We start from the raw sequence: 72089 nt of genomic DNA on the forward strand, positions 1-72089 counted from the left end.
GTTGGGGACCCGAGAGACTGAACCAGGTCAAGGGGTCGCCCATGTAACACCTGGCTGTGGCAGATAGATGGTCATTTCCGTAGGGTGAGACTGGACCTCATGTCTGCCTGGGTTATTGCCAACCAGGATCCTGAGCTGTTTCGTCGTGTGGTGGGTGTGGCAATGTGCTGTATCAGTGCATGCTCCCCAACTTGACTTGACTTGATTGTGTGATAGCCAGCACACTGAACATGGCATGGTCACTTTATGAGAATTCTTAATCATGAAATATATACATATTTTATCTGTGGGGACTGGCCATTGCACCTGTGGCAACAAAGGCATTAGATTAACAAATTTAGGTTGTTTGCATGGTAACAAAATCAATAATAATTTTACACCCATGAGTAACTTTATATACATGATGACAGGAGGGAGAACTCCATACATTTGGTGACATAGTACCTGAAAAGGGCTATTATCTGAATAAATCATGCCCAGGCTTTTTATTAATTGTTTTTAACCTTAATAGCCTAGTTTTTTTTCATTAATGCATTTTAATTCACATATTATTAAGTATTAAGCATTGATTGATTAAATGATTGAATAATTAATCAGACATGTGCACTTCAAATTTAGCTTGATTCCTGGTTGGAGTGTCCACTATGGATTTTACATGTTTTCCCTGTGCTCCCATGGATTTCTTTCAAATACATGCAGAACATTACACAATCTTGATGGGAATATGTAAGACTGAGGCTTTTTTGTGTGCTATGTAATAAACTGACATCTAAGGGTTGGTTTCTGCATTTCACTTATTGCTACTAAGACAGGCCATAGCTCTAGCCGTGTTTAGAAAATTGGTGTCTGGATGAAATTCTTCATCATGATCATCATGTTGCCTTGTTCCACCTCTGCAGCAATTAACAGTGTGAGTAGGGGCGACCAAACATTGATGTCCTAAGCAAAGGTCAACTGAGAGACATAAATCCCTGCATTTCCTAGGTTTACACCTCACAAGCTGTGCCTGGCACACCTTCTTTGGCCCAAAGGATATCTTCATTAGATGCCTAAAACACCTCAACTATCTCCATTGAGCTGGAGAAGGTAGCATCTTCATTCTGAGAACAAGCTGGTCTGTTAACCTCTTCATGCAAGTCAAATGGTGGGAATCAGATATAATGTCTCTCAGCACTGATGAAAGTAACTAACTAATTATAGCTGTTTTATTCTACATTTAAAAACATTGTTCATTTGATTTATTTCTAAAAAATGCATCCATTAGCAATCATTTTTCTAATGACGGAAATAAGGAAACCTTGGGTCTCCACATTACATAGTCATTGAAAACTTCTGTTTGGTTTAAAACATTATTTTTTTAATATTATGATTAGTTTAATGATTTTAAGGTCATTATTAAAATGAATAAGCTATACAGAAGATCACTAACACATACAATGCTACATTTTATTCAGATCACATCAGATTCTCCCCACCTCTGTCTTTTTAATTTTTTCATTCTGTTTCTTGAACACATAAATGATGGCATTTTGGACACCAAAACAAAATCAAATTAAGGCTGGAAATAACACAAAACACAAGGGCCAAAATGGAGCCTTTTTAATGTGGCGAAAGTTTAGTGGAAATAAACTGAAAAGGACATTACAAGTGTGCATAATGAAATGAGCAATGGTCATACAAAGAGACCCAGGCAGGTAATTTGACTGGGAAAGTCTTTTGCAGAGGGCATTTATTTCATCCTGAAAGAAACCCATAATGCCAAACCAGTTTAGAAAGGAGAATGAATTGCAAGCATTGTTTCCTGGCATGACATATCTGTCAGTTTGTGTCAGATATGTAATTTGAGAAGACATCTACCCAGGCTAAAGTTCCATTTAGTGGTCTATTGCATTCAGACTCAGGCTTTTTTTTGTAAAATATGACACTTCACATTTTCTAATTGTATGAGCCTGGGTGCTATGATATAAGGCCCTGTTCTAAGGTTTACGTTTACATCTATTGCTATGCATGTAATATGGTCCAATAGGCAGATGAAGAGGTATGAGTATGATAATACAAACTCTTGCAGTCTCTTTCCCTTTAAAAAATTTGCATGCACTACTGTGTGCTACACCAGCACATTTCATGGACTGAGAGAGAAAATGCCGATTCATCTCTCTTGCACATGCAGTACATTTTTCTGTCTTGAAATAAGGTTGGCACATTAAGAGCTTTGGGATAGTGCTTGCTATGAAAAGCAATATATAACAATGATTAACAGATGGGCACCAATAAGAGAGACTCTAAAACTGCAGACTGTGGTTGCCTGAGATATTTTACATACTAATTGTCTAAATTAATTGGTATCCATCACAATGGAACAAGTAGTCTAGCCTAGATCCAGAGACACACAATTGACAATGATTCTCGAAGAGGCCATAAGAAGCACAGCAGAAAAGTACAATAAAATAGTTCAGAAATCTGAAAGAAATCCCTATCCTACTATAGACATTAGCTAGTAATCAAACATCAAGTCATTAGCATTGAAATATTAACTTTTTAAATTCATTCAAATATTGAATCAAAGAACTGCAGAAACTGAAGGAGCTAATCAGGTCAGGTATAAATTCTAGAGGTACAATGCCCAGGCAGAATGTGACCCCGCTCAAAAACATGTTGCTGATTTTATCCCTCTTATTTTAGCTAAGATATATGTGTTTGCCTTGCAGGAAAGGGAGGAAGGAGGTGCAGGGGTCATTGTGTGTTTGGCAGTTGTACTGATATGTTTCCTAGCCTGGAAATACAAAATTTAATAGTCAGTTTTTCAAAACCTAAGATCAAACATATTGATAGACACATATGAATAATGAATGTCCATGTATTGCATTATATAAATAAATAAACAAAAGCCATGCCGACTGTTTACAGAATCTTACACAGCAGCTGCTTGCAGGAATCTTTGGATGAAACATGAGCCTTGGTGGCAGTGCTATTTCATAGAGAGGTCCTCTCCAGGAATCCAGTTGGCTGGGTCAGGGCCAACCTAGAGATACCTCTGTCTCTCCAATTAAGGCTGAGGCATGCAGTCTCTCACGCAGCCCATAACTCCTTGCAAAGGGTCTACTGTATTTCAGTGAGTGTTTGTCAGGTAGTGTCCTCTATACTGAAAGAGTGCTGACATCAGGTTATGGACATACTGTCAGTTTCCTGGAATGGGAAACTGGTTTGATAAAACCCAACTCTAAATTCATGTGCAAGAAATTAAACAAGATGCTCAAGCCACAGTACATTGGGTGTAATACTAACACTAAAGCTCATTTTCAATGAAGTGATAACTATACATTGATATATCATACAAGGCTTAACACAAAATTTGACCAACAATATGATCAGCTTTTCTTGTTTATCAGACAAGTATAATGGCACTCTTAAGGTTATTTTAATACTTAGTATACTTAAGTACTAACTTTCCAAAGCACAGGTGGGATTTACAAACAATAAATTTATTTTGTAGTGCCAAAATCAGTTAGGAGTACATTTATTTTCACCTGACTCTCTTCTGTTCAAAAGCTTAGAGCTCTAAGAGCAGTGTACACATTTAAATTAGTATCCATCCATCAATCCATCCATTATCCAACCCGCTATATCCTAACACAGGGTCACAGGGGTCTACTGGAGCCAATCCCAGCCAACACAGGGCGCAAGGTAGGAACAAACCACAGGCAGGGCGCCAGCCCACCGCAATAAATTAGTATCAATTTCAAAATAATATTTTACAAAACAAAAAGTGCCGCCCTATTAAACATCATGCAATGAATATATATGATTACAATTATATATCCAGCTCTCAGACTATTTCCTGACTCCTTTATTTCAATACTGGGTCACTCATGGGCAGTAATGTGTGCTAGTTAGGAATCAGTGCTAAATGGGACAGCAGTTTATCATACTCATTTATTGAAAAGATTCACTTGCCTGAGCCTAAAATGATTTCACTGATTTGTTCTTAGTGTTTTTACCAAACAGTGTCCTGATATTAAGTGATAATAAGAATAAGGCTATTGGACTGTCATACATTCAAAGTGGATATAAAAGTAACAACGAACAGACAACATCCTCTTATCTTTGATGCATTTCTGTTCTTTATGTAGATTTTACTGGCATATTTGCCTTGCCAATGAGACTTCTTGTTCTGTTTTGCTACTCATAAGTGGCCTTATTTGAGACCATTCTAGGTTGGATATTAGACATAGCCTCTACGAACGTCTTCCACAGTAACATCAGTGCAATGATGCCTGTTAACAACCATCAGCATAATACTAACAAAGTTAGTTCTGCAAATGTCAGCACAACTCAGCAAATCTTAACTTCTCACTGAATCTAAGATCCTGCAAAACTAGTCTATCATGCCTTGTGCACGAGCTATGCACACTCCTAGCATGTCCTAAATGTAGTTAAATGTCTGTTCATCAATTAAGAAGTAATGCCACTCCTATCGATCCTTCTTTGATGCAAACTACCCTAATATCCATTTTATGGGTTTCTTATAATTTCATATAGTTTGTTGAAATGAACTGATAAAAATCAACAGCAATAGATAGATAGATAGATAGATAGATAGACAGACAGACAGACAGACAGACAGACAGACAGACAGACAGACAGACAGACAGACAGACAGATAGATAGATAGATAGATAGATAGATAGATAGATAGATAGATAGATAGATAGATAGATAGATAGATAGATAGATAGATAATGTCAGCATGAGCCACATGTAGTTTTTGAAAGTGTTTTCTGACCAAGTGCCTTGAATTATTTAGAACAAAGGTAAGCAAGTATTTCCAATGAACTTCAATCATCACCTGGCTTCAAGGACATTTGAAAACTTGGAATGAGGCTTGGGTTACAGTAAACATATGAATGACCGTCTGGTAATGATTTGTGCAGGGCTGATATGCAAAGTTAATCTCTGTTTCAACTAGCACGTATGGCACCTACAGGACACATTTAACACCTTAACCAACCAAGTTTCTTTCTTGTCTTGTGTTCAAAGACATATTGTAGGAATGGTGTCTTTAATTGCCCTACTGAGAGTATGTGTGTGTTTATATGTATCTTATCTATGATAAATTGGCATTTCAGCCATTTAGGTTCATGTATTCATTTCTTTCAGCTGCGATTCCAGGGTGACCCTGAACAGAACAGCTAGGGCATAAATATGAATAGTTTCTTAACTCATTTACCCCAAGGAGAAGCAAAGGTGTGCACACCTGATGAGCTCCAATTAGGGCAAAACACGTGTCGTGTACTGTTTGTATTATTTGACAGGTACAATATAGATAGATAGATAGATAGATAGATAGATAGATAGATAGATAGATAGATAGATAGATAGATAGATAGATAGATAGATAGATAGATAGATAGATAGATAGATGAAAATAAGTAAATGTCCTCTAAGAATATAACTATAGACCCTGCATGAAGAGTGTTAGTATTCATTTTAATGTACTTAAATTAGGCATCATTCTTTAGGCAAATACATATATTTTTGCTAAAAAAGGTAAAAAAAAAAAACTGTTCTGATAGCTTTTTTTAGACTATTACTTAAAAATGAAAAAAGTGAAACAACAGTTACCCACATGAGAGGTGATATCATATGGGCCTTTTTGTTTGTTTTTTGCTTACAGCATGCATTTGTCTGTCATGCACTATGAAATAAGATGCTCTGTTTGCTGATTGGTTGCTGAGCCTAATCATCCAGTTTTTGATTGGAAGAGATCTCTGTTCACGAGCTAAGCCACTTACTGCCTGCATGTGCTGCATTGTGGTTTGGCAATACATGAACATGTTCCCTTTTAAGCGTCTGTCTGTGTATTAGTGTGTGTACGGAAAGGACATCTAAGTTTGTTCCTTAATGAAACGTGTGGGAGTAATGCTTCTGAGTCACATTCATGACTGGGAGTGATGCAAGTGAAAAGTCACCTGGAATTCCATGGCCTTAGGCAAAGTAACTGCTGTATAGTATTGTATTTAAGAACAACTTTAAAATATTAGTCTAAAGTCAAAATATTGTATACTTTAACCTTGGAATAAAACAGAAAAACACACAACCTACATTTTATGCTGTACTTTTCACAGTTAACATTATTATAAAGTGTTTCACAGCACAATTCATATACTAAAGTTATGTAACTGGTGGGCTGGCACAGTGCCTTACCTGGGCAGTTCATTGCTTGACAAATAACAATTTCATTCTGGGAAGAGTTCTTTGCATGTGAAGTTATTTCTTTGTGCTTTGAAAACTTTCTAATATGTAGAAACAAACTAACATTGTAATGTATTGTACGGTACCTATCAGGATATTAACAGATTAAGAAAACCTGGACTTGGCTTGTGTTATTATATGCAGTGAGAGTTCTTTAAAAATCACGAGACATTGTTATTTCACAAATCTGTTATCACCTATTCATGATTTATGAAGCCTCTTATGAATCTAAATGAAGGTTCTTCCTGGTACCTTCATGTGGATGGGTGTTTTGGGATAAAAAGATGGTTGTCCTATGGCATCACTCTGAAGCAACACTCCAGCTCCTTTATTTTTAAGAGTGTAGACAGTTGTGACACTGGTTTACATACAGTCACTGATCAAACTATTGCCAGCAATTCTTTCAGAAAACTGATGAAATTAAAAATGCTTTGGTATTCATACAGGCATTTTTTTTGCTTATTGTGGAAGAACACAAAAAAGGCACAGAAAAATCATACCTTATTCCACTCATAAATCACAAAGAGGACTAGACAAAATTATTAGCACCTTTGAAAAGTTGTAAGAAATATATTGTCTTCAAGCAAGGTGATAGAACTTTAATTTGTATTTAAACTCTCCTTTAATGAGTCGCATAAGAAGAACACATTCAACCAGTCTGAATCGAGAAAAGATGTTTCTCATTTGGCTGTATAGTGTTTGTGTGCACCACACTGAACACAGAGAAAAGAAAGAAAAACCAAGGATTATAACAAAGTATGGGCAGCCTCAAGGATGCAAGTTCATCTCCAGGGACCTTAATGTTCCTGTGTCTATCTTACACAATGTTATCAAGAAGTTTAAGGCCTACTGCAGTGTAGACAGTCCCCCTGAACGTGGACGCAAAAGAAACATTGACCAAAAATTGCAGAGAAGGATTGTTCAGATTGTGGTAAAAGAACCTGAAACAACTGCCAGGTAGTTTTAGACTGACCTTCTGACACAAGGTACTACAGTTTCAAAATGCACTATCTGTTGTCAGCTTAGTGTAAGTAAGCTCTATGGCAGGAGACCATTCCTGACAGAAAAACGTAACAAAGCCTGACTGGAGTTTGCCACAACACACCTGAACAAGCTAAAATCCAACAGGGAGAATGTCCTGTTCACAGAAAAGACCAAATTAAAGTTTTGTGGTAAAGTACATGTTTGTTTAAAGAAAACAAAATACAGCATTCAAAGAAAAGAACACCATCTCTATAGTTAAGTATGAAGGAGGTTTGCAAATGTTTTGTGTTTGCTGAAACTGGATGCCTTGAGTCTATGCATGGCACCATGAAATCAGGAGACTACCAAGACATTCTGAAGTGCTAGGTTGAACAGAGTGTCAGAAAACTGTGTCTCCCATGAAGACCATGGGTCTTCCAGCAGGACAATGACCAGAAACGCACTTTTAAAAGCACCCAGTAATGGCTAAAGGCAAAAAGCTGAACTGCTCTAAAGTGGCTGGCAATGAGTCCAGATGGAAATTCCATTGAAAACTTGTTCAGAGATCTGAAAACTGCAGTTGAGAGAAGGCATCCTTCATATCTGGGAGAACAACAGAATTTTGTAAAACTAATTACAGTTATACTTTACAGATGGTGTGCTGCCAAATATTAAGTCCACATTGCCAATACTTTTGTCAATGCCATTTTTACTGATCAAAACTTCTTTTAAGTTCTGAATGGAGCAACAAAGTTCAGTAATATTAATAGTGGACTAAGCAACTGTAGAAACTTCAAGCTTACTTTGCAGTAGATCAACTTATTTTATAGTAATTTGTGAGGTTTTTGAGAGAAGCTCAAAGATATCAAAACTTTTGGCCACCACTGTAAATAAAACAGTAACAGAAAATAACAAACCCATAAAATTTCTACTTTAATAAATACACAGATCTTTTTAAATGTACAGTAACAATGTAATGAACAAGTCAAAGTCCTTGCACATTGTCTCTACTGTTGTCAATGGAATTGTATAGACATACAGTACATACTGAATATGAGGTAGCAATAAAGTACTTCCATCAGAAACACATTTTAAAGGGCAGGGGACAACAGGTACAACCAGGGTATCTTGATATAGTACATACCCCTGGGAACCACCAGAAGGAACTTTGGGACAGTATAAAGGGGGCATCCTTGGCCCTGGAAGGAATTTTGTGATTTGCCCCAGAAGCAAACTCAAGGTAGAGTTTACATTTCTGCTTCCTTCCAGAGGCTCATTGGACTTGTAATGTGTATTAGGACAAAGGCTTCAACCAGCAAGCAGGTAGGCAGTGTAGTCAGATGGGCGTTAAGTGGAGTGGAGAGGCAGAAATTTTGAGAGGTTGGTTGTGGCACTGTAGTTTGAACTGTCGACAAATTGGCAAACCAGGGCTATCTGGCCAGGCCTCTAGAGACAGACCGAGTCACTTTCTGCTTATGTCTGTGTTACTTTACCTCTGCTCATTCGTCTCTTTGTACTTTTGATTAAACAACCCACTATTGTTGTTACATAGTAGAAAAAAAAGAGAATTCAGCTTTCTTTCATTTCCTCATAACCTACTCCTGAGCAATGTGGACTCATTGAATGATGGCACTTTGATTTGTCATTTCAATCAAATAGGACTACATGCTTTTAATGTGACTGACAAATTATTATTTACTTATTTGGCTGATGTCTTGATCCAAGGTGACTTACAACATTTGATGTACAATTGGTTATATATTTTTCCCTGTTGGTGCACAGGCAGGTGAACTAACTTGCTCAAAGCCACAGAGCATCAGTAAAAGGATTCGAACCAGCAACCTGAAGTTTTAACATCCAGAGCCTTAAGCAGTATGACACACTGCCTCAAATGACTTGCTCTTTCAAGTAATGAGTATTTGAAATATAAATGACAAAGATAAATATCAGAATACCTAGTCATACTGCGTAAAATCCAAAGGTTGGAAATGTAGATGTAATTCAGGATTCAATTCCATGACTCACACATTTTAATTAGCTCTGACATATTCACTCACAATAACGTTTATTATCATTTTAAGTGTTACTAAAACACACTATCATCATCCAAAATAGTCGTTATACTTTTTTTTCACCTTCTCGGAAGGTCTGTGCCTCCAGCAGTGGGTACAGGGCTGCCTCTCAGTAATCAGGGGTTTTCAAATTCGGGCCTGGGGACCCACTGTGGCTGTAGGTTTTTCTTCCAACACAGATTCATAATCAGTGACAACACCTGGTAACACTGATCTCATTTAATTAGCTGGTATTTTTTTCTCTTATTCTACATTCAGAAAAACACAGCAACATGATTTTTACATTTATAAGACATTTAGAAATATTTCTGCTTTTGCTATACATTTAAATGCTTAACTCTGTTTTGTTGATTTCATTATATTTTGCTTTTTCTCTGTGCAGTGTTCCCCTTCGTTGTATCCTATTAATGACAATTAAAAACGAACTGAGCAGACACCCAGGCAAACAACACTAAATAATCAAAGGTTGAAACTACTTTAGTGTCAGACCCACTAAATAGTAAATAATGGATTAATTAAACAATTAGAACACCTGGAAAATCAACATGAAAATATTGTTAAAAAGAAAAAAATACATTATTCCCATATAACTGCTTGGTGCATTTCAATATATATATTTACCAAACTTAGTTTTCTAATTTCTATATTGTTCTCAAAACACAGAACTTTGGAAATAACAGTTCACTTAATTAGCCCCGCAGTCCAATTAAAAACAGAAGCTGGTTGGAACAAAAACCCACAGCCAGTGTGCCAGCAGGACCGAGGTTGGCAAACACTATTGTGTTTTATAAATGAGATTGCAAGTCACACATTACCACAGAGATTATTATGATACTGGCATAAAATAATTAATATATGGCACTCTTATTATGATTACAAAATGTTTTACCAAATTTCGCACCCAAAATACTCAAATGGAATAAGAAATGCCTAATTATGAACCTGTAAATGTCAATAGCAAGTTGACGAATGTCTGGGTGATGTGACTGATAAAATAATTATACTTAATTGATGTTCAATATTCCACATCTTCTTGTTTTACTAAAGGAATAATCACCAGCCTATTACAATAACAATGCATTGTTTGGTAAAATCTCAGTGTCCCGAAAAGCCTGCATTATTCAAAACGACACGAATACTGCCAGCCTTAAAATACAAGCCTCCAGTGTAAAAAGTAGGACACGGTGACTCGCAGGGCTGGGCTTCCTCTGAAGACTGACATAAGAAACGGTATTGTTTACAGAGTTGAGAAGTGAGCTTCCTTTTTTGCCTGTAATCTCTTCCACGGAAATCTTTTCTGAGAGCCAAATAATTGAGAGCACGGGCTGGCCGCGTGAACAAAAGGTTCCTCCAATCACAGAGTGCGTGTTCAAAAGCCCCAGCCAATCAGCGTATGTAGTACTTGCTGTTCATTCAAGTCTCATTGCCTAATCGAAACCTGCCAGAAACGAAGGAGTCACTTCATCTTTAAGGAAGGGATGCGAAACGAATTATCTTTGGGAGGTTATCGTTCTTCTTTTTAACGTTGAAACTGAAGTGTGTCCGACTGTTCTCGTATGATGACGTTTAATGCTGCGCCACCATGTTACTTATGCTAAAAGGTGAACGTAATGTGCTCTAGCCTAAAACACAATACATTATGTCATTCACAGTTTTTAATTACACCAAAGCTATTTCGCCAGTGTGTCCTCCGTCTTTAACCGGAAGCAGTAAACATAGTTTCTTTAATGTTTTTTTGTTGTGATGACTGTAAACAGTAAGTCAAGCTTATATTAAAGTCGAGTTGTTCCAGGCCTGTTAAGTATGATACGTTGTTGTTTTAATTTTTAGGGGTTTCAAATGTAATAGTAATAATTTATTTTATTTATATATCTCACCTTTCATGGTCTGAACTAATTAATGTCTAGTGCTGATTGGACATGGGGAAATGCAGGATATGAACCTACCAAGAAAAGTGACTCTAGATGCTCTGTGCCAGTGCCTTGTCTCTCACATCTCCCAAAATAATGAGTTTAAATACACACCTATCCATATTGGGCAATGAATTGTACTTGTTTAGGTCAAGATGTGACATTAGAACAAATAGAGAATCAGAAAGTCGAACAAGTAGATAATCACTTTGAAAATTAATGAAAACAAACTAGTTGACTCACAAAAAAAGTGGGAATGGGCTTAGTATACTATCATAATGGAAGACAATTTGTCCATCTCCTCTTGTTACTTTTCTCTGCCCCACAACCTGCATGTAATTGGGCAAGGCCAGTGTTTCTTAAATAATTTCATAGGGAAACACCATGGCTGCTAATTTTAGATCAGAGTGTGAGGTGTCATTTCCTTCCCCCAGTGAAGATCATTGCTTAAGTAAACCTGGCATTTTTTGTCATTAAAATTGAATGTTTCAATTAAATGTGTATATTCCCAAGTACAAACTTGTGGATTTTACTTTTCTGGTAAATTCTGATGGAGCAATTAATACCATTATTACTTCACAACGTTTAAATTACAGCATGCCTGGGTGTAGCGTGTGCATATTTTCCCAGTGCTAATGGGTTTTACGTTCACAATCCATGAACCTTTACTGATTAACAAATGAATATTGGTTAGGAAAATGTTGGTGTGCATCAGTGCATCTCGAGATAGAATGATGGCCAGTCCAGCTTTAGTCCCTGCCTTTTGTCTGTTGCTACAAGAATAGGCTCCAATTTTGCCTGAACCTGTAATAGAGAAAGATGGTTTAGAAGAAGGCTAGATGAATGTTGCATTGGCATCATGGCTTATCTGCTACTAAAGTTTACTTTTCTGCTTCCTTTAACAAATACTATTTTCATCCTTTAAATTGTTTCAAATTAGTTACTTTGGTTGCAAATTAACTCAGATCTGATGGGAACAAATAATGAATGCGTTCACTTTCAGTGTATTTGCTCTATCTGTACTCATCATCAAGTAGCTATTTTAAAACATATTAGAAAAAAGCTTCACTATCCCAAAAAACACATCTTTGCCAAGTTTCTTAAAGTAAAAACATGCTATTAGCCATTGATGAACTGTAAGAAATGGGAAAACATGATTTATTAAATAAGAATTTTTAAAGGCAATAGTTGGATCCAAATTAAAAACTTGTTTAAACTAAGAGATAGCAGCCATAATATACATTCAGAATCAGGTATGCTTATCACTGCTAGTGTAGAAGAATATCATCATTGCTTCATCCTTTTAGGAGCCGACTCGGACACAAATCATAATCACAAGTTATATAAATGTTTCAAATGTTGTAAACCCTTTCTTTTCTTATCATACCACCATTAGTTTTAGTTTCATTCTTCACTTGCTAATTGCTTCTCTGAAATTACTTCTGTTTCTTCCAAGAAATAATCATGTGCCTTTTAAACTACAGTATCTTGGACATTCCCACAGCAGGTTTAGGTACTGGAAGATGTTTTAAGGTAGGATTGTTTAATTTTTTTAAAATCCTATATACTAACCTAAATATAGTTCTGCAGTTCAGCTCAATGCCTTGTCATACCCATCAGCTATACTGGCCTAATTCCAGATATGCTGCTAATCCTATTGAAATAGTGTAAAAGAATGCTTAGTCACATCCACAAAGATCAGTAAACAGTCTGTGTTTATAAATGTTTTAAAACATTTTCCTTTTTGACATGTGAATAATACACCACCATCACTTACAGTCATTTTTACATTCCTAATTGATTCTCTGTGGAAGTGGCTTCCATTCTGTGCTGCTTTTCAAAGTATCTTTGAATTCCCCTTGACAGGCACTGAAAATGACATGACGCGAGGCTGCTTAATTTCATTGCTTTTTATTACTAAAAAGAGAATGCAGTGGTGTACCAAAATACCTTGACAAACCCCTACAGCAATTTTAGCACCCCAACGTATTATGTCTCTACTGCTGTTTTAAAACTAATATGCATTGTGATGGTTCTCATGGAATACTTCACCTGGTTACTGATGATTTCCTTACGTAGCTTTATTAAATCTTTGCAGAGTATCTTAAAGATTTACATTAAAATTGAGATCAGCCAGTTGATGGCCAAGTCTATGATAACATAACATTCTCAAACCTATTCAATCTAATTCAGCGCTGTGGGGGACTGTAGCCTATAGTAGGCAGTACAGATCTCAAGGCAGAAGGCAGTTCAAGTTCCCAGTCCATTGCAATACCTATTTACATAATACAGAATCACCCCTTAATCTAACTGCATGTGTTTGAGGATGTGGGAGGGGAGCACACAAAGCCATAGAGAAAACATGCAAACTCCACAGACAATGATCAGGCACAGAATATGAACTCTGGACTTTGGATCTTGGAGGCAAAAGCTGTAGCCACTTATGCATCGAGTGTCCTGCTAGTAGAATACAGCCATATTTCAAGGTTGTTTGTGTCTGTTGCAGTCAATCAGATCAGTCAATCAAAAGCAATACAGTAATCCCTCCTCCATTGCAGGGGTTGCGTTCCAGAGCCACCCGCGAAATAAGAAAATCCGCGAAGTAGAAACCATATGTTTATATGGTTATTTTTATATTGTCATGCTTGGGTCACAGATTTGCGCAGAAACACAGGAGGTTGTAGAGAGACAGGAACGTTATTCAAACACTGCAAACAAACATTTGTCTCTTTTTCAAAAGTTTAAACTGTGCTCCATGACAAGACAGAGATGACAGTTCAGTCTCACAATTAAAAGAATGCAAACATATCTTCCTCTTCAAAGGAGCAAACAAATCAATAGGTCTGTTTGGCTTTTAAGTATGCGAAGCACCGCGGCACAAAGCTGTTGAAGGCGGCAGCTCACACCCCCTCCATCAGGAGTAGAGAGAGAGAGAGAGACAGATAAAAAAAACAATATGTGCCCTTCGTACTTTTAAGTATGCGAAGCACCGTTCAGCATGTCGTTTCAGGAAGCAGCTGCACAAAAGATAGCAACGTGAAGATAATCTTTCAGCATTTTTAGACGAGCGTCCGTATCGTCTAGGTGTGCGAACAGCCCCCCTGCTCAATCCCCCTACGTCAGGATCAGAGAAAGTCAGCGCAAGAGACAGAGAAAAGTAAGCTGGGTAGCTTCTCAGCCATCTGCCAATAGCGTCCCTTGTATGAAATCAACTGGGCAAACCAACTGAGGAAGCATGTGCCAGAAATTAAAAGACCCATTGTCCTCAGAAACCCGCGAAGCAGCGAAAAATCCGCGATATATATTTAAATATGCTTACATATAAAATCCACGATGGAGTGAAGCCACGAAAGGCGAAGCACGATATAGCGAGGGATTACTGTAATGGTATTTTTACATACCCAAGGGAGTCTTCTTTTGAATAAATCATAAATTTTCATGTGGTCTGCTGTCTTTCATTATTAAAATATGTGATTTATACACATATACCCCAAGATGAGCCGCATTTCATCAAAGATCTCGCCAACTTCAAGCCACATGCATTCATTACCATTGGATAGCTGAGTTTCAGACTACAGTGATCCCTCGCTATATCGCGCTTCGCCTTTCGCGGCTTCACTCCATCGCGGATTTTATATGTAAGCATATTTAAATATATATCGCGGATTTTTCGCTGCTTCGCGGGTTTCTGCGGACAATGGGTCTTTTAATTTCTGGCACATGCTTCCTCAGTTGGTTTGCCCAGTTGATTTCATACAAGGGACGCTATTGGCAGATGGCTGAGAAGCTACCCAACTTACTTTCTCTCTCTTTCTCTCTCTCTTGCGCTGACGTAGGGGGGTGTGAGCAGGGGGGCTGTGTGCAGCTGCTTCCTGAAGGACATGCTGCACAGTGCTTCGCATACTTAAAAGCTCAAAGGGCACGTATTGATTTTTGACTTTGTTTTTCTGTGGCTCTCTCTCTGTCTCTTCCTGCTCCTGACAGAGGGGGTGTGAGCTGCCACCTTCAACAGCTTTGTACCGGCGGTGCTTCGCATACTTAAAAGCCCTATTGATTTTTTTTTTTGACTGCTTGCTTTGCACTCCTTTGAAAAGGAAGATATGTTTGCATTCTTTTAATTGTGAGACAGAACTGTCATCTCTGTCTTGTCATGGAGCACAGTTTAAACTTTTGAAAAAGAGACAAATGTTTGTTTGCAGTGTTTGAATAACGTTCCTGTCTCTCTACAACCTCCTGTGTTTCTGCGCAAATCTGTGACCCAAGCATGACATTCTAAAAATAACCATATAAACATATGGTTTCTACTTCGCGGATTTTCCTATTTCGCGGGTGGCTCTGGAACGCAACCCCCGCGATGGAGGAGGGATTACTGTATTCTAATGACGTATAACTGTCTATGATTGGTCATTTATATTGTGTATCACAGCTGTGCGTAATGACAGGAAATAAATTACTTCTACAACAGATCATCTTTGTGCATTGTTACGCCATTTATTTTTGGGCGAGTAATTTGGGTGCAATAATGACAAAAACCTCTTAGTGAATAGGGGGTTAACCCACTGCACTACCTTGCCACTCATTATATCTAGTAATTAATTTTTTGGAGATTCTTGTTCTCCAATCAATCAACTCCTTTCTTTAAGCCAATAGGTAAAGGGAAAATAAATAAAGCTTTGCCTCTTTTTTTGGAGTGGTAATGAACAGTATCTACAGGGGATTCTGAAAGCATTCAAACACCATCACTTTCCACATACTTTATTGTATTGTATATTTAAGTTTAAATGGATAAAGGTGCAATTTTTGCCCATCTGACTTGATTGAATAAACCATAACGACAAACTAAAAAAATGTTTTCTTTAAGCCAATAGGTAAAGGGAAAGTAAAGAAAGCTTTGCCTCTTTTTTTGGAGTGGTAATGAACAGTATCTACAGGGGATTCTGAAAGCATTCAAACACCATCACTTTCCACATACTTTATTGTATTGTATATTTAAGTTTAAATGGATAAAGGTGCAATTTTTGCCCATCTGACTTGATTGAATAAACCATAACGACAAACTAAAAAAATGTTTTCTTTAAGCCAATAGGTAAAGGGAAAGTAAAGAAAGCTTTGCCTCTTTTTTTGGAGTGGTAATGAACAGTATCTACAGGGGATTCTGAAAGCATTCAAACACCATCACTTTCCACATACTTTATTGTATTGTATATTTAAGTTTAAATGGATAAAGGTGCAATTTTTGCCCATCTGACTTGATTGAATAAACCATAACGACAAACTAAAAAAATGTTTTCACAAAGGTTTGAAAATAATTAAAAATCAAAAACTGAAATCTGTCAGTCAAATATGTATTCTGACCCTTAATTCAGAACTTTGCTGAAGTTCTTCGGCTTCTTTGTCTTCAGGTTACCTTATTCTTCCTGGCTATTTTCAGGTCTCTCAACATATTAGGGCTATCAGATTGAATGTCACTATTTGAATATAATTCATATTTATTTAAGAAATGTCAACTATCATTTGTTTTACCTGCACTAATTTTGGTATCATATTACTCTAGACGTGTTATGAGAAGTTGAAGATTTTACTGATCTGTTTTTTGCTCTTCACTTCCACCTTTTCGTAATTTTGAATGATTAATTTGTTATCTTCACTAGTAAAATTTACAGCCAGATCCCTTCTCAACATGTGCTTTTTCTTCTATCCCATTAATCTGCACTCAGAGCATTTCTAAATGCTTCTACAGTGCCCTAAAAGTATCAACTTGCCAATTTGCTCTTAAATCTTTATTAAAACGTAGCAGCATCTATAAAGGAGAAAAAAAGTAGACAGATTTTTTGGATCCTGACTTGATACCATGATGATTGCGTTTTTCTGGGTGAGTCCACAGGTGCCTACTGGCTTTTTATTCTAAATACCTCAATATAAATGGTACCATGCCACTGTCTGTTGGACACCTCCAAAATAATAAAACAAGTCTGCCTTCGACCTTCCTGCCCTTTTGCATCACTCTTATTAACTGACCCGTATTCGTCTTGATCTTAAATCGCTGTGCCTGTGCCTGTTTGAGAGAAAGACACATCATAATTTGTTTGTTGCAACAGTGTCATAAGAACTTCAGGGTTTGTAGAAGCACAAGTAAAAAAAAAAAAAAAGTACAAAATAATAATACAGCGAAGCGTGGTGCCAGCGTGTGTGGCTCATATTGATTTCAGATCCTTTTTGTGGCTGTATTTATGGCTTGCTGTCCTGAGAGCTACATTTGTACCCAGCTGTCAGTACTAGACTGAAAAATAGATGGCAGTGCAGATGCTTGGGGTTTTAATGGCTCTTGTATTTAAATAACAGTTGCCTGAATGCCACTAAGATTGTTTTTTCTTTTTTTGTTGTTATTGTTTGTGTTTGTTGTTTCTGTAGCCACCAGTGCAGCTGTTACAATAATAATTAAGTATATAAAAAGGCGTGTATAAATGTAAATAATGTCCAGAATCGTTACACTAAGTTCAAATATATTTGAATGTTTATTTATTTTTAATTTGAATATTCAAACCTTATATTTTGGCTAATTGGACAGCCCAAACACAGATGTCTATGCTTTGGCTCTGGTGCAGTTAGAGATTTGTCCCCAAGCCACTCCAGTGTTGTCTTGGCTGTATGCCATAAATATGACGAAAGAAGTAAGAGTGTGAACAAAGCTAACTAAACTAAATTCCTTTTCAATGTTACCCCTGCAAAATATATATGGATTAATACAATACACAAAAAGTAGAGAGTTTTCATGCTTCACGAAGATAAGGACCCAATAAAATGAAGAAATTACCTAATGATTAATGAATTGACTTGAATGAAAGTCATAAGCCACATCTATTTTCCCTTGTAAAGAAAGGAGGAAGAGGAGTTGTTAATGGGACAGTAGTATATGGTAGCTCAGGAGCTAAGTCTCTCCTACAGCTACAGCTTTAGCAGGTGTAGTTTTTGTGTAGTATTTTAGAAATGGATTGTCAAGCTCTGCTCTAGGAGAGTTCTTTGCAGTAACCAATGGTTTTCATTTCTTTTGGGGTGTGATGCTAACAAACTCCTTCTTTCTTTTTGTCTAACTCTGATGTCTTCATGTATTCCTTTACTGGCATGTTTCATTGTGCTGAATATAGGGGAGATACCCCCTAAATTAAAATTGATTACTCAGTCTGCTGTAAAACGGCCAGCAAACAAAATCAACATGTGTGTGCATTCACCAAGACATCTGAATATCCAAAAACTGATGTGGTGTCTTGTGCAGCTGTTTCTTCTCTTTAGGGGTTGGCCACCCTTCTAGGTCTATTTCAAGAGAATTACGGCAGCCACTTGTAATCAGCTAGCAACAATGACCAAATGCAGCATTGCACACAGCAGGACAAGTTTATACTACATTCCATTGAAAATGATAACTGATGAGCATTTAAAATCATGTGAATTTAGAGGAGAAATTTGAAATAGAGAAATCTAATTAAGCTAGAAATCAAACTAAAGGCAACAACATTCCATTGTAAGTGTGTCAGGAATAAAAACTTAAAGGTACTGAGTTGAATACCCATCAGTCTTTGTTGTAGAGTTCCTGCTGGTAACAAGTTAAAGAAAGCAGCCCATGTTTCTCTGTCCCAAGAAACAGCCTACATCCACCCCCACCCCCACCCCCACCAGGGTATTTCCAGAGAGTTCCAGCCTACCAAGGTTATACAATCAATTACCTCAGAATATCCTAGGTTTTTCTTGGACTCGCTCAACATGTCCAGTGAAGACACACAAATTCCATCCTCTCCTCTGACTCCAGAGGCACCTAGGAGGTTGGAGATAGTGTTCAGTCATGAGTATACATTATATGGTGGCCAGGACAGCTGCATGCTCCAGCCAGACAGCAAGCTGGCTTACCTTTCTTAAAGCACAGAGTGAACATTGTGTGTGAATAATGAAGATTTGGGAATGACCTAGATGTAACTCCTTTAAAAACTATATTGTTTAAATGTAATGCTTATGGCATCATTTCCTATATGAAATACTGCTATAAAAGCTGAGTAATGATTACTTTTTTATTCTCAAATTTGTTAAGTCGGTGCTTATGTTATACAATGGTTTTCTGAGTCAACGCTATTTCAATTTTATTTTTAGTACACACATGATCAATCCACCCATATTTTAACGTGGTCATGGTGTGTTGGTTCAGGTATTGGCACCATTAGTTACAAGGAAGGTACCTATCACAGAGCAGACACTCATTAATACCAGACCAGTTTACAGCTTCCAGTTATCTTAGCTTATATACCTTTGGAATGTAGTAAAAAACGGGAGTACCTAGAGAATAACAAAATGAGTCCACAGGGAGAACGTTCATGCTCCATAAGCTGTGTCCAGGTCTAGGATTCAAACCTAGGACTCTGGAAATGTGACAGATCAGTGGAACCACTGTGACATGTAATGCAACCAAGAGTACAGTAACACAAATCCCAAGAAAGTGTAGTACATGGATTTCATTTTTAATTTATTTTGAATGGATAACTTTTAATAAAAGATAAAATCAGTTGGCAAAGTCAAACACCAGCTTCCTCTAATTCACTGCTACTGAATGGTGGAGTGCAAACACTACTCCATTCTTTTGTCCTTTTAAATGACCAAATAAGGACTTTGGTAGTCCACCGCAATATTTCCTATGTGTCCGTAAAAAGGGCCTGCTTTCCATCTGGCAGGCTAGAGAGTTTCGTTGGCATTTAGAGGAAAAGTTCTTACAGTTCCCAGGATTCTGGCCAGGTATCTTTAACATGCCACCCGAAATATATTTTTTATACTAGCGGTCACAAATAATTTATCTTTGTTACCAAAGACAGATAAGGTTCCGTGAGTGACCGAAATTCAGAGTAAGAGTTTTATAGTGAGTGGCTGCTTTTGAATGAGTTGCTTTAACTTGAAGGATCTGATATAAATTGCTAGTTTAATTTTAAATCAGTACTTTTATTTAAAAAAGACTGGTTTTCATCTCTTGAAATTAATTACCATCCATTCAGTTTCTGAACCCACTACAGTATTACTGTTATATTTTTAGGAAAATAGATCATATTACAGCTGAAACAGGTACAAAATAGGAAGCAACCCTGGATGTGACACCAGTCTTCATAACACAGATTCATACAGGGCCTGTTTTAGAGTCCGCAATCAGCCTAACACAGACATCTTTAACAGGAAACAAAAAAATTCCTATAAAAACTCCAAGCAGACATGTGTAGGATTTCATACAGACTGTGACAGGATGTGAACCCAGGTCCCTCGAGCATCAGTGTCGTACCCTCATACGACTTGCTATTTTTTCCAAATCAGTATGTCACTAACTTGGCATAAAGGAATCTTTACCTCCTGTCTTACCAATCATTCTCTCCATCATGATTGATTACTAAAACCATCAGAAGCGAATTACTTAACTTTTCATCAATCTATCCATTTTCTAATCTTTAATCCAGTTTTGTGATGTACCAGCTTGGTTGGAACCTCATCCAACAACATTGGGTGCATGTTGGGACAGTGCTGGAGGGGTCTGTAGTCCATCTAATGAACACTTACAAACCAACTCATGCTGAGTCAATTTGTAGTCACAAACTAATCTAACATACATGTCTTTCTCATGTTGGAAGACCAGAGTATATAACCCATACAAATATAGCATAGGAAAAACACAGAAACTCAACAGACAGTGTGCAGGCTAGAATTAGAATCTTGAAGTTTGCAGCTGTTAGGCAGCAGTGTTAACTGCCAAGCTGCCCATCTAGCAATGACTCATTATCAAAATGAAGATTCTTTAGTACTTAATTAAATAAACTATTTATATCCACAGCAAAGAAAAAGTAAAATACCATGTGGGCATCTTCAATAAGAAAATATTGTTGCAACAGGGAAGCACATTTGTACACAGATCAGGTTCTTAAAGCAGTCAAAAGACAGAGATTAGTAAAACTAAATTCTAATCCTATGAATCCTCAGAAAAACCATCATTCAGCCCAATTACATTAAGGATACTCAAAATGCGTCATGGCTCGAGAAAGTGTTGATGATTCAATAAATATAATCATGATCCTAAGTCATGCATTCCAAAATGTACGTAAAACGCAAAAAAATAATAGACTTTCAGAGTAGGAAAATGGTCCTAACTGGCTCAAACATCTAAGAGTGCTGCAAATTTCATCCTACTCTTAGGAGTAGGAATAATAGCATTTTGTTAATTTTTTTAAATTTAGGAAACTAAACTTAACTTCACTAAGATTTAGGAAAACTTGTGATTTGTCATAACTCGCTAGGAGTTGCAAAAGCACGGCATTCAGACGGAAAGGACAAATCGGGAAATTCTGAATTATATCATTTATATCATTCAATATCATTTGCACCTGTGTCTCCACTGCTCATCACTAAGTGTCAGTATCTGGATACAATTAAGAGGCCAAATGCCACAAAAAACGTGAATGAAAAAAAATGGTAAAAGAAAGTTAAGCATTTAAAGCTACTGTCAAAAAACATATTTTATAAATATCCTTTAAATGTAAATATGATATCAGGGCATTTCTCACAATGCATAATAAAAAGGCAGCAAATTATACAATTAGTATAATCAGAACTTAGACTGCCTTGTTAATTTTTGAAACTGGTTGGAATAAAAGCCTGTTTCAACAGTGGGTACAGCAGGACTGAACTTGAAAAATATTCCTCCATGCTATGTGTGGAGAAAGTACAGGTGGTTCTGATGAATGTCCTGCGGTGGGTTGGCACCCTGCCCAGGATTGGTTCCTGCCTTGTGCCCTGTGTTGGCTGGGATTGGCTCCAGCAGACCCCCGTGACCCTGTGTTCGGATTCAGCGGGTTGGACAATGGATGGATGGATGGTTCTGATGAACTATCATTCGATTATAGCTAAAAAACTTTTTGACAATGAAGCCCTGCATTTTAGCTGTATCATGGCTATCAGGCAAAAAAAAACTCTTACCTTCAGACTACATTATGTGTAATTACATCTATCGAGGAAGCTTTGTTAGTTAATAATTTAAATTAATAATGATTCCCATTAGAAATTCTAGAAGGAAAATATTAATAATTAGTAAACATATATGTAAACCCCCCTTTTTTAAGAATAAACAGGTTTAGAAAAAAAAATACATCCTCCATTTTCAAACCTGCTTTTCCAGTCCAGGGCCATGAGGAGCCAGACAATAACCTTTGAAGGGGTGTCCATTTGTCACAGGGCATACTCACATGTACATTCATGTACTGGGCCAAATTAAAGTTCAGAACTTAGCCTGGAGAAAAAAAATGACATATGTTGGTTTTGTGTTTTTACTGCTAACCATTCCTAATTTCTAAGAATCTACATGTTGTTCAGTTTTGAGCAGGATGACAATGTAATATATCCAGAGAGCTAAATATTTGTAGCAGACCAAGAGACAAGAGGATGCTTGTGTGGGTGATATTCCTCAAAAACTTTTTGCATCTGGAGTAGGTACAATAAGAATCTTGCTTTGCTTCTGTAGGCATGCTGTAATGTGATTCTGGGAAGTACACAGTATAAAATTCTTGTGAGAAACAGAAGTACTGCTCTGCACTAAAAGAGCAGAGGAAACTTGGGTGTGCTCCATTTGTAAAGGTTACAGACTTTGCTTATTGATTCACTGTCAAAAAGTACAGGAAGAGAATTTTGTGAATTATTTTTTATACTTGTCATCAATCTTTCTTAGCACTGTATCCTTCCTGCTGCAAAGTAATTCATAGTGCAGAGGTTTAGGAGGCTATTGATACACTTTTGATTCTGGTAGAGTTGATCTTTACAGATTAATTCATGGGAAATAGGCAAACAAAGTTTGATGCAAAAATAACTACAGTAGAGGCTAACATAAAAACCGATATACCAGAGCACCCCACGTGGTGGCAGTATTGATGATAATACTGATAAATGAGTACATAGAGGTAAGAAGGCCAACATAAGCATTTATGTTTTTCCCAATTAAACCAAAAGGAAATGTCAACAAACATGAATAGAGTGAAGGTGAGTTGTACAGACAATAATGTAACAGCGATGAGCAGGTTAGATTTAGAAAGCCCGCTTGTTGGCAATAGGAACTTTGTGAAAGTGGCATCAAGACATGATGAGCATAGCAATCAAAACGGTGACACAGCCTAACTGTGTAATTTGAGAGACTTTAGCACTCAAGTGGGGAATGGTGAAGGTGTATAAAAGTACATGATGGGCAGAAATGGCCTGGTTGATCTAAATAAGCGAATAGTAATTACATTTCTGTACTGTTTCTGGATTAAGCATAACAAATAATGCATTTGAACATAAGGTTGCAGACAAGTCAGCCTGGTACCATGGTGCTTTGTGCCTAAAGTCAAACACTTTGACAAATATTTGGTGCAGTCATGATTGCATGTTCTGGACATTCAGTAGGGAGTTGTTCTTGGAGGAGCGCTACCTGAGGTGATGAGAGTGCAAGGTGATCACCGTCTGGATTGAGGTGTCAGCTGGATGAACCTAAGAGACCCACGCTGGTAGTGATTGCTAAGTAGATCTTATAGTTTGGTATTAGTGTAACTTCCTACACATTCTGTGGATGTCAGTTATTTGGAGTCTGGATGAGTTCTGTTCAAATCTCAAGTGTAGAAGCAGCTTCAAAGAGGTTTGGCTGGAGAGTGGTTGGTGCTTTTAATAGCTGCATCCCTTGAATACATTGCTGAACACCATCTGTAAGGGAGCCCATTAAATACTAGATGCAGTGTAAGCAGAAGCCTCTCTACATATAAGGAAAAGGTGACTACAGATTAAAAAGGCAGCAGCTGCCCAGAGGTCATAACAAAAGATCCAACAATAGTTTGGATGAATTTAGGGCTACATGAAAAAGCGTACCTTTCACATTAAAGGTGAGGAAACCTTTATCTTTGTTGTGGTTATTATTTGAAAATGGAAGGAACACTTTGAAGATCTCCTAAACCAACTGGACAAAACATTCTTGAAGGAGATGATGTCTTAAGCATCTGTTTGGGATAGGGCAATTTATTTAGCTGAAATTAATGTAGTGAGTGAGAAACTGTGTAGTGGTAAGGCAGGTATAATGGGTGAGATCTGGCCACAAATGCTTGAGGGTGTCCTGTATAACATTCCTTTTCAAAATTGGCTAAAAGATGGGGACAGTATTTCTGTATTGGCAGATGTAAGTTGTTGTTCCATTTTTAAATAAGAGAACCAAAAATCTGCACTACTGACTGTGTTTCTGCAGTCCATAGGATTCTTGGAAATACTTGAACTGGTTCGGTGGTATGGAGACTCCAAAGAACAGTTGAACCTCATGTTCAGGACTGTGGGACAGTGAGCAAACTCTTTGATTGTGTACATATTTTGAAGGGTTGTGGGATTTTGGCAGTCTTCATTGCATGTGTTCTAGTTTCTGTAGAGAGGGCTTATAACCCGTTTTATCCCCCACAGTCACTACTACTTGCTGTTTGGTCCTTTTATTTCCAAAGTGAGATCAGTATCTGAATTTTTCTAGTTAGGAATATTAATTGTTTTCATAGGGATTCATTAAAATGTGTCTTTTTGCCCCTCCCGTCTATAATTTTAGTGGACAGTATAACAAAGTGCATCCATTTTTGGAACACAAGTGTTGTATCTCTGCTGTTAGCAGATTATATACAGTGATCCCTCGCTATATCGCGCTTCGCCTTTCGCAGCTTCACTCTATCGCGGATTTTATATGTAAGCATATTTAAATATATATCGCAGATTTTTTGCTGGTTCGCGGATTTCTGAGGACAATGGGTCTTTTAATTTCTGGTACATGCTTCCTCAGTTGGTTTGCCCAGTTGATTTCATACAAGGGACGCTATTGGCAGATGGCTGAGAAGCTACCCAACGTACTTTTCTGTCTCTCTTGCGCTGACTTTCTCTGATCCTGACGTAGGGGGTGTGAGCAGGGGGGCTGTTTGCACACCTAGACGATACGGACGCTCATCTAAAAATGCTGAAAGATTATCTTCACGTTGCTATCTTCTGTGCAGCTGCTTCCTGAAGCAACATGCTGCACGGTGCTTCGCATACTTAAAAGCTCGAAGGGCACGTATTGATTTTTGACTGTTTGTTTTTCTCTGTCTCTCTCTCTCTCCCTCTCCCCCTGCTCCTGACGGAGGGGGTGTGAGCTGCCTCCTTCAACAGCTTTGTACCGGCGGTGCTTCGCATACTTAAAAGCCAAACAGCCCTATTGATTTGTTTGCTTTCCTCTGTCTTTCTGACAGACTCTGCTCCTGACGCGCACTCCTTTGAAGAGGAAGATATGTTTGCATTCTTTTAATTGTGAGACAGAACTGTCATCTCTGTCTTGTAATGGAGCACAGTTTAAACTTTTGAAAAAGAGACAAATGTTTGTTTGCAGTGTTTGAATAACGTTCCTGTCTCTCTACAACCTCCTGTGTTTCTGCGCAAATCTGTGACCCAAGCATGACAATATAAAAATAACCATATAAACATATGGTTTCTACTTCGCGGATTTTCTTATTTCGCGGGTGGCTCTGTAACGCAACCCCCGCGATGGAGGAGGGATTACTGTACTGCTCAAAAAAATTAAAGGAATACTTTTTAATCAGAGTGAAGCATCAAGTCAATAAACCTTCTGGGATATTGATCTGGTCATTTACAGTTAGGTCCATAAATATTTGGACAGAAACAACTTTTTTCTAATTTTGGTTCTGTACATTACCACAATGAATTTTAAATGAAACAACTCAGATGCAGTTGAAGTGCAGACTTTCAGCTTTAATTCAGTGGGGTGAACAAAACGATTGCATAAAAATGTGAGGCAACTAAAGCATTTTTTAACACAATCCCTTCATTTCAAGGGCTCAAAAGTAATTGGACAAATTAAATAACTGGAAATAAAATGTTCATTTCTAATACTTGGTTGAAAACCCTTTGCTGGCAATGACAGCCTGAAGTCTTGCACTCATGGACATCATCAGATGCTGGGTTTCCTCCTTTTTAATGCTCTGCCAGGCCTTTACTGCAGTGGTTTTCAGTTGCTGTTTGTTTGTGGGCCTTTCTGTCCAAAGTTTAGTCTTGAACAAGTGAAATGCATGCTCAATTGGGTTAAGATCAAGTGACTGACTTGGCCATTCAATAATTTTCCACTTCTTTGCTTTAATAAACTCCTGGGTTGCTTTGGCTGTATGTTTTGGGTCATTGTCCATCTGTATCGTGAAGCACCGCCCAATCAATTTGACTGCATTTAGCTGAGTTTGAGCAGACAGTATGTCTCTGAACACCTCAGAATTCATTCGGCTGCTTCTGTCCTGTGTCACATCATCAATAAACACTAGTGTCCCAATGCCACTGGCAGCCATACACGCCCAAGCCATCACACTGCCTCCACCATGTTTTACAGCTGATGTGGTATGCTTTGGATAATGAGCTGTTCCACGCCTTCTCCATACTTTTTTCTTGCCATCATTCTGGTAGAGGTTGATCTTGGTTTCATCTGTCCAAAGAATATTTTTCCAGAACTGTGCTGGCTTTTTTAGATGTTCTTTAGCAAAGTCCAATCTAGCCTTTCTATTCTTGAGGTTTATGAGTGGCTTGCACCTTGCAGTGCACCCTCTGTATTTACTTTCATGCAGTCTTCTCTTTATGGTAGACTTGGATATTGATACACCTACCCCGTGGAGAGTGTTGTTCACTTGGTTGGCTGTTGTGAAGGGGTTTCTCTTCACCATGGAAATGATTCTGCGATCATCCACCACTGTTGTCTTCCGTGGATGTCCAGGTCTTTTTGCGTTGCTGAGTTCACCAGTGCTTGCTTTTTTTCTTAGGATGTACCAAACTGTACATTTTGCCACTCGTAATATTGTAGCAATTTCTCGGATGGGTTTTTTCTGTTTTCGCAGCTTAAGGATGACTTCTTTCACTTGCATGGAGAGCTCCTTTGACCGCATGTTGTCTGTTCACAGCAAAATCTTCCACATGCAAGCACCACACCTCAAACCAACTCCAGGCCTTTTATCTGCTTAATTGATAATGACATAACGACGGACTTGCCTACACCTGCCCATGAAATAGCCTTTGAGTCAATTGTCCAATTACTTTTGAGCCCCTGAAATGAAGGGATTGTGTTAAAAAAAATGCTTTAGTTGCCTCACATTTTTATACAATCGTTTTGTTCACCCCACTGAATTAAAGCTAAAAGTCTGCACTTCAACTGCATCTGAGTTGTTTCATTTAAAATTCATTGTGGTGATGTACAGAACCAAAATTAGAAAAAAGTTGTCTCTGTCCAAATATTTATGGACCTAACTGTAAGTAGCAGAGGGTTTGGTATTAGTTTCAGCTGCTTTGATGTTAATGAAATTAACAAACAGGTGCACTAGGGGACAACAATGAGATGACCCCAAAACAGACATTTTTCTCTCCTCATCTTTTCTGACTGTTATTTTACTAGTTTTGCATTTGGCTACGGTCAGTGTCACTACTGGTAGCATGAAGCGATACCTGGACCATACAGAGGTTGCACAGGTAGTCCACCTTCTCTAGGATGGCACATCAATACGTGCCATTGCCAGAAGGTTTGCTGTTTCTCCCAGCACAGTCTCAAGGGCATGGAGGAGATTCCAGGAGACAGGCAGTTACTCTAGGAGAGCTGGACAGGGCCGTAGAAGGTCCTTAACCCATCAACCGGTATCTGCTCCTTTGAACAAGGAGGAACAGGATGAGTACTGCCAGAGCCCTACAAAATGACCTCCAGCAGGCCACTGGTGTGAATGACTCTGACCAAACAATCACAAACAGACTTCATGAGTGTGGCCTGAGGGCCCGACGTCCTCTAGTGGGCCCTGTGCTCACTGCCCAGCCGGCACCGTGGAGCTCGATTGGCATTTGCCATAGAATACCAGAATTGGTATGTCCACCACTGGTGCCCTGTGCTTTTCACAGTTGAAAGCAGTTTCACCCTGAGCACATGTGACAGATGTGAAAGGGTCTGGAGAAGCTGTGGAGAATGTTTTGCTGCCTGTAACATCGTTCAGCATGACCGGTTTGGTGGTGGGTCAGTGATGGTCTAGGGAGGCATAACCATGGAGGGACGCACAGACCTCTACAGGCTAGACAATGGCACTTTGACTCCCATTAGGTATCGTGATGAAGTCCTTGGACCCATTGACAGTCCCTTTGCTGGTGCTGGTCCTGGGTTCCTGTGGCGAGAGTATGTAGGCAGTTCCTGGAGGATGAAAGAATTGATACCATTGACTGGCCCCCATACTCACCTGACCTAAATCCAATAGAACACCTCTGGGACATTATGTTTCAGTCCATCCGACGCGGCCAGGTTGTACCTCAGACTGTCCAGGAGTTCAGTGATGCCCTGGTCCAAATTTGGGAGGAGATCCCCTAGGACACCATCTGTAGTCTCATTAGGAGCATGCCCCACTGTTATCAGGCATGCATACAAGCACGTGGGGGCCATACAAACTACTGAGAATGATTTTGAGTTGCTGGAATGAAATTTCGGCAAAATGGACTAGCCTGCAGCATCATTTATTCACTTTGATTTATCGGGTGTCTTTGAATTCAGCCCTCTGTAAGTTGATAATTTTCATTTACATAAATTGATGTGGCATCCTTTCATTCCTAACACATTACCCAGTCCATATCAGTATAGATATCCAGCATGATTTTTTTTCCAATTGAGATTTGTTTTCAAAGTGTTCCTTTAATTTTTTTGAACAGTTTATTTTCCTCTTAGTTTCATTTGACTGTGATCTCTAACACAAATGAGAACAGCTGACGGCTGAACATTTCATGGTCAAAGTAAGAGTCAGTACCTCTAAATCACAGTCTGCTTAGTGAAGAGTGACTTGCTTTGTGCAGTTAGGATGAAATTTAACTATATTGGGATTTCCTCACAGCTGGTGTGAGAGGAAACGGGGTTATCAATTTATGGGGTAGTACCGTAACTGTTGTGCTGAATGTTGTTCATGAAGCAGAAACTAAGCAATTGGTGAGCCTCTCAATTTACTGGCATGTGTTCTTCTAGCTCTTACTGGTGGGCGCAAGCTTTTGGTAGTGAGCGAAAGGATGAGTTCTGGAATAAAAATACATAGCTAAAAGGAGGTTCAGCTATAGTGTTGCCTAGCTTTCCATCATTGTAGTACAGCTGCTGTTTTGTGCTGGCTTTTTCTCACATGTTGTGTTTCAGGTACAACCCCCTAGATGATATATATTGTCAGACCAAAGCTTATTTGGTGTACACTCCTCAGCTTGTTAAAACCATCACCAAAGTAAAGTAATACAGGTGATAAGAATTGTCATCTGTCTGCAAATGTGTTTTGAAAGCCTATAAATGTTGTGAAAACCTAGAACTGGTTTTGAATAGGTTTATTACTTTGAGAGTTATTTGGGTAACACCAGAGACCAGCCCCAGTCAGTACCTAGTCAGTATGTTTTAGAGTTTGAACTTTTTAGGAGTGGTGCTACACTACAAATAGGGAGTGTGTTTGCAGCTCCAAGCTGTCCATATGGGTGTGGATATTTTTGTGTGTAGCATACTGCTATGAACAGACATTTCTTGACAGATTTGTTTATTAGTGCCAGTTACTACTTTTTAGGCTAACTCATTAGAGTGTATTTTATAAGTAACTAGCTGTGTTACCCAGCATTGCCTAGGAAATTTTCTATGTTAATACATGGGCCTCATTTATAGTGTCACTGGTTAGTTAGATCTATAAGAAGTACAGTGTAACTAACAAAGTAATCTCCTTTATGCAATATTTGTATTTTTTTTAACCATTGATTAATATTATTAGTTCACTTAAGCTGCTTAGTGTTGAACATGCTATATACAGTCCTTGGCTGAGTTTGTATTACAGAGATTGCAGCAGATCTAACTCCATATTAAAGGATATGATAACCGTATTTGGTAATATTACAAAGGTGATTTAAAGTTGATTTATTCAGAGTTAAAAATAGCTAAAAATCGTAACTCTCCATCAGCACTAAAGTCTAAAATTACTACTTCCTCATCCTACAGTGGGTTAGAATAAATGTCTACTAACAAAAAAAGCCAAAGTTACTCATTACTTTAATCACTCAAATATACCATCCTATTCTTTTCTTTTCACTTTCTGAAAAATAACATCTTCGTCAACTTCAGAAAAAATTGTACTTCATTCTGCTCAATTGTGGCTTGGCCCACTGGTTAATTTGCTGTGTTTTTCTTATTCTTTTTTTTTCCCTCTTTTTGTTTTTTAACTTTTCATTTCTCTTAATTCTATTTTTTCCTAACTTTTAACTTCTCCTAATGCTGATCATTGATTGATATTGCAAACTTAATAATGATATGAAAGTGGACAGCAGTGTTGGCTTGTTCAAAACACATGGTTATGCAGTGATAAAAAGTTTATTTCAGATTTATTGTCACTTGTAACAAACCCCCGTTCCACCGAAGCAATCAACAGCACTGTGCAATATTTTTCCCTGTTTCTAACTGCGGTCATTTATCCAAGGGGAACTGTTCTATGTGAGGGATGCCCTGAGTCAGCAAGGACAGGGGAAGATGGCATTAACAGGGCATTGTCTCCTCTGGAACATTAGATGGTAACCCCCATGGGTTACAGCAGCAGCACGGATTCCCACAGGGCATCATGGGACTTGTAGTTTGTCAGCCCAGCCCTGTTGGGATCTGTGGTTGCCACTAGGAGGTGCTGCAGGGTCTGGGGAGCCCTACTATGTTGGGCTTCAGCCTCACCCAGAAGTGCTTCCCTGCCATATTAATGGACTACTGGAAGTACTCCCTGATATAGCATAAAAGGAGCCCACTGCCTTCATTCCGTGAGCCACAGTTGGGAGGTAACAGACAAAGCTTGCTGGAGGAGGAGTGAAGGTGGAAGGAGACAGATAGAAAAAGAAGAAAAGAAAGAAGAAAAGTGTGCTTATTGTGCTTATAGTACTGTTCTTGGTGCTACACTGAAGCACAAGTCTGCAAAGGTTGAGAAACACTGCTTTAATCCAGCAAATCAGTGAAACTGTTATCCCAAAGTGGTTGAGAAAAAAATAGAAGCAGCAACTGTGATTTTTGAATGCATGATGGCAGCAGCGCAGTCGCTGATGGGAATTGTAGTCCCCACTTAGAAATTTGCATGAGTTTGCAGATAGAATAAATGGAGGAAACTAATGCATATTAAACACCTTTCTAGCTGAATCCGTTGCATGAAACTAACTACGCTCACAGCCACAGCACCTTGTAAACAATTGCTAAACATATCTTCTTTGAGCTTCACTGAACTTTGGTTGCGGTGCAATAGAGGATTATTACTGATATATATTAACAAATAAAAAACAGGTTTTGGTAATTTTCTGTTTTTAGATAGATAGATAGATAGATAGATAGATAGATAGATAGATAGATAGATAGATAGATAGATAGATAGATAGATAGATAGATAGATAGATAGATAGATAGATAGATAGATACTTTATTAATTCCAAGGGGAAATTCACATACTCCAGCAGCAGCATACTGATAAAGAAAATATTAAATTAAAGAGTGATAACAATGCAGGTATACAGACATTCAATAACTTTGAATGATGTTAACATTTAATAACCCCCACCCCCGCAGGTGGAATTGAAGAGTCACTTAATGTGGGGGAGAAACGATCTCCTCAATCTGTCAGTGGAGCAGGAAAGTGACAGCAGTCTGTCGCTGAAGCTGCTCCTCTGTCTGGACATGATACTGTTTAAACAGTATCACCAAATTTCTATCAAATCAGTCAAAGCATTTTTGAAATTGTGGGGTATTAAGTTTTCCTATTGTGTTTTTAACACCTAAATATTGATATATTGAAATGTCCTTTCTTAGTGAACTAGGGGGCTCCGCCCCCTACTCGCTTCGCTCGCCAACCCCTGGTGTTGGGAATGACAAAGAGCGTGATGTATGAATGAGATATAGAATAGTGTGACGGTGTAGATGATGCAAATAGAAAGCAAACAATAAAGTGTGTGGCACAGTGTAAAGGTTTATTTGAAAATTTCTTTGCACACGCCGTTTAAGTGTAAAAGGTAATTCCAGCTCAGAACTTGTAAGGTCATTTAAGATGGTTATTGTTGTGATCAGAGTCAAGTTTGTCAGAGCTTAGAAAGAGTTGTGTCTCTCCAGGAAGCAATGGAATGACTTGGGTATTAATGTTTTCCACATTAATATTTTTTGGACATAATATAGTGCGTTGTGTTAAAAGGGGCATTTGGTCTAATGAGATTGCTGTTCCAAATGTCTCTGTAACTAAGTCGTCGCAGATAAAGGCTTGAGGAATTGTAATAATATGTGGCTGAAGTCCATCTGTATTGGTGAGTGTACCATCTCTCAGTTGTAATAAGCAATTGTTATGATCTGGTTCTGGACATCGTATCTTTTTTACTAACTGTATCTTTTGAAAGCAATGCCAATTGTCTGCGTATTTTAAGGTGCACTGAACAATAGCTGAGTGCATGGCATCTGGAAGAATAGCTAATCACTGTCTAAAATCTCCTCCTCATAAAAGTACCTTTCCTCCAAATCGAATATTATTATTCCTAAACGTTTGTAGAAGTTTATGAATGGTGTTGAGTAAGTGACTTCATGCCATTGAACATTCATCAATAAACAACATTTTTTCAAGACGGATGTCACGTGCAGTGCCACCGTTAATGTTCATAGTGAATACCGATTTGTAGGATCTAATGTAGTTGATAAAGATTTCACTTTCAGGTACATCGTCAGTTATAAGCTTCTGTAGATATTCAGTATATGAATGTAAAGAAGGCAGTCTAATTTGACCCTTTTGACAACAACGTGTAAATGTATTACTTGTATTGCCAGTTGTTTCTTTAGGGAAGTGAACTGAATGACAATGATTGCAAATGACATTCATTAATCCGAATGAATTTTCCTGGTGTATGTTTTGCTTGTGCCGTTTGAGAGGCGCGTTGTTGCATGTGTAGTATTTGGGACGTGTTGTTTTGGAGCTGTAATCGATTTGCCTGTGCTGTGTGAGAAGCCCGTTGTAGCCTTCGCTGCCATTAACGTATGTCTGAGACGGGAGGTGTTTCGTTTTGAATCCGTGCCTGTTGCGATGCAGCACTTTGATTGATAGTTTGCGTAATGTGGATCTAGGATGTAGATTTGTGCATATTTGCGTTGTTGATTTGTTTCAGGGTGCACTGTTCCAATGCGATTCAGTATTTGTGCACATATGCGAATGCAGTATGGGCCATTGCCTTTTGGTGGCCTGATATTTACTCCGGTATATGCAAAAGCAAATGAACTATTGCAGGATCTAATGCAGTTCATAAAGTTTTTACTTTTAGGTACATCGTTAGTTAGAAGCTTTAGTTGAGCTTTGCGTTTTTGGAGTCGAGACATTTTTTCTTTTAGAAATATGGATAAGTAATAAGGAGTATTGCACTCACTGTTAATATGGAGCCTTTTTTGCGGTTGAACGGTTAATAGTGCCTTATTGTAATGAGATCCACCTATGCTGCATACCCGTCTATTTTGTTGTTTCTTTCGTGTTCGTGTGTTTGTTCCTGTTATCATTTCCTTTTCGTTTTGTACCCGTGACCGTGTATTCATGACTTGTTTCTTTCTCAGCATGCGAAATATGGATAAGTAATAAGGAGGATCGCAGTCACTGTTAATATGTTTCCTTTTCTGCAGTTGAACGGTTAATAGTGCTTTATTGTAAGGAGATCCACCTATGCTGACACCTATGCTGTCTAGTGTGAAGGTGTTGACGTTCACTTTAGAATATGTGGCTTTGGGTGTCACTTCTTATGGATGTGTGTGTGGGGGCGGGGAGGGGGGTGAGGATTGTTGTCGCACGAGCGTCTTCTTTCTTTTTGTGTTCCTGTGTGTTGTTGAATCCCCCTCTTTGTGTGTGTCCCGTCCCTTGCTTGTAGGGTCCGTGGGGTGGTTTTGTGTTCTTTTTTTTGTGTTCTATGGGCTTGTTGAGTCCCCCTCTTGGTGTGTGTCCCGTCCGGTGCCTGTAGGGGGGGGGGGGGGGGGGGTGCCTTGCTGTTGTGCGCGAGCCTCTTTTTTTTTTTTTTTTTTTTTTTTTTTTGGGTCTAGTTTCGTGTGCAATGTGTTTCGTGCTTTGCTTGTGTTTGAATACTTTTTTATGTGCCTTTTCCTTTTTTCGGTGCTCTTTGCGCCTCATTTCTCCATTTTTCCTGTGCTCACTCCTTTTTTCTGTGGTCTTGTCCGCCTCTCGCGGCCCCTCATCCGCCTCTCTCGCCCTCTTTTGTCCGCCTTTCTCGGCTCCTCAGCCGACTCTCGCGGACTCTTTTTGCGCCTGCGCAGTACGTCTTTTTGCAGCTACGGCCCATTGCCGGATGTGCCTGCGTCCATCATCCGGTTTAGCATTCTCGGTTAGTAATATGGATACCTGCTGCCCGTACAATTGTGCTAAAGTTTAGTTTTTTAGGTAAGCAGGAAAAAGTGTTTTTTCCTGATGAGTGAGTGAGTCAGGCATTCAGTCAGTCAACTTTGCATTATATATGTTGTGAATGGGTGAATAATTATAGGGTTAAAAAAAGTGTTTGGGTCACCCCTTTTAATTCTCAAGGAATATAACTCAAATCAGTGCTCAAGGGCACAAAATAGGAATAATACAAAGCAGCCTTCCTGGCTTCATTGAAGGGTTTGGCCCTTGAGAGCAAGTCAGTCATAGGAGGTTCTGTCCTTTCACCAAGTTGGAGTCCAAATGACTTTTATAGACACACGTGGAAAGGGTGAGGTTATTTTCCATCAAAGGGTATCTTTTTGCAGCTGCTAAGGAGAGAAAAGAAAAAGCTGTTAGCAGCAGCTCCCCCTCTGGCCCAAATGATGCATTAGATAGATAGATAGATAGATAGATACTTTATTAATCCCAATTGATGAGCTGGGAAAGTGTTCCTCTGATGCACATGTGTGACAGTATATAGATTAATACATTTCACACCAGAATTGTTTAGAGATTCCTTTTTTATTATTAATACATTTGTTGAAACTTGTTTATTTTTAAAATAGTTATACTGATGTTTGTGTTTACTTGCTTAAACAAAAAATTGTAATATTTGGGATATTATTGGCATATACAGTTATTGCATCAGTTTTAACAAATGCTCCTAAACAAGTAATCAACTATTTGTTATTTTAAAATAAATAATTTAATTATTTCATTCAATTAAAGTAAAAAAATCAAAACACTTTATAGTGTTTGCACCGAGAAATATGATGTTAGATTAATTTATGCTACAGGACCTCCTGCATATCTGGTGCAATAAGATTTTATAATGCTACACTATGACATCTTTTGCCATGTCAGTTTTCTTCTTTTTTGCAATTCTTGTCTGTATTTAAGGAAGATTGTTGTTGTTTGTTATAATATTTCTTGAGCTTAACTCAAGAAATTAAAAGTAAAGGAAATACTATCTATCTATCTATGATACAGATAGCACTCCTAGTGAAAGACAAATCATGAAATCTGATTGATGACTGTTAGATAACAGGAAAGTTTATACCTTCATTTATTCAAAGTTTTTGCAACAAAAACAATAACCTTAAAGGAGCTGTCTCATTCCACACAGTCAGTAGCTTCACAACTTACTTATCTTTTTATCTCTTTAGAAAAAAAGGACATTTTTTTTCTTTGTTACTGAGGAAATTACATCTTCTCTTTCTCTGGGGCTTTCTTAAATTAACAGCACAACGATGCCTATTGGTTGAAGGAAAACTTCATGCAGTCTGTGATTGGCCACTCTTTGTTTTCACGTGAAGAGCCTCATGTAGTCTGCATGCAGTGCTGGTGCCCTGGCAACTTCCAACTGACTCTTTAGTGATAGTAATAGCCTTGGGCATTTCCAGAATGTAGACATGTATTTAAAAAGAGCTCATGTAGCTCAATTACTGCCTAAAGCTTTTAATAACAGTTGGTTTAGACTTGGCAATGAGCCCAAGTGTGGCACACCTTTCATATTTTCTTCAGTGAACTTTTGTTAAATGTTCCCATAGTATCCTGCAGGTATTTCTTGTAAACATCTTCTGTCAGTGTGATGTAGACTTTGTCAGGCAGCACTATATCTAAAAAAAACCCAAAATAGTAGGAAATTATTAAGAACATTTTCATAACATTTCATTTCATAAAAGAATAATTTGTGCTTGTTTGCAATTACCAAAATAGTTTAAATTGAAAAGATATTCTTACCATGAACAAATAGGATAGAGAGAAAAAAGAAAACTCACTTGGAAGCCCCTTGGCTGCTGACTATTCATTGAATTTTCATTTTACATTTTTCCTTTCTCATGGACTTGTTTCCCTCAGATCAAAGACAGGCTGTTAGATTAATTGGCTGTATTCACTTGCTCAGTGTTTGTATGTCTGTATAGTATCATGTTATGGACAGACAGTAATAGGCTTTGACTGCCTTGAATTCTCAATTAAACCAAAAGGAAATAAAAAGAGGTCCACACTATGGTGTTACTGCAAACTATGTCAGAGCTGGTTTCAATTCCTAGCCTGGGGCCTCATTTATAAAACCTTACATCGATTTGAACATGAAAATATGCACACAACAAAAAAATCAGATTTATAAAGCTTAGCCTACACACATTTCTCTGCCATATACCATTTATTAATCATATTCACCTTGTAAATATGCACATGTGACCGTACCTCAACTGCCGCCCTGACACATCCATATGCAGAGTATGCTAATCAACCTTATACATTTGCAGTCACAATGCTGCAGAATTTTTTTGGCTGGTAGAGCAGCCTCATCCTCCTGACACGTCAAGACTCTGACACCTACATTCAAGAGTATCTGGAGGTGCTCCACAATTGAGAGCACATTATAGCACCTCTGTTTTGTGCTCTGGGGGTCCAGGATAGGTGTAAGGCACTAGTCTGAATGGGTAGGTGCTATCATCTGGCACATGTAATGATGCGATTGCTGTTACATTGAATAGTACAGGTCATATGAAACACTCGGGGTTCAGCCAGTTACCTTACCAACAAGCCAACCAATACGTATAATACCAGCTGCAAGTCGTCTGATTACCGCTACTTTGCGTGAAAATAAATAAATCATGGGTTGACCCATGCCATTGAGACATGATTTTTGCCAGTCACTTCTTGGATGACTTGTGCATTAATGGAATGTTACTTTTTAATGGTTAACAAAAACAGCTTACTTGTTGGTCTTTATGCAACTAACAGCAACTATGAGGAATATTTAATAAAAATATAACTTTTTTGGGTAAACCGTACCAACCTCTGTTCTTTTTTGGAACAAAAAAGTAATTGCCTTGCTTTGTGCTTACAGAGGCCTGTGCAAATTCCCAAAATGTGACATGGATACATTCCTCTTAATTTCAAACATAAAGGGTTGTCATCAGGTTGAGTTTTTGATTGGGCAATTTTGGGTATTTTGTTCAACTACTAAACTGGGCAGCAGTGGCCACTGAGGCAGCATGTGTGAGTCTGACCAATAACTAAATATTATGGCTGTACACTTTGGTTGTAGTATTTCTCTAGCTACACAGTATGGACAGCACTCCAGTTCATAGCAAGTTATAATAATGCAAAAACCCTCAATCACTCACTCATATAATGTCAATTCAGGGGCAGCCATTACTAGTAGTCTAACATGAATGTCTCTGGGCCCTGGGAAGATACCAGAATAACTGGAAGAATCAATTTGGCAAACTGAAAACTGTACATAGGCAGTGACTGAACTGAAAATTAAACACTGGTAACCAGGGTTAGTCTCCCAAGAGCCATTTGGTTTTCCTAATGTTATCAGGGCAAATGACAGCACTTATATCAATGAAGACACTGTCACGCACGCGCGCTTAGGGGGCCGCGGAAAGACCCGATGAGCAGCGTACAACAGCCTGCCAGGGGATGGAGACGGGGCACTAACCTTTCCTTTTCTTATTCCCGCAGAAAACCAGACGCAGCACCACCGTAAACGCTCTCAAGATGCCGTTAATCCACCCGTAACCACTTCCGTATTTCCATCCCTTCCTCTGGCCTGACCTGATGACGTCATTACCCACAACGCTCCTCGGTTCCTCCCAGCATTCCAGTCACCAGTTTCCGGTCCCACCTTATTTAAGTTCCCCTCTGCGAAGGGATGATTGTCTTTTGGTTGGACGCATGTACTTAAAAATAGTGCACTTTATTTACAGTTTTGACAGTATACGGGGCCGGAAACCCCAAACCTTTATGCGTGTCTTGTACTTCTTTACAACACCTAGCGAAAATGACAATGCTTTTATTAAACAGGAACAGTTCTGCGATGCAAAGATGAGACAGAAACTCAAAGAGAAAAAGAAACCATAAAGAATTTTTGTGAAAGTGTGAGGCATCTCCTGGCCAGTGGTCCAAAGATCAAAACATAGTCCTAGGTTAGACGTTGGAATGTTATTATTCTTCTAATGTGCAGAAGGTTGGTTATTACATTCCAGCCTATACAATGACATTACATTATCCAAGAATGAAATAAAAGGAATTCATATCATTGTGAGACAGTGTAGACTCCACCTAAGCAGTCCAATGCTTTAAAGTCTACAGAAGGATTAGGAGCAACAACAGTAGCAGAGTCAGCAAGGTGGAGACCCACAAACATGACAAAAATAAAATGTTTACTTAACAGCATTCTTGTAGTTTATCATATAAAGACTAGAATATACTGCACATTACAGAATGCAGTTCTGAAGTTTAAAAAGAGCATATATTGTGTATGCACATATTGTCGCCACAAAACCCTTCCTCTCCACATGCTATCCTTCTAGAAAGTGGGTAAGCACATGTCAATGACAGCAAGAAAGAGTTTTTTTTTTTTACCTCAGATTTAGACACTTCATTTTCTTCAAGCCAACTAACAACTACACCTGGTCAAAGTTGCAATGACTAAGTGCATGAAGAAGAACAAAGTGACAAGGCAGAGAATACACAGATCGTCCAGTGAAGAAAACATCCATGCAAATGACACAGAAACAGTTCAATGGATGCAGATGAAAACAATAATGTGAGAGAGACTTATGTGCAGCAAGTGATAAAAATGATAGTGTCAGTGGATCATCACAATTTACCAGTGCTGACGATGCTGTTTGCACCCTTGTTCAGGCTTAACATTCCAGAAAGCTACCCCACTGATTAACTCAGCTGCCAGATGAGACTGTAACTTAGTTGGTCATTGTCTTTATGGATCTGCTTCTGACTAGATGGGAGAGTAAAGGCACATCAAACAATTGGCTCGTTCAACCAGAAGGTGAAAATAGACATATAGTAGGTTTACTACTAGAAGGAAGAGAGGCCATGGCTGTGAGTAAGAGAAAGACATGGGAAGTAATATCAACTGAAAGTAAACACCCCATTAGGTGAGCCCAAAATGACTGTATGGTTATTGTTTTATGCATTATTTTTATGTTTCTTCAGTATTTCTCCCACCTATGAGTTATTTTGTTATCTACTCGATATATATTTTTCATTTTGGCATTTATTCTGGATGCAGAAGGATCAATGGAAATATAAATGGATGGGCATTATGGTGTAGTGGTTAAGGCCTGGCACTTCAAACCTTGAGGTTGTGGGTTCAAAATCCCACTACTGACACAGTGTGGTGTGAACAAGTCACTTCTGTAGTGTGTCCTCCAATTAGAAAAACAAAAAGAAATGCATACAATTGTATTTCAGATGTTGTAAGCTGCTTGAGATAAAGATGCCACTCAAATAAGTAAATGTAAAAGAAAAGAAATATCAAAATAAAATATATTTAAAAAAAGTGAAGCAAAGAACAATTTCATAACAAAATAACCTTAAACGAAAAGCTTGATATTTTTCCAGTCAAAATGTTTTCTTCACAAACATGGTATATAAACATTTGCCACACAAAATTGTGTTCTAAAGTTAAGCATTTTCTATCAATTAAAACAAATTCTTGACCTCACTGGAGCTTTATCAGGCTAATGGGGCATTACCAGAAAATAAAAGCTTAAAAACTTGCTGAATACATCCAAGGCAGTTATCAAGTATTGAGCTGCATCTTGTGATTACATACATATTGTAAAATAGTTTATCATGTCATTTTTGAACAAAAAAAACACCAATAGTATGAGAGTCAGCCATTTTAAAAGAAGGTCTGTGTGCACACCATCTCAGTGTTTGTCTACTTCTGCAATAATTTTTTGTACAAACCCCCCAAGGGCGTGGTCTTCTCTCAAAAGATCAAATCACAGTAAACTCTTTATGCCACGTGGTTGGTTTTATTTTGATTTACTTCTGTATTTATGTGAGAACTCTCACACACAAATAGAAACATATCCTTACCATGAGAAAAAAAGTACCAGGAATTTGCAATAAAACGATTATTTCCCAGTCCCTTTTGTTGTCGCAAACATGCATTGGAACCGTGGAAGGCATGTTTCATATGTCAAAACTTTTGCTACTTCATCAGTACATTTTTAGGCTTTTATTTTCTGGTGGTGCCCCATGCCCCATTAGCATCTATTGTAAAGTGCCAGTGAGGGCAAGATATTTTTTTAAATTTATAGAAAATGCTTAACTTTAAAATACATTTTCACATACTGTACACTATGACTGTTAAGAAATAACTTGAAAAATACCAAACTTATTCGTTAAAGACAACCAAACCTGACATGCTATTTTCAGTTCCTTTTCTAAGCATTGTGTCTCAAGATCATCTTTTTGATTTAAGTACATTATGCAAAAATACATAAATAGAATACATATATAGAACAACACAGTACTTTTCCATTGTTCCTCATCAACCTATTTTGTTTAATTTCCAGAAAAACTGCCAAGAGTTTCATGCACATATCTGGGAATGTAGCATAGGGGAAATACTATTTTGAAGTGTTGTAGTTTGTGAGTGATGAGATCCTATTAATTCCTGGGATGGGAATAATAGAGGTTAACAGAAAAAAAAGAGCACAAGTATCACATAAAGGTTTTGTGGTGTGTGGACAGCAGATTGTAGCCTACTAACCTAAGGACTGTAGCCAGTATCCTTGACTTTATAAGTTTCAAAAATCATTAATAGAATTTAAATATATGATAGTAATAAATAATAATTAAATAAATAACTTAATAACTTAAATAGCTTAATGTAAGGGAGTTAACAATAGGGCATCATATTACTAAGCATATGGACTACAGAAAGAATCTCCTCCTTAGTCTGAACTGGACTTTAGGCAGTGGTACCATGACCACAGTATAGAAAAGAAGCTGTTGTTGGAATGGCTGATATCATTGATCATTTTTTTTTGCTCTGGTTCAATATCATAGAGGTTGTTAGACATTTATTGCTTGTTGGCTCTGCTGTACACCTAGCCCCTCCGACTAAAGAGAAAATCCACCATCTGCAGACTAATATGTTTCATTCATTGGGTATGTCACATTAGGCAGTTGACTTCATGGGTGAGCACAACTGACTGCCTCAGACTGGCTAAGATTGTGTAAATGAAGGCAACAATTGAAAATCCTTGGAAAAGTCATCTAATGTGACATGGCCTTTAGGAGAGGAGCTAAAATGTAATGATAAAAGAGTAGAAAATAAAACTGACTATTGACAAATATATACTCGTGTTGAGCTAAAGTTTGCTGTGAGTGGGCAGTCATCTAATGGATACTGTATTCTATTTAAGATGTCTACTGCAGTTGGGAATTTGTGAATTTTAAGGTAATATTGGCACATTAATGTTAAAAAAATAAAGAAGGTGGGTGTACAATTCTAATGCTGATTTGCGTCTGAGCTTGTTCCATTTTCTTCCATGAGAATGTTTTCCAGAGATGGCTTAGTTAACAATATTTTACTAAAAATACATGTGTTTGGAATGTTGCGAGTATAGAACTGGGTGACATCATGAGTAAAATGCCATTTTTACTTGGACTTTTTGAAGTTGTTTGTTGTTATCCAGCATTGGCTACTACAAACATGTATTATGTCAGAAACTTGTTATCTCCATTCTGAATGAAAACATGAGATTACATTTTTCTCTTTCATCACTACCATCTACATGTGATAAGTAACATTTTAAAAAAAAAAAATTTTGGGTGGAGTATCCTTTTAATGTGTTATGTAGCCCAGTAAAATGCTACTAACAAAGTGTATTTTATTTGAAATGAACAGTTTAAAAACAGCAACAGAAATAGATAAGGGACAGAACCAGGTAAAATTCTCTAGTTCTGCATCAGTCATTATTCCCACTGAGTGGATATTTGGTTCCCAGATTATCCTTTCGTACAGTTTTCTCAAGTGGATAGTATGTTGGCTGTAATTATTTTACCAAGCGTATTACCGAGTCCTCAGTTTGGTCATTCCTGCCCTCTGCTGAGGAAATATTGTCTTTGTAGGCTTCAGTTGAGTTGCAGCACTGTACCCACATCCCCGCCAAAGCCATATCAAATAACTTCTTAGAACTGAGGTGTGCGAACAGAGTTGGGACGTGAGCCAGAGTAATTGACACTCTGGATTTGTTATCTTAGACTTACAAATTTCTTCCTGGGACTGTATGTTATATCAGGACTGACACATATCTGCAATTGGCAAAACCCGCAAATACAATGATCATTGCACATGTGCCTACAAACTGCTTCTTGCAAAATATGAAATGAATGAAAAAAGTGGAGACAATTCTAAAATTTAGTTTCTCTTTACTAAATGGTCATTTTCAGACAGTAGTTACACATGAAGTTTTGATATACAGTATGTTTTTAGTGTTCCAAGTACTGGCTTTTTCTTCAGCTATACTTTAAGGAAAGTGCAGTGATGTGTGCTCATTGAGGTGTAGTATGGGGTTGGGGTTGCAGGGTTTCAGATTATAGTTTAAAAATTATTCAACTCTTTACAAGAACAACGGCAGTCATTTTAAGCATAGTACGTGCTTGTTTAAATGTAGCTTTAGCACATCTAGTTGTAAAATCAAAAAATCATAATACATTCTTGAAAAAAAAACATAGTACATCAAGATTTATTAAGGTATGATAAGCCAAGCAAAATGACACATTTTAATTGGCTAACTAGAAAGATTACAATATGCAAGCTTTCAAGGCAACTCAGGGCCCCTTCTTCAGGCAAGATGTAAGAAGGGGCCTGAGTTGCCTCGAAAGCTTGCATATTGTAATCTTTCTAGTTAGCCAATAAAAGGTGTCATTTTGCTTGGCTTTTCTCTACATTCATAATGGCTAACACGGTACAACACCCTAGTACTTAAGGTATGATATAAAGAGTGAGGTTTTCAAAATGTTTTCCTGAAAAAATTACAGCTTTATGCTATGTAAGGAAATCCTCCACATTGAAGCCATTTAATTTTTGCTAATACGCTGCTAATTCATTTTTTTTTTTGTAAGGAAGACTGATAAGCAAAGGTTTATTATGAATTGTTTCTTTTGAAAAGTACCTGCACTACACTATGACAATGATATATTTCACCATTTTTCATACGGTATTTTTCCTACAAAAAAATACAATAAAAAAGTGCAACTTAGGATACAGCTGGCTTTAATAAAAATCAATTTCAATTAAAATATTAAAATATTTATTTAAGAAATAAATTGATATCATGTTTGGAACATCCACATCTTGTATACACTGGGATCCAACTAGTGTGTGGCTTTACCTGTACTTACTGTACCACAGTGAAACCATAGTGCTGCCCTCTTCCTTTTTCTTGAAATTATTAGGCTTCAGGATGTTTTTATTCACTACCTCAATGTTATTTTACAGTTAATAAGAAAAACCCTTCAAATTTAATTGAAAATCAGAGTTATCCCCTTAACAATAAAACTGTTAACATCCGAAGATAGTATGAATTTTTGGGTCAAAATTGCACAATTTATAATTGAAGCAAATTTATATATGTCGTGGGTGTGTGAGTTATGATGCACACAATGAAACAGAATAATCTATATTACTAAACGACAGTTTAATTTATGCACGGCGGACGCACCAAAGCGCATGCACACTGCACCGCGGCGCCCCAGAGTCAAACGCAGCGGCTTCCCAGAGTCAGTAGGGCGCCCAAACAACACAACCTGTAAACTAAACTTGCTCTAATCCACTGTGCCAGCAGTCTATGTGGCATGTTCAATTATGATTCCTAACAGTAAATGATGTCTACCTAATGACACAGCCACAGAACAACAAAGACGAGACCGCATAGATAAAAACAATAAACGGAAGCTCCTACAACGCGCTTCAGACACACCAGAAGCAAAGACGTCACGGCTCCACAATGAAAGAGCTTAACTAATGGAAATACAAAACGAGCCCGTATGGATAAACACAATGAAAGAGTGCGCCCACAACGCGCTTCTGACACAGCAGAGGCAAAGGAGGCACGGCTCCAAATGGAAGGGGCTCAACGATTAGTAATACAAACACAAGCCCGTGTGGCTACGACCTGTAAATGAGCCCGTATGGATAAAAACAATGAACGAAGACACCCACACAAAGAAACCGCTTTAGTACAAATATGTTTATTTAATTAAATGAAAACTTTACCATGGCTACAAGCTGTGAACTAAACCTGAGGTAAAGCGTGCACGCCAGGTTGTACAGCCGCCCGAACGCGACCGCCCACACCACCGCATATACCATGTTCGTTTAGTAATGTGGCCTTCCATGCCCGGATCCGCCGCCATGGTCACTTCAGCACGCGAATCCGCCGCCATCAGCAAATGACTTCTCCCTGACGACACAGCCATAGAAAAACAAAAAAGAGACTGCATGAATAAAAACAATAAACGAATACAACGCGCTTCTGAAACACCACAACCAGATGAGTCACAGCTCCAAAAAGAAACCGCTTTAGTACAAATATGTTTATTTAATTAAATGAACTTTCCCAGGACGCACCCACCCTCCATGATATTTCATCCCTCCAAATATCGGAGGGAACAGAAAGTGATTGCCATTCTTGGATTTGCGATTCTTTTGAGAATCGCGGGCTTGCTAGTGATACTATGATACACAGATCCTTGGTTAAAGAATTCCAAAGATGAATTGCACAAGACAACCTCCAAACAAAGCAAGCAATGACATAAACAGGAAGCTTGACTACAGAAATGAAAGTCACATTTGCACAAGTGACTGGACCTTAAAATGAAATACAACGTAAATTCAGAACATGGCAGAAATATAAGTATTCCTTTTTAATTAACCCCTCTTGAAGACGGCAGTGATACACTGATATATCTTGTTTTTTATATTTTGCAGAAAGGATTGATGTTCACATTCTACTTTACTGCTGAGCATTTTACTATATAAATGTTACTTAGAGCTTTATTCAGTACTAAAGATGCAGTTATGTTTGTTACAAAATCTTATTATATATGTTTCATACGCTTTGCATGCACCAACAAAGACAGGATTGAGTTATGATGGGCAACTATTCTACCTCAACACTCCTCACATATCTCTCACTTTAAAAAAATAAAACAAGTAGCGGGTTAAAATGACCCTAGTTGGGCAGACTCAATAGATTGCTTACTATGCGAAACTAAAAACAAAACCTTGAGCTGCTGAGTTTGTCTTTGAGATGTCATTCTCTATTCTATGCTACTACCTGAAACGACTGATCAGATTGCTAATGGAGCTGATGGTCCTTTCCACTATATATTTTTTATTAAATTGATGACAAATGATAAATTTTAGAAAGAAGAATAAAAACAGTGTGATCTAAGAAATTATTTAAACCATCCGCAATTAGACTGATATTCTGGAATAACTAGATGAAAATGAGCAAATTACATTTACACATACAGTATATACTGTAGTACATCATGTAGTTGATGGAATTTTGTTAGCATATTATTTCTGATACTGCATCATGTGTCAAGTATATTCACAAGACAAAATAAGTTTTGTATTGTATGGTAATAAAGTTACTCGATGTTGCTAAGGTGAAAGAAAGTGGAAAGGTAAAAAATAATTGCATATTATGTATTACCAAAACTTTATTACCCTTATACTTGTTTTAGAACGGAATTGTTGTTAGTATTGGAAAGATTCTTTGTATATAGTATTCTTGACTTTTCCTTCTCAAAATTAGAATAAACTCCAGAAACAATTTGACAATTTGACCTGGGGTAGTTTTGGGCCATGACAAATATAGTGAGGGAAATGACTGAGTAAAGAAAATGTTAAATGAAATGGGTGTGAGTCAAACTCAGGCTTCTTGGTTGAAAGGCAAGTTTGCAAACCTTCACACTACCTTTACAACCTATTTGTTGTTGTTCTGTTGCTAGATCACACTGTAGTATTTCTTGTCACTTTCTCCGACTCTGAGTCACCACTGCCACCTTCCAGAGAGGGGACAGGGCTGAATTTTATATGTAAGAAACCTGAAGTATGGTAAGAAATACCTGTGTGTTGAACAGAGCTGCACACAGTACTAGCATATTGTAGATTCTGAGTATAAAGCCCCTTGATTTATATCCAATAGTTTTTACAAGATTATTTTACAATTTATTTGCCTTTCTAATAGCTTGTCTGCATTTTCAATTAGCATATGAATGTTGTAGAGGAGAAAGCATAAGATGGGAACCCTGATCAAACAGCCCAATGAGACAGACCGCTGAATGTGCTCAATTTTGTTAAAATGTTAGGTATCTTTTACAAATTTTTTAAATGGTCTACTTTGTAACACTATACTAAATCTACAGGCTAGACTCTTTCTTTGGAAAAGCACATCAAATTGACAAATAGAAATAGATTTCTGGCGTACAAAACTACTGGAAGTGAACGTTGTGGTTCGGAAACAGCTTGAAAATCTGAATATGAAGGAGTCAGAAGTCAGCATTTGATCCTCTCAATAACCCATGGTTGTATTTTAACAAGCTCTTCTTGATAGGTGTAATGATCCAAAACAAGTGAATAAAACTGAAGCTAATGAAGAGTACTGTAGTTAAATTGGGGAGATGGTATTAGGCAGCTTTGAACAAAGCCAGCATGTCCATGACCCATTAGTGGTCAATGTTTGAAGGGATTGCCTTTTGTTTTGGGGTCCTCTAAAAATTGGTGCACCTTTAGGGTTGTAGAGACTTCTACAAGTGCACACATCTATACTTCAGAATGATCCTTCCATTCACATATCCTTCCTTGTCTTACTCTGACTTAGAGGTTGTGAAAGGTGGGTACTATATTATTGTTCTCTTGCTTGACATTACTAACATTAAGCTTTTTTTTGGGTCTTGGACGTAAGTCCTACTTTGAGCTCTTCTGCAACTGTGTTTTACCAGAATCATTTTGTGTTCCCATGAAAAATAAAAAAGTGTAAACTCTGTCAGCAAAATAACAATTCTAGATATGCATAATTATTACTGTTAAGGGTGAGTGGAGTCATTTGGAGGCTCATGTGAATAAATGTTCAGCATAGCATTTAGGTAGGAATGTGTTCTGTTGCAATAAAAGCAGCGCTGTTACTTGTAAGGGCTCGCAATGAGCACCACTAAGAACTTTTGGTACAGTGAGTACTGTGTGGCTGGTTAGTTCTGAAGAAAACAACCTAACATGTTTTCATTCTCCTCAACAAGTTTGCACTGCAGGATTGTAGCAAACACAGCAAATACTTGAGCAAACAGGTGCCCCAAGCATGTTTTTATTTCAGCTCTGACATGCCACAGCTCCATTCCTGCCTGTTCATACATAAGAAAACTCTGTTAGTGAAGTATAGTAAAGGCTGAAAAAATCAAGCGCTATGATAATTTTCAGGGTTGCAGAGAAATATTTGTATACAGTATCATTTTGTCTGTTGTCATCAAGTGGGGGAATGACACAGCCCAAAAATATGAAAAGTTGGGATGCCAGCCAGGTCGTCCCATTTAATTTCAACAAAAAAAACTGTGTGCAACAGTGCAGTCACAATAGTGTGTGTCAAATGAAAAGAAAATAGCCTCAGTAGGCGACAGTTAGCCATCCTTGGCACCTGTCTCTGTCAAAGTGCTGTTTTGCAGTTAGCTCAGTCCAGTAATAGGTGCCCTCTTTCTAGGGAGAATGGGTTTTAAAGTGCTCCATCTGGAAGGGGCTGAGTCCGTTGCCCTCAAAGGGTGTCTTCTTTGAGCTATGAAGGGAAAAGATGACGACATGGTTAGCAGCAGTGCCTCCTCTCGTCCAAGGGTGATATGAAATACTTGTGATGAGCCCAGAAGGAGCTCCTCTGATGTGCATGCGTAAGTTTGCAGCCAAATAATAGAACAGAAAATTGCATGCCATTCTAGCCTCTTCATTATGTCTCTGTAAAGTTGTCTTTTGGTCATTTTGAATTCCAAAAAAAAAAAAAAAAATTTCAACAGTTTAAATTTTTATAATAAAAATTGTTGGGAGGGATTGTCTTTAAAAGATATAGGAGGTAAAGTGAGATGGAAAACCATCAGTTAACATCTTGTTTAATACTTGCTGTCAGAATAAAAATATCTCCTAAATATTTAAATTGTTCTGACACAATCAATGAGAAGAGAAAAAGTTTAGTTTGGCGTGTGAGAGCACTAACTGGGATGAAAGCGCTCTAGTTCAAATTCACTTTAAAATTTCACCAAAATTGCCAATATTTCTAAAGTTATTGTACAAAGAATTAGGTTAGTTTGTATCAAAACAAAGACTATTAACCAAATATGGCACACAGTATTTGTATTCTTTTAAAAGACTGACATGGAGCAAAATAAATACATATACCGGTGTTAAAAAATAGGAATTAATGTTAAGTGTTTTAATCCTGTAAGTTGACCAGTTGACTGGAGTCTACTCTCAGTAGAAGAGGCATAGTAATGAAACATGACGGAGGATTGGCCTCATAGGGTCTGGGTCTTCAGTGTAAAATGTAGTGTGGGTAAATGAAGACTGTCAGAAGACACTGTATATTAAAAATGTAGTCTTCAGTTATTTACTCCATGGGCAACAAACTCCAAGAAAGGTGATGGGGAGTACTGGAATTGCAGGAGAATTCCCCCTTACTAAAAGCAGAAAAGGGCTCAAATTCAGAAACAGGTGAGACCTTACTTTTTATTTGGAAAGCATTTCTCATGGTAGTCACAAACTGTGCCTGGTCCTTGTCAGGTTTCTGAACTCTTTTGGGACTCACACCAAAGAGACGACATACCGAAGTGCCTCTCGAAGTGCGATTGCCACATCCGTGGAAGATTGTTTGTCTGTTATCAGGGCAACCGCAGGCTCACAGTGCTGCAGAGGAGTGCCACAGAAGCGAATCTGAGTCGATCGCGTTCACGCTATAAGCGCCTGTCGTCGATGGGTGGTGCAAGGAACATTATAAATGCAGGGAACAGTATTACTTGGCCACTAACCTGGCCACGACTCTTCCTGATTGCTGTGCATGGGTATAGGAGAATGGTAGATCAATAAATAACCATGCTTTTCCTGTTTGAAACTGAATAAAGCTGGTTTTGCTAAAGTACTGAGACTCAGCCTCGTGTTTTGGGGTGTAAGACAGGGACTCGCACGTCACATCCTTTAACTCAATGCACGAGCATGCAGAGATAGCACAGTCCAGCTGATGTGACTCTGCTGAGATGGCCCTGTAGGAATTTTAGTAGGTGTTTCTGACCACAAAACTAATTTTGTGGATTGCTCTGGTATTAACCCCTGCAGCCAGAGTTGTACAGAAAGAAATCTGCAGGCACTTGAAAACCTTTTCTTGATGCTTCATCACTGTGTATGAGGTAGGTGACAGGTCAGCCAGTCCATCTATTAGTAACACCCAGTGGGAATAAATGGTCTGTTCTATTTTGTTTAATAGTTTATTTTCTCCCCTTGATTATCAAAGTCTTGTGGATTCTACTTTAATAAACCATCACTATGTATTGTGAAGGGTTATTGTACAGTAAATAAGGCAATTGAATTTTAATCTCAGGGCTACGTGTTCAATTACCTTGTCCAATTCAATGTGTAATTGTGAGAAAGTCATTTATCCTGTCTTTAACCTGCCTGTGCTCCAGCTGTAAAAAACACACAAAAGATTGCAAAAATACATATCTTGTAAATGATTTGGATAGAAAAGTCAGCCATGTACACAACAGCAAATACACATTTGAATTTTGAATGTGCACCATATGTATGCGAAAATTTACTTCTACACACAATACCATTGAGAGGGAATAGAGATGAGAAATGAACAACTAAGATTTATGACATCCCAATTTTAAAACTTGTTACCTTGGAAGTACTGAAACACCTAGAGGACATTGTGAAATGCCAGCACAATTGAAGTAAGTTCTAGTCAAAACACCTGGAGGGAACTGAAAAGGTAAAAAAATGAAAAAAACAAAAAGTAATAGGTGCACTACTGGTTATTAGAAACATCATTGTGTTTTGAATTTCTAAGAATTAAAGCATTTTTTGAAAATGTAAAATGTTTTCTTTAGTAAAAATCTGGCAGAGTTTTTACACAGAAGGGTTGAAAGCCCTTCATATTCAAAGAAGGGCGTTAGGAAGACAAAACAGCAGAGTATTATATGTGACAATATAAAACATTCAAGACACATTTAAAGCTGGAGATAGAAGAGAAACAATTCACCGCAGAGCTGTTTTGCATGACCACTTTAAAAGCAACAGTGAAAATAAAGGTGCACTAACAAAATCCTGGAAGTACCTGTGTTGGAGAATTTGAATCCATATCTAGTTATATCTCTACCCCATTTGGCGTGATTCCACAAATGTGGGTTTAGTGGAGAATGACTTTATGAGGATAGAAAGAAAGAAAAAGGCAGCAGCTCAAAGAGTAGTAGTAGTAACACCACTGTCATATGTAGGTATGTGAGACTTTATTTTGAGTGCTGAGACCACTTTGGACATTCTTACAACAACAAGGTCCTTGGCCTGATTCCTAGCCTGAGAACTGCCTTTATGGAGTTGGTCCATTCTGTTTTATTTTAAATTATTTTTTCCTCCTAGTACTAAGTTTTTCTTCCAATATCCTAAAGAAAAACTAACGCTGTGTGAGTGTGTGTGGGTTTGCCCAGTGATAGACAGCCATGTTGTCCTGAAGCGGTTCCTGCCTTTTGCGATGTGGTGATAGAATAGGCCTTGGTTCCTCTTAAGTAGGTTTGAAAGTGGATGGGTGGATGAACCTGGATGAATCCACGCACCATAACTATCTTGTTGTTCTAAAAGTTTCATGGTAATGACATGCACAGTTCAGACTCAATACCAATATTCAGTACCAGACCATGTGCCATACACAATATAAAACAGTAACATTCAGTCAAAGCAGCATCCCAACACACTTTATATTAAAGCATTTTAATGATACTTTTACACAAGGGAATGCTAGAATTGTTTTCCAGCAGACCTCTGCCACTGAGTTATATTACAGACAGGTTAAAAAAAGCCAACTCAATTCTGTTAGACAGTAGCTATCCTATTTTTTCTAAATGTAAGCTGTTAATGTGCTGTTAAAGGTAATCATCAGCTTTGTACTAATCTTGAATATGTGTACTTATGATAATAATAGCTGTCAGCTGTTGTGTCTTGGCTTATTTTGTTTGTATCTGTGTAACAATATTTTATATTTTTGTACTTTCCTGCTGCAAATAAATTTCCCTCTGGGATAATATGGTCTACCAAAGTTAATCTAAACTACTTTAAATGTGGCAGCTAAAATGTAATCAATTAGATCTAAAACCAGTAACACAGGAATAAAAAAGACAAGGATAAGCATTCATACAGGAAGAAGGAGAAAGCATAACCAGCAAATGAAAGTTACAGTCTGGCCGTATTGTCTCAGTTAATGTTTTAAGCAGATTTAGTTTTAGTTGACACGTGTACAACACACATTTCATACACTGTCAGGACAGTGCCATTGAATCTCTACATTTAGGCTCTCCTGTCATTTAACTGGACTTCTGGAAAACAATATCTCACATATCTGATTTCACTTCAACCAAATCTAAAGCTGGCTCATTTTAAATGGGTACTTAAAAAAATTGCTTATACATTTTGAAGACTTTATTCTAGGCATAAGACCCAAAACAAGATAAAACAAAACACAACATCATCTTAAATTGTCTTTCCATTCTCAATATACATCCACATGCAGGCATTTGAGGAAAGGTGTGCTGCATTCTGCTCCTCTTTTACCATTGCATTTCTATTCAAGACTAATTGTCCAAGCTTCACCTGAACCTATTTGCTTCATTATTTCAACACTTTATTACATCTGCAATGCTCATTCATTGGACGAATCATTTCCTGATAGTAAACTCCACAGTCAATTGCCATCTGCCCAGCAAGAAGTGTCTCACGAGAGAAGCTAGTCAAAAAATCCTAGCTAGAGCTTGTCAGCACCGGCCTTGATACAGAGATATGATAACACCGTAGTCTGCTCCCAGTATCTTAAATGAAGCGGTCAATGGCAAACGTCAGGTTCAGTAAAAGGAATGGTTTTAAAGAGTTGGAGCACTGAAAGTGGATAAAAGAGTGCAGTAGTAAGGAAAAGGGTGACACTCAAGTAAAGAAATTAACTTGAGCAGCTTTGGTTTAAAATGATTAGAATCCTAAATTCAGCTACTACACCCACATACAAAAGTAGAATATTTACAGTATACTGCATATATGGGCTGTATGGGCTGTGAAAGTGATGCTCTGATTGATCAACTGCCTATGTAAGCTGGCTGATTTTCACTACAAAGGGCTCAAATCAGTACATTGGCCAATCACAAGAAATGATATTTTTCAGCATCTGCCTTTCTAAGCTTTATGATAATTTTGTTGTAGTACTCTTTTATGTGATGTATTACAGTAGTTTACTTGGTGCATATGTCTATTTTTTTTTGCAGCAAACTTCCTGTTAACAGAGATCAGCAACGTAGGCTTTGATAGACACAGAGAAGATTGGAATATTAGCCTTTATATTAATGAAATATAAACTTATCATATCTATATATATAAAATCCCTGTGTGCTTCCAGGTGTCCGTGTGTGGGTGTCTTCTGGTGAAGTGCGCATGCGCGGGGCACGGTGCGATGCGCGATATTACTGTCAGAGAAAGTTAGAGGCGTTTTACGGAAATACAAACCAGTATTACTGCGAGAGGAAATTAAAGGTACACAGTACAGTGACGCATATTACAGCCACATACAAGCCAGTATTACTGTCAGAGATGATTAAAGGCATATTACCGACGTGCATGCCTGTATTACCGCCAGAGAAAATTAAAGGTATATTATGGACGTACAAGCCAGCGGACGTACAAGACGGTATCCTTCAATAAGGGCGCACACAGGCATCCTTCAATAAGGGCACGCACAAAAAGGCGAGCCTCAAAAGGGTGGCCTCAATTGGGCGGAGCGAATAAAGGCGCGCGTAAATAAAGATCTGCACCTTTGTTGCTCTTCACATATTCCAGAGCCATTTGAACTAAATTATCTACGAATGCCTTTATTCGCCGTGCTCAATTGAGGTCGTCCTTTTGAAGCTCGCCTTTTTGTGCGCGCCCTTATTGAATAGAGCCGTACAAGACAGTAGTACTGTCACAGAAAATTAAAGACACACAATACACGGTGGCAGCCCATGAAGAACGGTCAGCTCAGCAAGTAAACATCAACAAAAGAAAGGCTGAAAGAAAGAAAAATACGACCAACAAAAAGAATGAGGTCAAAATCCCTTGCCATTTAATATAGACTGTACCTACTAATGTTTATGCACTACTGTTCTAGCACCCGTTATTGTAACGGGCTAAATGACTAGTATATATATATATATATATATATATATATATATATATATATATATATATATATATATATAACTATAATAATATATATATGACAAAAGTATTGAACTTTATAAGCTGAAATGTCAAAGGCCTCATTCTCTATATAAAGAGAAAAAAAATATTCTCCCACATCACAGGCCTAAAGGCTAAGCCAATATCTTTACAGGATACTCAACAAGTAAAGAAGAATCAAAACTGTCAAGATATGCATCCTTCTCAAGCTTCTGTTTCTGTTTCAGAGCACCCCTATATACATTAACAAGTAGTTCTTTATGAAACTAGACTCATTTATAATTTCATTTATCTGGAATTCAGGACTTCCACATATTTAAAAGGCAACTCTATTAAAACCAAAAGTAGAAGACTGCATGTCACTACCTAACATTCAGTTTTATTATTGGGTGGCAAATATACAAACTATAAAGACCTAGAAATTGACACAGATTGATTAATGTACACTAGCCTGGTCAGCAATGAAAATTAAATCTTGCTGTATTTCTTTATATGCACTGCTTTGTGCCCCTGTAAATACTAATACTAATGCTAAATTCTAAAATGCTAAATATACCAACAACTTATGGAATATGGAACCAGTGCTGGATGCACTTTAAGGCAGAGCAGCTTATATCTGTTGCTTCTCTATATGACAGTCACCTTTTTCAGCCCTCTCAAATCTACCTAGCACAAGACACTTAAAGAACTGTATATGTAACATATTTGCATCTTATAAGCAATTATGCTTCAAATTTAACTTTCCAGCAACAAAAGTTTTTCCATTATTTTTAAATTAGAAATTTTGTTATAAGAAACCTACCTAATTTTCCACACCTACCACCCATTTCTATTCTGGAAGAAATACTAGTCAATCTTAAAGATTCAGACAGCACCTCAACAATGTATTAAAAACATCTAAAAAAAAAACTATATTAGGGTACGGTGGGAAAAGAACCTATTAACTAACATTTTCGATAAGAAGTGGAAGTGAGCAGTACACAGAATACACTGTAGCTCTGTATATGTCAGGCACTCAGTAATTCAAGTTAAAGTCTTTTTTTGATCACACTTATCTTGTTTAAAATTGTCCAAAATGTAACGAAGCCAAGATCCAACTTGCAAGTGTTGCCATCTAGCTCCAGCCTCACTGGGCCACATGTTTTGGGAGTGCACAAAAGTAACATAATTTTGGACAAAAATCTTTAAATACTTATCAAACAGCCTTGGTGTCACAGTCACTCCTAACCTATTAACAGGTGTATTTGGTGCAGTCCCAGATGGGCTTAAAGTGGAGAAGGACAAATTTATTGTAATTACTTATACCACACTACTAGTACATAGACATATCTTATTCAATTGAAAGAACCCCAACCCACCTTTTATAATACAGTGGGTAACTAACATTTTATATTCTTTGAAATTAGAAAAAAATCAAATTGCTTAGAGGATCTGTCTAAAACTTTTTTAAGCATAGAAATTCTTAATTTAAAAAAGTTAGGATAAGCTTTTATCGCAGGGAAAAATATGTTTTGTTATTTAAATTTTCTGGGTTTTTTTTTTCAAGATTAAATTTGAATTTATTTGTTGTATAAGTTCTGCAAATTTTATATGTTCAATTGTACACTATGGTAATTTCTTGAAATAAAATGTAAAAAAGTATGTCAAGCCATTTTGGTAAAAACACACCATAATAAGAAAATCTAGGACCCCTCTATAAATCGTTTTTTTTAATCTGAGTCAAATGAAATTCATACTAACTGATGCAATTAGGTTTTCCTGTGTCTTGCAGGTGTACTGCAACTCAAGAAAAAGCTGTGTGGAGTGACTCAGATACAGTTTTGCAATCTGCAAACTTGAAATGCAGACAATAAGTTCCCAGAGACACTATTTATGGATACAGACAAACATTTTGTTTTTCATAGAAACAAAAGTAAAATTCAATGTATTGACTACAAAAGAAACAGAATGACAAATGCTTAAATCAAGACGCACTTATTATAAGTACATAGAAAATGCATAGGAAGGAATCTAACCACCATAATCAATACTGTGGATGCAATTAGTGGAAATGAACATTATGAAATAAGCCAATAAATTTTAGGAATACTAAAAAAGTTATATATACAGTATCTACATGCATTGGATGACTTATACTTTATCTTTATCATAGCACATCCTTATAACACAGAAGAGCCACAAATCCAGACAAATACTTATCATAAAATAAATAAGTAAAGATTTTAATACTCTCTCTGTTTAAGAAAAGTAAAGAAGACAGTTTTCCTACATAATAGATTGTCTGAAATCAATCACAGTCTTTCCAAGAAATAATAATTACAGTCCACTAGAATTTGCATCCTACAGACCAATATCATTACTGACCAGTGGTTTTAAGATTTGCCAACTCCCAGTGCCGGATTAACCAATAGGCACATGTAGCATATGCTACGGGCCCCGCAATTTCGGGGGCCCCCAAATGGTGGACCCAATATTTAATGAAAAAGTGTAGCATTGAAAAACTGGTCTTTAAAAATATTATCTTTACGTTTTTAAATTGTAAATTTCTTACACAACAAAACTTTAGGGGCCCAACACATAAAATTCACATAAATATTATAAGATTCTTATTATAATCGAGAGTAAAATAATTATTTAGTCCGGTTTGAACTGTTCAGAATCTAAACTTCAGATGATGCAGACCAAAAGGGCCCCCAAATTTGAAATGTGCTACGGGCCCCCAAAGCTCTTAATCCGGCCCTGCCAACTCCCATAGCAAAAGGAATGAAATGGTCTATCACCTGAACAAACTTCAAAACCAGGCTACTTGATGTTTCAAAAATTTCATTGGGAATGGTGATTGTAATGTGGGAGGGTGCAAAAATGGATGACTCCAAAACGAGTAAATGTTCCTGCAATTTTGCATATCCATATGCTGTCCATATAACATAATATCTAGACTTTAAGATCTTTCAAACGTTCCATCAAAAAACAGTGTTGTATGTCTGCTCAAAACCAAAACTGTGCTATCACAGCAAAATGGTTCAGTCAATGGTAATGAATTTGCCATATTGTTTAGGTTTGAGCCTACCTCCAGTGATAGCTATATTCCATGCCAGTGATTCAATGAAAAAAATTGATGGAGAACCAACAAATTATGAATCACTCCTGACTATGTCTACTTTCATTAAATTTTGTATTTAAATTATTGTTAATGCAATTTAAAATATAGGTAGTTAGTCGTAATGAGAACACTAACACCACAGAAACACACATTACTCCAAAACACCTGATTGGATGTTCATGAAATTATGAATGCATTTAACCCAACTTTACACACACAGTTTTTGGAGTTGCAAAATTCATAATGAATAGGGGTTCAAAAGAGGGAACAGCAAATGCAACAGCTGTTTTGCTAGCTTACGTGCTGGATCAATGACTTAATTATTCAACAAGTCAACCAACAAAGATAATAATAATAATAATAATACATTTTATTTATATAGCGCCTTTCCCAGGATCCAAATAAAGAATTAATGTTCATGGTTCCATCCCAGCAAGGATTTCATGAAAATATGGTATCCAGTCATACACAAAAATAACAAATTCTCTTTTCAGGAACACCATGTGTAAATGACCAATGGGACAGCAGCATTTCAGACTGCAAGGACAAAAGGGTCAACATTTAAAAACACATATATATATTTGCTTTCTTAGCTTAACCCATTATGAAATATACCCAGGCAACTCCAGGTACTTCAGCTATCATAATATTTTTTTCTGCTGAGCTTCCCAAAGTCTTGCTTTTTAATGCAGAAAAAAGGCTATGATAGAGTCAAATGGATACATTGTTACTTGTACTTAATACATCTGAGCTGGATTAAACTGTTACATTTTATCCTAGAACTATCACTTCCTCTGAATAATATAAGTTCTGAATAGTTTGCGTAGAGTGTGGAATCAGACAGGGCTGTACTCCTACATCAATGCAATTTGCCTTTACCTTTAAGCTTCTTGCAGAGAGCTATAAAAGATGGACAGAAATAGAAACTATAAATAACTGTTTACTCAACACCTGATTTACAGTGTATTATATTTATTATTATATTCAAAATCCATTACCTAGTGTATTAGATATAATGAAAGAATTCCATAAAGTTGGGTTTAACATTATAAGAATATGTTACATCCAATCCATTCTGTTGCACCTGAGCTCAAATTTAACATTATTTTCTACTTTCATTATAACAGCTCAAATATATCAGACAGTTACAAATACATTTAAAGACCTATTTGAATTAAATTTTTGCAAATTGTTTTAAAGGCCATGAAATAAAACAGTCAATACTGTAAAGCTTTTATGCATAGGACAGCATGATACTATTTAGGGATCAGGTTGCATTCCCATCATTATTACAATGGAGTTGCAGTGGGTAAACTCATTAGCTAGGTGGAAGAGCATATAGTTTTGTCCTGCCTAGGTTTTGTACCGGATTGGTACAAAAGATTTATCAATTATTGTGTTGGTGCTGCCTCTGGCTACAAAAGACAGTTGCAGGAATTCATTAATGATTTTACTAGTTTCAGTCCATCTTTTAGGTTGACAGTCGACGTTTCCAGCACAACACTACCATTTTTAGATATCAGTTTTTCTATCAACTTTCCAGGACTTAAAACATCTGTCTAGTACAAGTCAACTTACTCTCACCTTCTCGACAGCTCCTTCTGTCCCAGGCAAACTAAAACCTCTCTCTTCTTTTACAGTTCCTTAGGCTCAGTTGACTCTGCAATGATGAACTTGACTTCTTCTCTAGTGAAGCACTCAGAATAACAGGTTTATTCATTGATAGAGAGTACCCTTATCATATTGTGGACAGGGTCCACAATCAAGCCTGGAGCAGAACTCGTAACATTCTCTCTAAGAAAAACCATGATAATGAACCCCACATCTTGTGGGTTCTCCCATTCAACCCCAACATTCTACCTATCTGACAAGTCTTTAAACAGAATTTCCAAATTTTGGAGACTTTTCCTTCCATATGTGCCTTTTTTTATCCCTCACTTGATCAATTTTTCTATCGACCACGTATCCTACACAAACCTCTTATTCACAGGTGACTTCACAGAGCAGAGCCATGTTCGTCACCAGGGACTTTGAGCTGTTACAGGAGCTGCTGTGTCTTTTGCAAATATGTCACCAACAATACCCTTGGACCTGGTCTTTCTAGTGAATTCAATATTAAACAACAAGCCTCTTGTTAATCCAAAAGTATTATTTACTGCATTTCTTGTAGGAAGTGTTCAGCCATCTCCATAGGTAAAACAGGGTGATGGCTAGCAGGTTGTTTTAGCGAGTACGTTGAGCCATTAATATCTAAGACCTTGCTGAATTTAGAACACATTCCTAGATCATAGCCACACTGATCTCTGTGTTTATGTTCTTTCACAAGGCTTCAAAGATACTTTTCAAAGGAAAACAGAAGAACCTATGCTCATTCTTTCCCAGGGATCACATATTTCTCCAGGCCTTTTTTAATCTCTCCCTTCATCTTCTCTAATGGCAGCTTTTTCTCACCTACTCTCACCTTTTCACCTTTCATCATCCCTGGCTTTGTTGCCTCCTGTACAGTATATTTTACCTGCTCTGTCCTATTCGGTTTCACACCAGATGAAAGCTGCACAGCCCAAATGTTTATCTTTAATTTTCTTTTTTTTCAGTTTGGAAATAACCTTTAACTTTTTTTTTTCTTTACAGATTCATGCTGATGCAGCCCTACAAAAACACAAAAAATTATTACAGTATTAGATATTAAATATAGCTATAACTGGGCATACATGTTTAAAAGTTCCTTGCAATAACATTACTAGAAGGAATGGTAGCATAAAGGTTAATGCTTCAACTTCAGGGAGCTGAGTTTAGTTCCAAACTGCCTCACTGTCTGTATGGAGTTTGCATGACCTCATCATGTTTATGTGGTTTTTCAAGGTTATGATTGCTTTACCTACATCCCAAAGATGAGCAACTATTTGCCTGGAAAGAGTATGAGTATGCCATGTTATGGACTACACTGTCAATAATCCTGCTCTGATCTCCACTCAGTCTTGTTTTGGAATATGAGGTTCAATCAAAAGTTGGATGAATTTATTTCCATGGACAGATAATCCATGCTAAAAGAGCTAGCTTCCAATTAACTAGGTGTCATAAGATAAAGTGTCATTTTAAGGAGACTGAACATGAAGAATACATATTGCAAAATTAAATAATTCATGTAACATTATTGTAATGCATGGAAACAAACTAAGAAAACAGAAAGGAAAAGGTAAAAATGACACTATTATATGTATTCATTTATATTGCACACATTTTGTAAAATGAAAGTAAGATTCCTACCTCTTAAGGAATTATCTTTGTTTATACACTGTATGCAGAAAGTATATGATTGTGAAACACACGTTCAAGTTTGCATAGCTGAAGACAAAAAAAAAGATTTTTCAGCTTTCATCAAGCACGCGCCTGTCTTCTCACTTCCACTCTATATGTTTACTTTAAATTGTTGACAGGAAGTTAAAAGAACATTTTGTTCTGACTTACAGTTGCCTTATATATGTCATAGCGTAGACTGAAATGAGAAGTGAAGCAAAAATCACACCTTGTACTGTATTAGCTAACTGAACAGGTTACAATATACATGCTTTCAGGGTAGTTTAGGCCCCTTCTTCAGGCAAATTGTAGTCGGCACCTGAGCTGCCTTGAAATCTTACATATTGTAACCTGTTCAGTTAGCCAAAAAAAGGTGTCATTTTGCTTCATTTCTCATTGCATGCATTATGGCTAACACAGTACAGTTCCCTACTACTACAGACAGTTCAGATTGTTAACAGACTATGTGATGCCTTCTTTCATTTTGCCAGCAAGAGTAGCATTTTCTCAAAATAAAATTGCAAAAAAATATTTTCTGAACATTGCTACATATTTTCTACAGATAAAATAAAAAGCACTGATTGTGCATAATGTGGTGAATTGATTGATTTGTTTTGTTTCATTCAGACTACTTCTGCAGAATCAGTTAGACCAGTTATTTCTGTACACAATGATTCGTAAATAGGGAAGTCACATGGTTACGACTGCTGCCAAAAAGGGTTAGAAAAGTAAAAAGAACAGAGACTGAGTCATCACCTGTTTGTTGCTGACTGATGTACATGGAAAATAAGCTGGCTATGGATTGAAGAGAAGAATGTAACTATTTATTAATGTAAGGACTTTCATAAAGATTAGGGAGACTCGCTTAAGTCAAAAAGGTCGTTGTACTAATCACAAATCATCACTCTATTATTAAGCTTGTATAGTTCCCTTGTGCCATCAGTCCAGGAGATAATAAGGATTGATTTAATCAGATAAAGTCGTTTTTTGGATCTAGAATTATTTTGGCTGCCATTATATAAATGAAAACTGATCGATTTCAGCATTGGATACTAAAGATAGATAATGGGCAGCTTTGAGGTGCTTGGTCCATTTAATTGTAAAATAAAGAGAATGCATCATAAGCCCACCAGTTTTTGAATTGTCTTTAACTATTATTGAATTTGCTTGAAGATGGGATGCATTAAAGGCTGGTCTTAGATGATGTCTCTCTGCTTTCTAGCAGATTTTTGTATTGTAATTTTACGTCTCCAATTTGAAGGTGATCTGATATTAGACTGACATCTAGCTCAAGGTCAATGTCGTTATTCCTTTCAGTCATTGTATTTTGAATATTTTTTGGCTTGTTGGTACTTTTTCATACAGGATGACCAATGTGAACAGGATTGCCGAGACAATTGCACTACACGATGGAATTTCATCTGAGATTGAAAGAAGTTTTGACTTTGGCCAAGTTGTGGGATTCAAAGTTTGAGGTATGACTATTAGTCTGGTGTTATGTTAACATCTACATAATGGGGTAAGATGAGGAGATCCCCCATTCAGTGGGAAAGAGTCCAGATTGTAGAGCTTAGTTAGAGCCCACAAAATGGTCAATATATAAATGTCAATGAGGCTGCACATTGAGCTTTTCTATGAATGTAGATCTTTAGGTAGTGCTCTCAAAAGGAACATCATATTGCTAAAATTGTGCCCCTTGAAAGTGAAGAAGGCAAAATCGAATATATATATGATTTTACAGCAGCTAACAAAGGGTAAAAAAAAAACTCCCAGTCACCTATGCTTCTTTTTTCAATATTGAATATGTGAGTTGCAAAAGTCTGGACTGGCAAACTTGCCATTATGCCTTATTCCTGTGAAACACAAAACTCTGCAAATACTGCAAAATGAAGACATTGGCCTGGTGCACCGTTTTAATACAGAGCATGCCACAGTGTGCCTGGCACATATTGTGTGAATATTGATCAAAAGAAAATGAATTACTTTGTAAGTGAATGTCTAAAAAACATTTCTAGAGATGAATTTGGAGTTGAGTGCACTGGCTGATTAGCGTCTAAGTTAAATGCTGCCATCTAGAGGAAGAATTCTGATTGTAGCTTGAATGTTCCAGGCTCAGCAACTGTATGTCATACTGGATTTATAACGTGATCAAGGCTAACAATAAACTTGAGTGGCACTTTAGTTGTACAAATAAAATAAATAATTATTACTGTGTAAGGTGATGTCTAAATATATGACTTTTCTGCCACCAAGGTGCTGTGAGGTGAGCTCATATTATGATTCATTACACAGTGGTGTCAGTTTGCTTACTGGCAGTAGGGATGGGTCAGAGCAAATGGCAGGAATAGGTGTCAGAGGAGTCAGAGCAGGGTGGCAGAGTCTAAACACAGGTGTCTGTCATGGTGCCATATAACAACACTGTGCAGGTAAGCCATGCATGACCATGCTAATAAGTGAGATACACTGAAAGCCAGCACTGATGAACAGTATGCAGACTGCTACCAAGTTGAACAGCCATGCTGGAAATCCAACAGCATAGGAGTGCATAGCCAGTGTGCATTTTGGACATGGGGGTAATGAAACATTTTGTTTGCTAAACTAAATTTGGCGGGTTGGAGAGTTGTATGTTAATCTGTACAATTTTGCAACTACAAAACTCAGTAATGATCATGTTTATCATCATTTCCCAGTGTGAGCTGGCCGAACACAGGTTCAAACAAAGCCGAAACAAATCACAAATATTTGGGACACCAGCTAAGTAATCCCTTTTAATTCTCTCAAATCTCTCGACAAACTTAAACAGGTGCGGTCTGGTAATACTTAACATAAGGCAACAGGGTACAAAACAGAAAATAACTTAAGTGTTAATTCTAGCTGACGAAACAAAGAAAGGGAGCTATCACCCATCAGAACTGGTCTCATCAAAACACCCTTTAGTGGAGGCACCGGTCTTTTTATAATGGGAGGACTTGAAGAGGCGGAGCTAATTTTCCTCATTGGGAGATTTCTGGGAGCTGTGGGGAGAAAAGGAAACAGAGTTAGCGACAGTGCCCCCTCTCGCCCTGGTGGGTTATCGTTTACCTCGTATGAGCCGGCAAGGAGATCCTCAGACGCACATGCGTGACACCAGGATGTCTCCTCTTGATCTTATATTGGCAAAAAAGCTGCTTTTCCAGCAAGATAAAGACATTTTTGAGTTCCAGGAGGAAGGACCACTTCTTGTTGTTTTATTTGCATGCGTGCTCATTTTGTCCAGGCTTCCCATTTTACTTCTGGCCTTTTAGGAAAGTACTTGCCTCCCTTGCTGGTAGTGTTGCTGCAGGTCAGGAGAAGGCAGTTTTAAAAGTGTAGTTCTGACATAGGAAATATGACAGTAATACAGTAGATATTGTAGAGGAATTGTTATATGTGTGTATATTTATTAGCATGAGTTTTGTCCATCAGTCATCAACAGGACATTTGGCTTATGTGCTGTAAAATGCTGGTTTTCAACAAATTGGGTGCCTCTTTTTATTTTTTAGGGACTAGGAAAAACTTTACAGAAGGAAGCCAATTATCTCATATCTAAACATACATTTAGTGTCCATAAATAATTCAGTTTATCCTGTTGACACATAATGACACAGAAAACAGCACAATATTGTTTAGTCCTTATGCTGTGATGCAAACCTGACCACTTCAGAACCAAAACAGCCCTGAGCTAATGTTACTTGAAATTTAAATCTCAGATTTCTAAAAATGATCTAAGCCATCCGTTTTTATTTACTGTGATGGCTAGGCAGGCATACTATTGCCATTTTAGGACCATGACTCTGACTGTGGTTCAGTTGGACTCCCATAACTGTAGTCAGTTTAACTGTTTCTGACCTGACAGGCACCAGTTACTTCTATGGAGCTCTTCAGGAATACCTTTTAATAGATATATGATATGCCTGTAGAATTTATGTGCTTGGATCCTTACGATGATGATGACAGGCGAACCCTGTTAGATTTATATTGAGCAGGGCTGGCCATGTCTGTTCTGGTTTACTGATGTATCCACAACAGTAGTACACTAGCATTTTATGTGCAGGAACCCTTTCAAATTACACAGAAGCAAATTGTGGAGTCACTGTTTACTCTGGCCTTCATTATTTATGAGTCAATCCATACATTTTTAAAATCATAAATATATACTGTGTATATATAGTAATATGGCTGGGAAAGCAGACCAGTGCGACCCCTTTTGATATAACAAAAAGAAAAGACAAACGGCTCAAAATAAAGTGTTGGGCTAATCAAGAACAAACAAACGATCAGGAGCTCTGTCCATCTTAGGTGAACGTTTGATATCTGATGCCACCTTCCAGGATTGGGACAAATTTAAGCACTTGTACTGGGCATCAGAGGTGGTGTTAGACATCTTCTTTGGATGTCTTTTCCTGGCTTCGGAGGAGGAAAGAGAATATAATGTAACATCAGTGCCCCCTCTTGTCCTGGGGTAGAATTGCAAAATTGATAATTTATTTTCCTCATTCTGTTTACTTGACAAATATCTTCAATTAAGGTCTGAGACAAGTCAGATAAAGTCTATTTTGTTGTGATTGTTCTATATTGTATATTATTATGGATGTTTTGAGACTGCTTTTCCAACGTTTTACTTGCTTGTGAGGGTTTTTTTAGTGAGTTGAGTTCATTTCTAATGTTTGTTTTTGCTTATTTTGTTGTGTCCTTATAGGTAAAAATATTTTGTGTTGTTTCCAACATCACTTTTGTTTTTCATGTGCACTGTTGCCACAATGTTACCATAGAAACTAACCAGCTACTGTTTGTAAACTTTTCCTACTCAGAGATTCTTTTGCTCTGTTTTTGGCTATAGTGTTTGATTAGAGTTTTGGAATCAATATTTTGTACTGTTGGCTCATTATTTTAACTACATTTTTCATCTTCTAGTCCCTAAAATAAACAGCGCTTATCTCTTCACATTTACAGAACATAATACAAAAACAGACGCATCTGAAAGGATTATAAAAGACTCCGGTTTATCTCAACTGTTCATTGTTGCATTAGGTAACTTTTATGCTGTACTTAAGGCCCATTTCCTAGCACACTGCTTTAGTTGCTGTTCTGATATCTTGGAGGTATTTAGTAATTGTTTGGTATGTCTATCTTTTTGGGGACATAGCAACAGTAATTTTTGTATTCTACCTCAGGAAAACTTAAGCAATTTCTACATTGTGCTCATCTCTCATTATACTTTTGGATTTTCTCTGGTTTTCTCATGTTTAGAATTTTATTACTTTAAATTTATGTTTGGTTTTAGTTTATTTATTTTTGTGCTTTATTAAGTCCTGCTTTTTTTCCTTAATCCCTCATTTCTCTCCACTTTTACTGATTTCACTGAATTTGTTTTATTGATTATTTAGTTTAATTTATTTTTGAAGGTTTTTTTAAATTTTTGCAATTCAGTTCATTGTTTGATTATTACTAGACTTATGTTCTGATTCTTTTTTGTTCAATTTAAGTATTTAATTATTAAATAAATTATACTGCTTGGTAGTTTTCATTGAGTTTTTGTATTACCTCGAGTAGAAGTTATGCATCAGACTGACAGAGAGCAGGAAGGATCAGGGAAAAAAAACATAACCAGAAAACTTATGAAAGGTCTTAGCCATCACATGAGTCAGAGTCAAAAAGCAATAACTCGTTTGTTGGAAGGAAGTCAAGCTAAGCTCCTGTGAAAAAGGTTTGAGAAAATATACAGTCTTGGTCAATGATTTACTCACAGCTCCCGTTTATATATTGTTGTGACTGTCCGGGTTGCCACTTCCAGAAGTCTCTTCAGCAATACCAGTCAATAGTACTGAGATGAGCTGGGCAAATGAAGAAACACACATTCAGCAAGGGGTTGGTGCAAAAAGTATCACCGCTTTTATTGAAACCAAACAAAAAAGTGTTCCAAAGTGCAGTGATTCAAGTCAATCTTCCGTAAATAAATAATCCAATAATATTAAACATGGAAGTTAAAATGTCCAAATAAATATTTTCATAAAACAAGGTTTAAACACAAGGGCAGACATTTTCTTTAAATACCATGAGCCTCTGTGCTGCTTTCTAAAATCTGACGTCTCTCCGGCTTACTCTCTTTGGATTTCACAGCACGAGGAGATATCAGCCAGCATGTGCAGACAACCCTTTGATCCCGCTTGAGCCCCAGTTGCCAGTCCATCGACGTGTACAGGGGGCCACACCAGGCTTTACTCCCTGCGAATCCTGCTGCCATTCCTCGGCCTTGCGGGGAAGTCCTCCTGCAGTAGTTTGGTAGCCTCTGCTTCCAGGCTGCTCAGCAGGAGCAACCCTCAGCCCCTTCTTGAGCGTTGGCCACATGCTTCTTCCCTGGGGCTCACTTTCCCATCCGGTTGCTTCCCCTCTGTCACACCAACTCCTGTCCGTTCCTGCCCTTCTCTCTCTTCCTTCTCATTCCTTATTTCTCTGTTGATCTTTCTTTCTGTCTGTTCCTTTTCATACTTTCTTTCTGTCCCTACTCTGCCATGCAGGTTCCTTTTTGTCCTGCCTGATTGGGTGCAGGTGTGATGCTTTGTCCACTCTGAGCTGTGAATGAGACAGCTGACTGATCCATTCATGTATGCGCGATCAGCCAAACACTCCAATCAACCCAGGAGCAAAGCAAGCTCATGCACACCAGCACAAGATCGGAGCCTGCACTTCACAGGACCCAATTATTTATTTTATTTATATTCCAGCTTTTCCTTGCACTTAGCACAAACCATTAAGAGACTGCAGTAGTTTATATTGAGCCCTCCAATCTGTACATCCCCAGTTCATTTGAATAGTGACACTTAGTTGTCATAAAGTCTTACTTACATAATTTTGCATTTTCAACACAATAGCCCTGTTTTTCTAAGGCAGGTTAAGCTGTTGTTGAACATTTCCATCTGGTATTACAGTAGGCACTTAACATGTTTCTTGACTAATAAACCATGAAGTAGCTACACTAGCTTTAACAGGATTTGGAGTTTGGTATATGTGACATTTTACTATTTTCTCTTTTGTACCAAAGCAGCATGTCGTTTACCAATAACATTACATAATAACTTTTATGTCTAAGTTTTATTTACAATGTTATAATGAACATAGGTGGCATGCTGTTGCAGTGGTAGCACTGCAGCCTTGCAACAAGGAAACTGGGGGTTGTATCCACGGTGTGGGCTTTGTGGAGTTAATATGTTCTCACTATGTCATTGTAGGTTTTCTCTGGGTGCTCTGGTTTCTTCCCACAGTCCAAAGACATGCAGGTTGCATTGGTGTTGATAAATTGGCACCTTTCATGTGTGTGTGTTTTCACCCTGTGATGGGCTGGCACCTTGTCTGGGGATTGTTCTTGACTGGTGCCTGATGTTTGCTAGGATAGGTCTCAGCTTCCCCACAACCCAGCCCTGGATAAGTGGATTTAGAAAATGGAATGTTTCGACACATATTACAAGCTATTTCATTATCGTGTTTAATTGTTAGAGGAGCTGGTGGTGTTTACTGGTCTCAGAAGTGTTTTTTTGTGTAAGTAAACTAGTATTATGGCCACATGTGATGAAGTATCTTAATGGAGACACTGAAAAAAATCTTGTGTGTTTGTTGCAATCACTTTTGTAGCATAAAGCCAAAATCCATTTGATGTGGAAGAAGAACTTGTCTTCATGGACAGGTTATCAAGCTGTAGGCGAGGTCAAGCAAGTATCCCGTTTTAGTACTGAAGAATGAATCTCTCCTCTTTCCAGACGATCTTGTCTTTTTTGATTGTGATCTTCTCTTATTTTGATTGCCATCGTACTTTGGAGAAATTTGTGGTTGAGTGTTAGAATCAGTAAATTCAGAGCTGAGGGCATTGTTCTCTCAGGGAAAGGAGTGATTTCCACCCTGTAAGTGAGGCTGGAACAACTGCCCCCAAATGGAGGATGTCAAGTGACTTAACGTCCTGAATGTGGCTGAAGATAGAAGGTATCAGAAGATTGATGGACAATGGGAGTAGTACTAGATGAAAATAGAAATTTTAATAAAACAATTTCCAATTCATCTATCTATCTATCTATCTATCTATCTATCTATCTATCTATCTATCTATCTATCTATCTATCTATCTATCTATCTATCTATCTATCTATCTATCTATCTATCTATCTATCTATCTATCTATCTATCTATCTATCTATCTATCTATCTATCTATCTATCTATCGTGGAAAATTTGATTTATAGAAAATAACATGAAACAGGAGAGAGCGAAAGGAGCAGGCAAAATCATTATCTTAGAAAAGGTAGAGGTAAGAACATGAAAGAGTGAAACAAACCTGAACATCAAAGACAAAATGTTAGTAAAAAGTTGTAATCAAGATATTTATTCACACACACTAGCTTGTTTCTGCTTGATGGATATATTCTAGAATTTCCTGGGGATATTTTATGGTGTTAAAAGGGTGAAAGACTCCACAGAGTTGCAAATGAGACAAGATTATTTTGATAAATGAGCTAAGGTCGAAAGTAAAACATTTGGTCTCCTACTACAGTATGTGAAATATAGTCCAATTTTCCATACTGCAGTAGTTTCAGTTGTGGGTTAGCTGATTTTTTTTTTTTTTTTTGGTATGTCAAATTATTACATTAAGTTTACTTTTTTTCTGGAAATGAAATTATACCTTTTAAGTGGCCCCTGAAAAGATTTTAGTATCTCCTTTGAATGCCCAAGACTTTCTAAATGTTACCTAAACCATTGCAGACAATCAGTTGCCTCCAGGAAGCATTTCTGGGCCTGGCAGAACCACACCTGAACCTTGTGCAGTCAGTATCTGACAGTTCCTCCTGGCAGCCACCACAGGTCCCAACAGGGCAGCCCCATGGGACCACAGCTCCCATGATGCCCTGTGCGTGTCCATACTGCTGATTGCCTGGTGGTGTGCCGATGCCCAGTATACTAGAGGATGCTCTGGTAATAGCAGGCCCACTCAGGATGTCCCTTCAGGGTTCTTGGGATGCCAATTCCAGGTTTAATTGCTACTGCCTGCAGCATCATTCCATGTCCTGGCGCAGAAGGGGACTATCACAGCTCCCTTGCTGAACTTCATTATACCAGACAAGGAAGCAGGGATGCCGATTTGTCCCTCACACCTTGTTTCTTTTCCAAGGAGGTGAAGAAATCCAGCTATCTCTTTCTGATCCCAGCAGTCTAGTGAGAACTTGTAACTATTCAGGTAGCTTGAAATTTAGTAAAGGTTTGCAGTACAGCCCTTATTAAGTATTATATAGGCAAAACTATATTTAAGCTCTGAATTTTCATATACTCAGTATACTGTAAGTCTCTGGCCCTAAAGCTAAACGCCCCCATCTTCACAGGTTGCCATTTGTGTGGCACTTTGAGTGGGTGCTCCTTCTTTCTCCAACAGTTAAAGACTAGCAATCGGGTCAATACATTTCTTCTGAATTCTGCTGGGCAGTGATCTGTGATAGTGTGTGCCATGAAACAGACAACGGCCCTACTGCTAAATTAAACCTTGAACCCACTGCTGCTTTTATTTTTTCTTCTTGTAATCCTGAGCATGGTGAATAGTTATTAAAAAATGATGGATGAATTTTGGTGAAAAACAGAAAAAAAATTACAGTAAAAGGTTTGGAGCAGAAGTAAGGATGAAGTCTAGTCTTTTTGTATTTTAGCAGGACTAGGTCCATGGCAGGGCTCATTTAATTGACTTCAGCAGATAATCACCGACAGTCCTATAAAGTGCAAAATCATCACGGCTTTGTTTAATCAAGGTGATTTGCAGGGCCAGATGCACAAAGTGGTTTAGAGGGAAAAAAAAAGCAGAATGTTATTTTCCACTTCCCCTCTCAACAAGCACTCTGGTGCCTACGCTGTTAGTTTCCTCTTTTTGCTCTTTTCAGGGCTCATAAGCAAGTTTGAAACACTCAGCTGGACAAACATAAAGATTACTTAAGATGTGTTTACTTACCGTGTCTGATAGACCATAAGCCTCTCCGTGCTGATGGTTAAAAAGCTATCTGACATATATTAAAGAAGTTATGGCAATTGTAGACTATAAAAAGTGTGAAAAAAAGCCTTGCTACAAACTTGACACAATAGAGTGTAGAAATTGGAAACAGTTCACCAAGCTATAAAGGTAAAGCTTTGCAAATGTATCTGGATGAGATATTAGGACAAATTAATTATTAGTTAATCTTCTGGATTTGATAAACTACATCACCTTGTTAAAATTCATGTGTTATTATATTCACCAACAAAAGATCTGATTCTCTAAATCCACTACCTCCACCACAGATTCATGGTGAGCTAGGGCCTATTCCGGCACACCGTTAATGTGGCACTCCGCGGCTGGACTTGACAGCCTTTTGAATATACAAATTAGTTGTTATTTGGTTTAAGACTCCCAATAGCACAAGCCACTGTGACAATAATTGAGTCCAGCGTCATAAAAAGGTTTGGGGCAGCCATCTGTATAATATCCCTGGCTGCCAAAGGCTTTTAAAGTAACAGAGATATTCACCAGACTGAGTCCAAAACAGAACTGATTCATTGTATGTAAGATGGCAGTTTTAAAGGCCCTTATAGGAAGTGACATCATGAAAGGGGTTGGGACCGGAAGTGACAGCATCAAAGCCCATCTACCACCACCCCCAAAACTCCATTCGGAACCAGTGCACCCCACCATCCCCTGGTCGGATGTAGTATTACAGTTATTTAAGCCCTTTAGCTGTCTCGTACTCGCACATGTGTGACACCAGGAACTAAATCTGAATGGGAGACCAGTCTATTAGAAGGCATACAACAATTTGGTCTTGGATGGCCGTAGTGGCTGTACTTTTACTCCAATCCAATTAATAAGCTGGAAGCCAGTTATTAATGCTAAAACAATTACTGCTTAAGTGGCATTTTTTTTTGCTCCATTTTAGTTTATCCAACTGTTAAAACTCCTAACCCTTAATTTCTTCTTTTAATCTGAAACATCTACACTTACTGTTTTAACTACTGTTTTTAAAACCAGCTAACAATTAACAATGAGACGGATTTAACCAAGGAAACAGCAGCTTACCATCTAACTTGCTTCCATTTATTCCTGTAAGTCTTCATGAAGCATCTGTTTTAATGATACATTTGTAAGGAAATGGAAGAGAAAAAACTGAAGGACTGAAAAATACTAATCTGCTTCAGTACACAAATCATTTGGTTGATACAGTACCCTCAGAAATGAAAAAGTTTCAATATAAGAATTGACATGGTAGAATTATTAAGCCATAAAACTAAATAAGTTCAGTTATGGGCAAGGATTGGCTTCAAATTAAGCAATTGGCTTTGAAGAAACTGAGCTGGGTCTCTGTGCCCCACCAGGACAGAACTTGAGCATCACTGGTATATACAAATGGGCACTTGATTTTCTATTTGGCATATTATTCCCAACTGCTACATTGTGATACAGTTGTCAGCATGTCTGCCTCACATTGTTTTGTTTTTTTATGTATAACTCAGGTTTGGATACCTCCTGCCATGGCATATTCTCAGTAGTCTTTTTTTTTCTTCTTACAGTTTCCATGTACGTTTTTTAGAGTCAATATGTTATTCTGACATGTAGCTGTGTTTGTATAAGCCCTGGTGGGTTAACATTCAACCAAGAAAGTGGCTTGTGCTCCA

Source organism: Erpetoichthys calabaricus, chromosome 2, assembly GCF_900747795.2.
Source record: "Erpetoichthys calabaricus chromosome 2, fErpCal1.3, whole genome shotgun sequence".
Classification (NCBI taxonomy): domain Eukaryota; kingdom Metazoa; phylum Chordata; class Cladistia; order Polypteriformes; family Polypteridae; genus Erpetoichthys; species Erpetoichthys calabaricus.